At 48.1% G+C, this 71,069-nt stretch overlaps 4 protein-coding genes across 6 annotated transcripts; all 4 read left to right on the top strand.

The window, feature by feature from the left end:
- Positions 1-9,603: 9,603 nt before the first annotated feature.
- Positions 9,604-12,639, top strand: LOC123093246 (uncharacterized). 2 transcript variants are annotated; one of them, XM_044515153.1, is made up of 2 exons: positions 9,604-10,186; positions 12,087-12,639. In XM_044515153.1, the coding sequence occupies exons 1-2, from the start codon at positions 9,609-9,611 to the stop codon at positions 12,118-12,120; spliced, it is 612 nt and encodes a 203-aa protein (XP_044371088.1). In that variant the 5' UTR covers positions 9,604-9,608; the 3' UTR covers positions 12,121-12,639. The 2 variants fall into 2 exon arrangements, with proteins under 2 accessions (XP_044371088.1, XP_044371087.1); XM_044515152.1 differs by having other exon boundaries at positions 12,092-12,639.
- Positions 12,640-17,933: 5,294 nt separating this feature from the next.
- LOC123093248 (glutathione reductase, chloroplastic) lies at positions 17,934-22,785 on the top strand. The gene is made up of 11 exons (XM_044515154.1): positions 17,934-18,422; positions 19,382-19,607; positions 19,719-19,997; positions 20,089-20,265; positions 20,373-20,426; positions 20,517-20,665; positions 21,210-21,273; positions 21,344-21,514; positions 21,761-21,898; positions 22,063-22,127; positions 22,429-22,785. Exons 1-10 carry the CDS (start codon positions 18,064-18,066, stop codon positions 22,096-22,098), a joined length of 1,653 nt encoding a protein of 550 aa, XP_044371089.1. The 5' UTR covers positions 17,934-18,063; the 3' UTR covers positions 22,099-22,127; positions 22,429-22,785.
- Positions 22,786-23,946: 1,161 nt separating this feature from the next.
- Positions 23,947-27,553, top strand: LOC123093249 (exocyst complex component SEC15A). Of its 2 annotated transcripts, none has more exons than XM_044515155.1 (2): positions 23,947-24,148; positions 24,919-27,553. In XM_044515155.1, exon 2 carries the CDS (start codon positions 24,926-24,928, stop codon positions 27,296-27,298), a length of 2,373 nt encoding a protein of 790 aa, XP_044371090.1. In that variant the 5' UTR covers positions 23,947-24,148; positions 24,919-24,925; the 3' UTR covers positions 27,299-27,553. The 2 variants fall into 2 exon arrangements, with proteins under 2 accessions (XP_044371090.1, XP_044371091.1); XM_044515156.1 differs by lacking the exon at positions 23,947-24,148 and adding an exon at positions 24,155-24,391.
- Positions 27,554-38,572: 11,019 nt separating this feature from the next.
- On the top strand, positions 38,573-41,672 carry LOC123089214 (uncharacterized). The gene is made up of 6 exons (XM_044510946.1): positions 38,573-38,694; positions 38,840-38,950; positions 39,057-39,230; positions 39,310-39,363; positions 39,447-39,599; positions 40,871-41,672. The coding sequence occupies exons 1-6, from the start codon at positions 38,617-38,619 to the stop codon at positions 41,333-41,335; spliced, it is 1,035 nt and encodes a 344-aa protein (XP_044366881.1). The 5' UTR covers positions 38,573-38,616; the 3' UTR covers positions 41,336-41,672.
- Positions 41,673-71,069: the final 29,397 nt, after the last annotated feature.

Genomic DNA, 71,069 nt, shown 5'->3' on the forward strand with positions numbered 1-71,069 from the left:
ATAAAAGTAAATGTTTAACGGAAGTTGGCAAGGAAAATCCTGGTTGTTTTTTACTCACAGGCAAGGAAAATCCTGGTGATTGCGGACAAAAGCTTGTGAAGATTTTAAGGACCAATTTAATAATAACGTGCTCATTTTTATTTTGAGCAATAACTCGTTAATTTATTAATTATATATAAAAAATGTGCCTCTCCGATTTATTCTTTGATATTAATTGCTCCTTCTAACATAACATTATATATATAACGAGCCCAGCATTTTTTTTGACCGCGCACTTTATTGCCTAAGTTCAATGCTTACAGGGATACATAAATGAGCAGGTGGTGCATCAAGCCACACATTCCTACCTATATCAAGAGACGTAGCCATACATGCTAGTCTATGAGGCTCCTCATTACATTCGTGTTGTTCATGACTAAAAAGACAAGCCCTAAATAAATTGCTTCGTTCTTTGATCTCATGAAACACCATACAATGTCCACCAAGGTTCTTTGGTGCTTTGATTTCCCGGACGACTCTCAGACAGTTGGTAGCAATATGTACTCTTTCCAGGTCCAGGTCCTCAGTCAACGCTAGTGCTTCTCGACATGGGCTGGGATTCGTGTATAAATGGGCTGGGATTTCTTAGAAAATATAACGAGCCCAGCTAATTCATGTATTTCAAGGAAGTGCAAATGGGCTGGGATTTCTTAGAAAATATAAATGGGCCTGATTGACGCGAAATTATTTGTTCACCCAGCCCAGCAAATGGACTGTACATTCTAGAAAACATGGGTTAAATATATGCCACATTTTTGCATGCTCACATGTGGGCCAATAGGTCAAAGCCTACGCAGGACATTGTCAACTTGGTCAACAAATGATTGTGACATCTACAGCCATTGGATTTATATCCAACAGTCCGCATGCACCTTCAATCTCTCGTCTTCTTCCTCCAGCGTCGCCGGGACCGCCTGGTCCGGCCTCCGGCGGCTAGCGGCTGTGCTTAGCACGCATCGCTGTGAAGCGCTACCCCACCGTCGACCAGGCTATCACTGCGAAGATGATTGTACGTGAGAGGCTGACGGTGGGGACGCACCACGCCCACGGACACATGCATGCAACGGAACTCGGTGTGGTCAACATGGTCAAGGAACGACTTCCATCGAAAGTATACTGTACGTGGAAAAGCTGACAGTTGGGCCCACTAAGTTGACGGGGACGGAGGGCTTTGTCAACTTAGTCAATATGAACGATTCTAGCTGTAGTGACCGTACGATGTCCATCCAATGGCCATCGTGCTTATTCAACCTCTGGTCTTCTTGCTCCAGCCGCCCAAAGCAGCGCCGGTCATGCCGCCTGCTCCTGTCTCCCATGGCCGGTTGTGATGCCGCGGAGGCCTCACCGCCCCCTACTACTCCCGCCGCTGGCCAGGCCATCCCTCCACTCACCCACACCCCCTGTTATTTTGCGGCGACGGCAGCCTCACACCGCAGCCGAACGAGTGAACCCTCATACTCCTCTACGCGTGGGCATCCACTGCCGCGTCTTCTCCGGCTCCGCGTCGTCCCCTTCCTAGGCCTCACCGTCGTCCATCACCGTGGTGCTCTCGGCGCGGCGTGGTCAATGTGGTCAATGACCGACTTCCATCAAAAGAGTAATGTACGTGGAGAGGCTGACAGCTGGATCCACGGCCACATCCCAGTTTTTTTGTGATTAGCCCAGTAAGTCGCTTTGTGAGGCCTGTTGGGCTGCAAATCTTTCAAGACGAGGAGAGCTTGATTCAGTTGGCCGAGAAAATGACACATCAAACCGGCAATTAGTCAAAATTCTTTTTTTCATTTCGAGATTTTAAATTGCATTGATTTTTATGCGTGGACAATTTGTTGGACTTTATATTGATATACATTTATTTTTTAAATCAGTTTGAATGTGACTCAAAATTTTGGGATTAAAAACAGTTCGGACCGCACCATAATATGCAAAATTTTGTATAATTTTTTAACTGTGGCCACAATATGGGATGTAATGCTAACAAAAAGAATATGGGCTCCAGAAAAACCTTAAGAATTAGCAAATGGGCTGTAAATTATTAGAAATAATGGCAGATGGGTTGTATGCTATTTTTCACAGATTTGAGGCTTTCCTAAAAAAAAGGTTGACGCACAAGCAGTGACTATTGGATTTCCATCCAACGGCCATCATGCTTCTTCAATCTCTGCTCTTCCTGCTCCAGCCGCTCAAACAAGCGCCGGCGGGACTGCCTGCTCCCTCCTTCCCATGGCCGGCTGTGCTGCCGCACAGGCCTCACCGCCCCACCGTACTCCCATCGTTGGCCTAGCCATCCCTCTACTCACCCACACCTGCTGTTATTCTCCGGCGACGGCACACGAACCAGTAAACCCTCATACAGTCGTACTCCCCTCCGCGTGGGAAACAACTATCGCGTCTTCCCTGCCTCCATCTTGTTCCCTTCCTAGGCCTCGCTGTCGTCCACCACCCTGGTGCTCTCGGCGCGGCCTGGTCAACGTGGTCAACAACCGACATGCATCTGAAGTGGACTGTACGTGGAGAGGCTGACAGCTGGGTCCATGGCCGCAGCAAGGAAGTGCCTCCTTATTATGCGCAAAATAATTATTCCTCCACCTGACAGCAGGGACCCACCGGACAGGCCACCTTATTTCGCGAAAAAAATGTTTCCCTCCTGACTGCTGGGACCCACCAGCTATATCTTCGCACGCAAGAAAGTGCGTCCGGGTAAAAAAAACAAATGATTCGCCCCCCTGACTGCTGGGACCCACCAGCTACATCTTCGCACACAAGGAAGTGCCTGACAGTCGGGACCCACCTGGTCGAAGCGTACGTAGCGTTGTCATTCTGGTCGCGAACGTGTACGTACATATATACTGGTCAATGTAAAGGCGCGCACGTGTCGTAGTAGAGGCGCGCACGTAGCATGTACACGTACGTACAGCGGCCAGTGCGCAAGAAAGAAAATACGGCCACGTATGTGTACATACGGGCGGGGTCTCGAACGCCTACTCGCACATATATACATACGGCCAGGGCTCATGTACATGGCTGGGTCGGAACGGAGAAACAACGTCATCATCGTGTTCATGGGGAGCCAACTAGCTCGGTCAGAACAGAATGTGTGGTCGTGTTCATCGGGAGGGCTTGGACGGAACAGGCGATGGAAACGAGGCCTGGCGTACCGCAGAACAGAGGAAACGGCCTTGTGTTTGACCGGCCACGTTCGAAACGGGATCATGTTCATCGGGAGCGGTGTGGCGTACCGCAAAACGGAGGAAACAGACCTCCTATGGTCGAAACGGAGGTCCTGTTGATCGGGAGGGGTGTGGCGTACCGCAAAACGGAGGAAATGGACCTCGTACGGTCGAAACGGGGGTCCTGTTCATCGGGAGGGGTGTGGCGTACCGCAAAATGGACGAAACAGACTTGTGTTGGAGCGCTACGGTCAAAACGGGGTCCTGTTCATCGGGAGGGGTGTGGCGTACCACAAAACGGGACTCCATGGGATACTGTTCATCTCCACCGTCGACCTCCTCCAGCCTCCACGGGCTACTGTTCATCCACCGTTGACCTCCTCCAGCCTCCACCTACGACTGTTCATCCACAGGCTCCTGTTCATCCAGCCTCCACCGCGCGCTACTCCACCGGCTACTGTTCAATCACCCCTCTCCACGGGCTCCTGTTCAACCACCCCTCCACGGGCTACTGTTCATCCACCCCTCCACCGTCTACTGTTCATCCAGCCCTCCACGGGGTCGTCCTGTTCATCCAGCCCTCCATGGGGTCCTGTTCATCCAGCCTCAACCGTCTCGATTGATCGGGCTCCTGTTCATCTAGAGGCAACGCCACGGGTCCTGTTCATCCACTCCCACCGCTCACTGTTCATCCACCCCCCCCCCCCCCGCAACGCTCACTGTTCCAGAGAGGCAGCATCGATCGGCTTCAGTTAGCAGCAGTAGCGAAGGAATCGATCGCTCGGGTTCAGTAACGCGTAGCCTGCAGTGCAATCGCTCGGGTTCAGTTAGAGCTCAATGCCTCGCACACACGCGCGTACGTGTACGAGAGAAACACGCATCGCTCGCCCCCTGACCACCCACCGTAACCGGGAGCTCCCCGAAATATTCCTCGCCCTCACTTCTACCATGGTTTTTTCCGTCATGGACGGCCCAAAGAATGTCATGCAGCTGCGTCTCCGGCCCCCCTAGGACGAAAAGCCCATTTTCTGTCATGATTTTTTGTCATAGAAGTAGGATCCCACCACATATATGATGATACCATGTTTTGTCACAATTATCGTCATAGAAGTGTCATATGTATGACAGAAAAAAATTTCGTTCGGCCCAAAATGTCACGGATGTGTCTTTTTTTTGTAGTGAGTGGTATGCTTGGGGAAAATCAGATTCCCCTCCTCATCCTTCTTGGTGTGAATATGACACGGCAAATCCAACACATCATTCCCTTCCTGATCTTTCACCTTCTGAGGGGTCCAGGGCCCTTTGGGTTTCCCTTTGAACTTTCCTTGATTTAACCGTTGCCTCGGTAGGACCTGCTGCCTCAGTCTTTTGCTTCTGCTTCCGACTGGAATTTCCTCCTCCGGTGTCCCGGGCAACTGTTTTATGCTTGCCACTCCGGAGTCGGTCTTCCTCTTCGCCGTTAGCGTATTTGGTAGCAATCTCCATCATCCGAGTCAAAGACATATCTCCTGTCTGACCGAATTTCAGGACGAGCTCTTTATAGCGAACACCTTCCTTGAAAGCACAGACTGCTTGGTGATCTGACACATTTTCCACTGTGTGGTGCAAAGTGATCCATCTCTGGATATAGTCCCTCAGGGTTTCATTCGGTTTCTGTATGCAATGCTGCAGGTCTCTTGCAAGTTCCCTCAAACATTCTAGTGAACACTCGGGCTAACTCATTCCAACTCAAAATACTCCCGAGGGCCAACTAAGTCAGCCAAGCTCTGGCAGACCCTTCAAGCATCAGAGGAAGGTGCTTCATGGCCACCTCATCACTGCCCCCACCGATGTGCACAGCCACTCGGTAATCTTCGAGCCAAGTATCGGGCTTTGACTCGCCTGTAAACTTACTGACGCCAGTCGCCAGTCTAAAGTTATGGGGTATCTCAGCAGCTATGATGGCCCTTCCGAAACATTCGGGGCCGGAAACGTGGACTCTGCCCCCACTGGGTCTGTCTCGATCCAAACCTTCTCTCTATGCTCTGTTCCGGTCGACCAAACCTTGCACAAGGACAGACCTTGCGTCAAAGCCAGGTTCTCTGGGGTCGATTGGAACTCTGTGGTCGTTCCCGTACGGACGCCTGTCGTCATTGCGCCGGGGCGCGTATGACCCATCCCTCGGAAGGGGCGAAGGTGCCCGACGGTAGTTGTCGCGGGCGTACTCATGATCATATTCGCCATGAGCTCTTCCCAGGTACCTATCCTAGCGGTGATCACGACCTCCCTGTCACAAAGGGGACCTAGGACTGTGAGCCGACTGAACGGTATCTGCTCTCACAGATCTGCTGTGGATTCTGTTTTGCGACTAGGAAACAGCGGAGTTCTGGTCTCCCGCTGCTCGGAGCAACATTTTGATCTGCTCTAGGCCTCTCACAACCTCTGAACGAGACGGCTGAATAGATTCTGCAATCCGTGCATCGGCTGCCAAGTTCTGAATCGGTGTACGGAATACCTGAGTTTCCGGCGGAAACAACTGTCGTGGACGCCGACTGGATTCGGGAACCAATCGACAAGCACGCTCGTCGAGAGAATGTTGGAGATTCTCCAGACGAGTGCGCTCAGCCAGAGTGGCTAGGCGCACCGCCTCCAAGGCCCGGGCCTCGGCGGTTTCCCCTATGATGGGGGTCTGGAGAGCCTCCATGTTGCGACGGTGCAGCTCCTCCCTCTGTTGTGAGCTGAGAGGTTGGGGCTGGTACTCCTCGTGGTCGAGTGACTGACCAGCGCTTCTGCCGCCGTCGCTGCTGTGACGGAAGTCAGGCGGACCGCGATGGGAGTCGACCATGAGGACCTCCGCCGCGGGATCACAACTTCCACTCTCAGAAAGAGTATCTGTGAAATCAGTCGACGGGTCGACCAATCCACGAGAATACATGTCGGGTTTAATAGCCGCGACTTGGGGGGTGAAGGCCTGACGAGCCACCGCGTGTCTCACCCATTGTTGGAGCCGCGAACGACCAGACCGCTTGCGGCGGCGGCCAGTGAAGTGAGTCGACAACGCGATGACTGACTGGTATGGTGAAGACGGATGCCTGAGGAGGACACCGCAGGAACTCGCGCGGAAGTGTGCCGAGCCGCGAGCCGGGAGGGCCTCGACGTTGAGGAGGGACTCCTAGAGCCAGGCGGAGTCGTCGGTGATGAAAATGAGCGCGCCGAGCCAGAACTTGCGGCCCATGACCAAATCGCCACTGGAAACCATGCTGATGAAGGTCGAAGAAAATGCAATCTCGCTGGAAGTCGCTAAGACGATTTGCCCCACGGTGGGCGCCAACTGTCGTGGTACTAAGTTTGACAGTAAGTATAGGGGTACGTATGAAGAGGCAAGGTCCTAGCTACGGCAAGATTGTATGCAAGTGTTTACGAGTTCAGGCCCCTCTCAGAGGAGGTAAAAGCCCTACGTCTCGGTGCCCGGAGGCGGTCGACTGGATTATATGAGTGTGTTACAGGGGGTGCGAACCCTTGTGGCAGAGGAGGGGTGGCTTATATAGAGTTCGCCAGGACCCCAGCCATTCCCCGTTACAAAGGGTTCAATGTACATAGAGATTGGGGCGTTACTGGTAACGCTAGCTTTAAGTGCCTTAAATGACCTTAAAGATCACGGAGTGAATGCTCGCTCGTTGCTGTTCTGAATGACTCCTGGTCTTCAATAGGTCGAGTGGTTTCTTGTATGGTCGAGTGGTTGACTGGTCGTGTGACTTCGGGAAGGAGGGGTACCCGAGTGGTTCGTTGGTTGAGTGGATTGCACTCGACGCCTTTATTGGGTACTCCCTATTGTCTCTTAAGCTTCTTTGCTTCTAGGGTAGTGACCTTGGGTAGGGCGTATAGGTCAGGCCTATGACCCTAGTACCCTACCCTAGGTTTGTATCCTCGTCACCACCCCAGGTGCTTTCTTGGCCCACTGGATGTCTTTTGGCCCAAAAAAATCCTCCAAAAGTTTCGCTGCGTTTGGACTCCGTTTGATATTGATTTCCTGCAATGTAAAAATATGTAGAAAACAACAATTGGCACTGGGCACTATGTCAATAGGTTAGTACCAAAAAATGATATAAAATGACTATAAAATGATTGTAAAACATCCAAGAGTGATAATATAACAGCATGGAACAATCAAAAAATATAGATACGTTGGAGACGTACCAGTCGGCGCGCAGGATGGCTGGACGCCGACGGGGCTCTCTAGCCGGCGCATCGAACGGCGAGGCAGGCGGGGCTTGAATGGCTTGCGTGAGGGAGGAGATCGACCGAGGCGCTGCAGAAGCGGCGCCAAGGGACGAGCACGGCGGCGATCGGGCGCGAGCGCTCCGTCTCTCTTCTTGGCGGCACGGGAGGGCACGAGAGGGTGAGAGCGAGGGGTTCAGGGAGAGATGGCGGTGTTGCGGGGAAGCGAGAGGGAGAGATCAAGAGGAGGGGGTCGGGTCTAGGGTTAACAAGGCACCGACTGGGCCTAGGGGAAGAGAGAAGAGATTTGGGGCCGACCCAGCTGCTGGTTGAAGCCCAGCTAGGCAGTAGGAAGGCTAGGGAGAGAGAAGGAGATGGGTCAGCCTAGAAACTAATTGGTCTTCCATTTATAAAACAAACAAAACTTTGGATAAAAGAAAGAGAGAGTTAGAAAGAGAATTAGACCAACGAAGATATTTTCCGTGGACCAAGAATATATGAAGGATTTAACAAAAATGGTTGGAAGAGGTTTTGGCAATCTAAATCCAAACTCATTTGAACTATATTCAAATGGGTCTGGATAGAAAGTGGGTGAGGAAGGTCCAGATATGTTGAGATTTTTAGAGGAGTCTCGAAAAAGAGATAAGAATTTGTTGGCAAAGTTTGGGGGGACAAACTTGAAGCAAAAGGCATGAGAATTGAACTGCAAGTGGGTTGCGGTTAATTCCAAATTAATGGATTATTTATTATATCTCCCTAAATATTGGGAGGATATGTTATAAAGAGAAATCACCATGTGAATTCACTCGATTTAAATAGATCAACGATCTATGCAATTTATTTAGCTGAGTTTTAAAAAGGGTTGCATGATGACATGATGCAATGATGAATGCAACAAACAAAACAAATCACACGACGAAACTCGGGATACATGGAAGGCATCTGAAGCGTCGGTCTCGGATCGTTACATCCTCTTAATGTATTGTTTTTGCAAGGCTGTGATGGCAGTGTTCGGCCCCGAGTACCTGAGAGAGCCAACTGCCACTGATACAGAGAGGTTGTTGGCGATAAATGTTGTAGGGGCTTTCCGGGCATGCTTAGTAGTATAGATTGCATGCACTGGAAGTGAAAGAACTGTCCATTTGCTTGGCAGACGTAGTACAAGGGGTATGTGAAAGGTGCCACTGTCATACTTGAAGCGATGGCTTCACAAGATCTATGGATATTACATTATTTCTTCGGCATGTCTGGTTCTCACAATGATATCAACATGCTTCAACGTCCTCCAGTGTTTGCAAGGTTTGCAGAAGGCCACTCCCCAGAGGTCAATTTTGAGATCAATGACCACCATTACAACAAGGAATATTACATAGCTGACGGTATCTATCCTCAGTGGTCAACTCTTGTGAGGATCATACCCAATCCGCAAGGAGAGAAGAGACAAAGATTTGCCCAAATGAGGAGAGTGCTAGGAAGGATGTGAAGCATGCTTTTGGTGTGCTTCAATCTAGATGGGGCATCATTCAAATACCTGCACTGACATGGAGCACTCAGAAGCATCGGAAGGTGATGACTGCTTGTGTGATCATGCACAGCATGATCGCGGAGGATGAGTGTGGTGATAGCATCTACAACCAAGGGTTTGATTTCCAGGGCGGAAATGTTGAGGCTGAGCATCCACTTCCTGCAAACTTTCAACAGTTTGTCTAATTTCATCATGAAATGCGTGATTGACATATTCATGTGCAGCTTTAGGATAACTTGGTTGAGCACATGTTGACTCACATTGATAACCAGTATCTATCGATTTAATTTTTTTTCATGCAAACAAATTTCGATTGGGTTGTAAGACTATTTCGAATATGAAACTATTTGATATGTTTGATTTGAACTATTTGCCATGCTTGATTTAGTATGAATGGCCTCCCACGAATGAGATGCGGCTGCGCGTTGAGTCGCACGACCGACGTATCCAAAAATCCAGAAGGACACCGGGCACCGCCCCATTGTCACCCAAACGAACGAAATCCGCGTAAAACGGGATCGTACGTCAGAGTTGCCCTAAACACGCCCGATACGATGCATTGCACTTGCAGCAGGGAAGGAGAAGAGAGAGAGGAAGGGCATCATTACTGGGCCTGGTGCTCGGGCTCACATCAATCATCAATGATGCGCGCAAAACCATTTGGGAACGAAAACTGATGAATGCCCTGCCCTGCCACCCTCCTCCTACGTCAAGCTGACCCGCGTTGCTTCTCCGCGCCACCATCCCAGCTGGAAATCACTCCCCCACCCATCCTGCCCCGGTTTCCGCGAGGAGAGAGACAAGTAGGCGTGCGTGTGGCCTCTGTCGCCGGCGAGGCCAGGCGGCGCCTGGAAATTACCCCGCTGCCCTCGCTTCGTGCGGCCCACGCGCTGGCGCAGTGCGGTGGAGCGTCCCGACGTCCCGTCGTCACGTCGAGGGGGCAGGAGCGTAAAATCACGGCGCCGCGCTCGCGCGGGAAATCCGGAAGGGGAGTGGCGTGGTACCGCGGCCCAGGGTGTCGCCCGTCCGTCCGTCCTTCCCATCAGAGCGCTTCAATACAACAACCCCCGAGAGGCCTCGTCGCACCAGCAGCTCTTCCCCCATTCCGCGTGGGGGCTAGGGTTTCCTTCGCGCTCTCCCCGCCTCGCCCCTCGCCGTCGCCGGCCAGGGGCTCCCGATCGGGCCGGCGCCGGGGCCTCCTCGCCGCGGAGGGCGGGCTCCGGCCGGCTCGCCCTCGCGGGATGCGGCCGGTCCCGAGGTACACAAATGGCCTCCCTCGGCGCTGCAGTGTGATGTTTTTTCTTTCCTTACGTTGGCCACGAAATGTTCACACCCGTGCGCTTATTTGTGGCTTGTTTGGTGGCGCCGCACGGTGGTTTTTGGGGGGCGTAGATTGCGATGAACTTTCGAGTTGGAATGTGCGGTGTCGCTGGTGGTTTTAGGAACTTTCATTTCTGCAAACTGAGAGAGAGGGAGCGCCGCCGCATTAGTTCGGGAATGTTGGTGCTCCGACGATATTTTAGCGGCAATAAGCTACTCGCGATCGGTTTTAGGTGGATTTGTGTGACAGCCTTGTCTCTGCAGTGGCTCGTGAAGGAGTTGCTGCAACTAGTAGTACTCTGTTATTTAAATGCTTGTCGTTGTATACTTGTGGTGGATCCTGAAAGAGTTTTTCATCAGTGCACCTGCTATTTGCAGTCAACCCTGATCTATCTAGCTGCGGGTTACAAGGCCCAATGCCAGGTGCTGTAGTAGTTGACTGGTACAATAAGTAATCGATTTCCTCCAACTGAGTCTGGAGATGTTTAGTCTGTAATGCACTATCAGGAGGTGGTGTGGTGTGGGTATGTCTGTCCTGCAGAACACTACTGGAAAGTGCCTTGTTAATCCGGTAAAACCAAGCATGATCAATGTGAATGTGAAATCCTTGCAGTTTCTCTGCTTTGGGAGCATGCCGCACTTTCTGCTGTGGTGAACGTTCTCTGCTTTGTTAAACTGCAGGGTGTGCATGAGCCTACTCTTAACTTGCTGTGTTGTATGAATCTAAAGAATCTAGGACACTTTGCAACATCATCTCACCTTAGGTTCACATCTGACAAGTGCAGTTAACTATATCAACGAGGTGTTTTGCATATTGTTTCTTGGTGGTGGGGCTGTACCTGCTACCATCTAGGCAAAATATTGCCTATTGTCCTATATGAGATAATATGCCATCATATGGCCTTTGGTACACTTTCCTTTGATAGTTCTATGCAGTCTCACAACTTGAATGAGCAATAGCTTGGGATGTGATTGAAGATGCAACTGTGAATGGCCTTTGTTAATGGTAAAGACTATAAAAGCAGATAATGACACTTCATAATTTGTAACTTGAAGAGAAAAAACTATGGGGCCTATCGGTTTAATAGTTAGTTTTACCTCTGTAGTCATAAATACAAGCGGAATATATGTCAAAATTTGTTCTCCTTTTCTCTCTTTTTTGCACTTATGATAAGAGGAGTAAAGTAACTATTGGGACATCAATCTCGCACCAATTGAGTGATTTTACATGCATCAATTCACTTGGCTATTCCAAACTAGAGTAAGAAATGTGGTAAAAATATATTCCAGAATTCACGAAGGACTGGTCGTGGCATGTGAAAATTATGATAATATTGTGTTGTATCAATAAGGTGTTGAAGTTCTTATGTGTTGATTGTAATGGAATTGGACCCTTCAAGTCAAGTGATCAAATGATCAAGTCGAACTTAACCAGTAAAGTTCTGAGGCCGTGCTTTTCTCCTGGACATTGGCTAAATTTGAAATCTTTAGTCGTTACACTGGTGGTTTGTAAGAGTTTTCAACAGCAGGTTACTTCCGTAAGCTTGGTATAAAAACCTTGTCCGCATGCTGCCCTTGTACCAGTCCAAGCTAACATGATGCCTTTCGGTAGAACAAATAAAAACATGATTACTTTGACTTCCAGCAAAAGTGGCATCAAGTCCAGCAGAATTACTTTTGTGAATTATTTTCTACCTGCTTAAGCTTACTTGTTTATCCACATTATTCCTGGAGCTGCCTGTTGCAAATGTTATTGCCGGTTATGTTTTTGTACAAAAATTGCTTGCTGCAGCCTTTTACCAGCATCACTTCATTAAGACATATCTGCTCTTTTGCAGTGTAGAGCAATGGGGAATGGAGCCAAGCTGCTGATGATGTTAGGGAAGGGCAACTCAAGCTCATGGACCAATGTCTTGCCGCCACAAGCCCGGCAGTTGTACATACTGCTCTTATTTGGGGCTTGGCAAACCTAACCTGAGGCTCCTCAGGCCAAGACCCAGCGCAGCGACTCCTCGTAAGAGGAGGCATTCGTCTGCACGTGCCCATCAACAACTCCTGCAACTATTCTCCACTAACACCGATGACCTCGTCCGGGCACTAACCTGTCCTGGATGAGCTATGGTGATACCTACCTACCGAAGTACTATTATAGGCATCACTAATCTTTCTTCCTTAGTTTCCCTCCGTCTTCACTGCGGTTATTACCACTAATATTATGTAAGGTTTTATTTTGGTTTGCTGTGAACCAATTTGGAAATTGGTGGATCATCGTGGTAGTACCATTTCATGTTGTTGGATTCTAGATGCCTGTACTGACTTTTGGCGAACGAATGAATGAATGGCCAATTATATGACGCCACACTTTCTGAACGTTGGTGATTTGCTTGTGTACTGGAATCTTGCTGATGATACCTTGAACTAATGGAAGGTTATGTTGATGAGAGTTGAGTTGTGTTGTAGCCGCATGAAAAGGCCTTCTGTACTGTTTTGTTTTTTGAAAAAGTATGTGGATTTATTATAAAGGTTCAAGCGTGCACCATCGGAAGACCACAGCCATCATCTCTGCTTCTTTGTTGGAGCTGACTTTGATTTTGTCGATGAGAACCGGCTTCTTTGTTGGAGTTGGCTTTGATTTTGTCGATGACAGCCATTTGAGGTACTTGACACCAAATCTTGTTGGCACACACCTACGATGAGAAACCCTAACCTTGTCCGAAGGTGACGGCAGGAATCTACGCTCTGTCGACTCCGTCTAATGGACGAACTCCGATTAAAGCCCGAAAGACTAGCTTGAAGATGAAGCGTCGCCATCCGCTGAAACGCCACCTTTGCGAGAAAAGATAATCATAAACCTAACTACTAACCGAAGCCGAGGCAGTGAGATAAGATCCCCTTCCCCGACATCGGCGACCAAGTGACAGACAAATAGAAGACGGATTCATAGACTCGCCGAGGTAGCTTAGAGGTGATGAGTGCCGTAGCGGCCGCAAACACGAGAGGGGGAATGAATGGCCTTATGTGCTGTTGTTTGCTAGCACATGAAGGCGTCCCAGAACCCGCCTTAGAGCATCTCCAACAGCCGCGCTTCGTGCCGCGCGCTAAAAACTAGTATGGCGCGCGCGCTTCGGCTGGTTTAGCGTGGCCGCCAGCACTGGCTCCAGCAACCGCGCTATAATGCAGCGCGCAAAAATACAGCGCGCGCGACTCGCCGGGCATTTTAACATATATGACATTTTGGACACAAAATGAGTTTGAAACATTCATCAAAATGCAATGAACATGTGAAATTTGACACAAACAAGTTGATGAATAAAAGTTCATGCCCACAAGTTCATCCAACCAAGTTCAAAATGCAAACTAAAGTTCAAGACATAAATGAAAGACACATCAATCATCTTCCTCGTCTTCGTCCTCATCTTTCGAAGACGATTCTTCCGCCTCCGAAGATTAATCTCCTCCCTAACCTCATCACGCACCGCATCACGTGAAGCTCCGACGGTGTTGGCAAGATCTTCAATGACATCTTCATGGGAATGTGTGTGAGGAGGCACATCGAAAGACATTCCACCCATGGCGGCTGGAGGTGCACCCATGGCTCCCATGAGAGAAGCAAAACTCATGCCTCCCATGGCGGCGATAGCGTCGGAGGGTGCTTCAAAGCCACCCATGCCTCCCATGGCGGCCGGAGGTGCACCCATGCCTACCATGGCTCCGAAGCCACCCATGCCTCCCATGGCGCCAAGGCCACCGCCACCCATGCCGCCAAGGCCACCGCCACCCATGGCGCCGAGGCCATCGCCACCCATGCCGCCAAGGCCACCGCCACTCATGCGGATCATGGCTCTTTTTTGGATCAAGACTTCTTCACGGGCAAGGTTGACGTATTCCTTTTGCGCATCATTGAACAAAGATGTGTCCAAGAAGAACAAGTGCTTCTCCCATTCTAACAACTTAGCTCGCTCCTCCATGCCCACCTTCCTCTCCTCCAATGCCACTTTCCTCTCCTCGGCGGCCACCCTCCTCTCCTCGGCCGCCAACCTCCTCTCCTCGGTCGCGGCATCTTGGTTCCTTGCCATTTTCCTCACCTCATTGGCTTCTTTTCTTGCCTTCACAATAGCTTCCATAGCATTTTTGAGCTCATCATCTCCTTCCCTCTTCTTCTTTTCGGTTTTGTCTTTCTTGCACCCATCCGGTCGTTTTGGCTTCGAGTATGAAACCGAGTTGGGTGTGGGGCTTCTCTTGCCGTCATCACTTGATGCATCATCCTCCTCATCATCATCATTCAACTCATTTGTTCGCTTGCGTTTGTTGCTCAAATGCAAATCATCCAAATCTTCACGCTTCTTCCATTTCTCATCATCCTTTAACACTTCATAGCAATGAGGCAAGGTAAAGATCCTTCCTTTCTTGATCTTCCCCTTCTTGGTTGTCCTCGTCTCTTCTTTGAACAAGTTTTGTGCAATGTTGTACTACAGGAAAAACAAAACAAGTTAGCACTTCGAACACCAAAAACAAGTATGATGAACATGTATGAGATGCCACTTACTCTATCATCCTCATTTGTGCTACTTGGGTTAATCTTGTCAACTGCCTTTTGTGTGGCCGCCCACTTTTGACAATCTGAGTTGATTGTTGACCATCGGGACCGAAGTGATCTCTCAGAGCGGTCAATTCCACTCACGTTGTGAGCATCAAAGTGTTCTTTCATTCACCCCCAATAAGCATCTCTACTTTGATCACCTCCAACGGATGGATCCCTCGACACTTGCAACCAAGTATTGCATAGTAACTTGTCATCGTTGGTGGTGTAATTGCCCGCTTTTCCTTTCGGCGCGTCGACAATGCCCTCACCCTCCTCATCCACCTCAAACTCATGGTCTTCGAAATGGATGTCATTGGTTTGAGACCAATGCGAATTGTTGGACCCAACACCCATAGTTGACATGCATGCATCATCGTTGAGACTACAAAGTTTTTTGAACAATGCAAATGAGCTATCTATATGTGATGATGCATTGAAAAAATAACAAGAAAATAAAAGTTGGAATTTTTTTCACCTTGGGGGCATTTCGTCGAACACGTGGTGCGCGTTGGCGGCCCGCTCAACAAGTGAGCTCGCCGGCGCTTCGGTAGCCGCCGCGCCCGTCGAACGCCCTGCAAGCTTCTTTCCCCTCGCCTTCGAGCTGCCGAAGCCGTCCGCCGCCTTGTTCTTCTTCGCGGATGTTTTGCCCTTCTTCGGCCGCGCCGCATTGCGGAGCTTCGACGGTGCGGCGGCGGCACGGGCCGGCGCCGGCGCGACGCCACCCGGCGCCGGCGCGACGCCACCCGTCGCCGTGGTCATCCGCGGCGGCAAGAAGAGGCTGCGCGCGAGGCCGACGCTCGGCGGAGCTCCGGCGGTGGCAACGCCAACGCTCCCCGCGCTAGGGTTTCCGGCTGCGGCGGCGGGGGGTCGCGGCTGTACTACGGGGGAGAGGGGGTGCCGGTGTGCGCGTCCATCGGTGGCAGGGCGCCGGCGCTGGCGCGCGCGGGGCGTAGGAGGAGGAGAGGAGAGAGTGCGGCGCGAGCGCTCGAGTGTGCCGCGCGCGGAAGCGGGCACCCCAAATACACCGCGCGGGATAGTGCATCCGACCGCGCGCCCAACTCGTTATAGCGCGCCGCGGTTTTTGCGCGCCCGCTGGAGCCACCCGCCGCGTCGCGCGTGCGCTAAAATGGCCTAATTTGCGGCGCGGCGCTAGTTTAGAGCATCTCCAGCCGTTGGCCCCCCAGGGGGCACCTAAAATCGCCGCCTGGGGGTGACCCGACGCAAAAAGTGGGTCTGGGGGCGAGTTGGCCCCCAGCCGCCGCCCCCAGGGCCGGCCCCAGGCGTGAAAAAAATAGACAAACTTGGGCTGAAACACACCACTTTTCGGCAAACATGGGCTTTTATATTCATAAATTTGGGCTAAAACACGCCATTACATATAAAAACTAGTCAAAAAAACTTGCTGAAGGCCGAGAAGTCGTCGTCGTCGCCGCCATCGTCGGCCATCTCCTCCTTGACTCGGGCGCCCCTGCTGGACCCCTCCCCGGCTGGTGGCGGCGGCGGCGCGTCATTGTCGTCGATGATGACGCCGCCGCCTTCGTCGCGGCCTCGGCGGCGCTGCGCGAAGCGCTCTAGGGTGGCGCACTGGCGCTCCCTCGCCATCTTCAGGGAGTCTTGACGTGCTCATTCAAGGGTCGCGTCGTCGTCGAGCTCGGCCTCGCCGTGCTCCGCCTTCACCGGTGCCAGCAGCCCCGACTCCGTCTTCACCGGCGCGAGACCCGGCTCCGTCTTCGGCTTGACGAAGCGCGGGGGAGGAGCCGACGAGGAGGCGCGCCGGCCGCCCTCGCTGATGACGATGCCGGCGTTGCGTGTGCGCTGGCCGAGCGGCGTCTCCGCCGCGGGCTCGGCCTTGACGCCGAGCAGCGATGGAGTGCCGGAGGAGTGGGAGTAAGAACGCGACGAGGAAGAGGAGGAGGAGGAGCCGAACCTCCTTGGCGCCCATTGCCCGTCGCGTCGGCGGTGCGTCGGGGCGGCCGTCCTTGCCGGGGGGTACACCAACGGTGGGTTTGTTGCCGCCCTTGAGGTGCGCCAGCACGCCGTCGAGGGTGCGGCCGGGGACGCCCCACCAGAGGTGGCGCCCCTCGCTGTTCTTGGTGCCGCCGACCATCGGCGTCCCGTTGGTGGACGCCAGCCGTTGCTGCTGGTGGCGCTCGAAGTACGCCGCCCACGCCGCGTTGTTGTCGGCGGCGTACTGGGGAAGGGAGCGCTCGGCGTCGGTGAGAGAGGCGCGTGCGATCTCGACCTCGTCAGCGAAGTACGATGGCTTGGTGACGGCGTCGGGCAACGGGGGAATGGGCACTCCCCCATTGCCGAGCCTCCAACCCGTCGGCCCGGCGCGCATGTCCGACGGCGCCGGGATGTTCGCCTGAAACAGGAGCCAGGACTCCTGTTCACGGAGCGAACGACGGCCGAAGCCGTTGGCCGCCGCCTCGTCTCCGGGGAAACACTCAGCCATCGGGGAGAAGGAGTGGCTGGGGAGAAGAGATTGGCGGGAGAGGGAGGGCTGGGGTGGCACTCCAACGCTGGCGAGCGAGACCATATATAGCCGAGGAAGGGGAGGCGTCGGTGCGTCCGGGCGCCGCCCCGTGACGCGCCGCCCGTGAGAGGAATCAATGGAAAAGCTGACCGGCGGCAGCTTTGCCATTGATTCCCCGCGGGAAACCGAGGCGTCGGGAAGACGAGGCGGGCGGTGTCGCTGACGCGGCCGCCCCACGACGCGGCTGCCCCACGATGCGGCTGCCACGCGGCGCTTTCGCGCCAAAAACGATTCGCCCGGCGCCCCCGAGCGCCCCCCAGCGCGCCGGGTTCGGGTTGGGTCCGCCGGCGCCAATTTCGGCCTGAGCCGGCGAAAAATGGGACCCTGGGGACGCGACTGGGCCGATTTTTTGACTCCGGCGACCGTCGCCTGGGGGACCGTCTTGGGGGCGCGGCTGGAGATGCTTTTAGCGCGGCTGTTGGAGATGCTCTTACAACATTGCGCGCGGTAGGCTTGATCGTGCACTTTAGCTACTCCCCTTTGCTCAAAAGCTTAGAGTACGCTTTCGGCAGGAATTGCTGTTATTCCGAAGTACGCTTTCGAAATAAAGAAAGAGGAATGTAAGCAAATTCGTACTCTTCCACACATCGCCAATCGTCTCGCCTCTCCCCTTCCTCTCCCCTCCCCACACTTCCGAGAAGAAAGGAGCCGGCGGCAGCGCGGCGAGAGCTCGGACCTCGGAGGAAGAGAGGTAGCCATGGCGACAACCGCGGCCCTTCCCTTCTCCTGCGCCACCACCCTCCAGACCCTGACCCGGACCCTCTCCCCGCGCCGCTCCCTCCTCATCCACCGCCACCGCCTCCGCTCCCTCGCCGCCTCCCCGCGGCTCCCGGACCGCCCCCGCCCTCGCCTCCACCGCCCCGTCTCGGCCTCCGCCGCGCCCAACGGGTCCTCCTCCGCGGGGGAGTACGACTACGACCTCTTCACCATCGGCGCCGGGAGCGGCGGCGTGCGGGCCTCGCGCTTCGCCACCACCCTCTACGGCGCCCGCGCCGCCATCTGCGAGATGCCCTTCTCCACCATCTCCGCGGACGACCTCGGCGGCCTCGGGGGGACGTAAGTGGACGCTTCTCCTGCTTCTGTGGTTCGCTTATCCGCAGCAAGGTTTGGTCAGGCCGTGCGTTGCAGCGTATGTGTGCTTCGCCAAGTTTCTTCTGGAATGACAAGCGACTAGTGTTGAATGTTCTGTGCGATTGGGCCATTTCTGCATTGGTTAGTTAGATTGCTACGACCACCTCACCGTACGCCTTAGCTTGCTGAACTGGATTCTTAGAGTGAAGATCCCTAATATGCCATTCAGTTCTCATCACATTCGCATGCCATTTAAGGGTTAGAGGCTACATGGCGGTGGGGATGTTTGTTTCTGGTGATGTTATTGGTGCATGAGTGGTCTTATTATATGATTTCGACACGTACAGTTATCCTTGCTTTGGAATTTTCTACACTAGTAAAGATAATGTTCATATGTGGTTCAGACAGCTGTCCGAAGTTTTTTGGTTTCTAATTTATTGGTAATTAGTAGAGGAAATTGACTGTAGGCAAGTTGCACACTGTTTGATGCTGCACCATCATAATGTAGCCTATTAAAGTATTGTGGCATCATTTGCCGTTTCGATGGGTAGAACTGAACCCATGCGCTTGATAATTCTTAACTTTACTTCGGAGCAAATGTCATGATATTAATATAATTTCATTAAAAAATGGTTCCGCTGGAATCAAGAGGTGCAGTTGCAGTATGTAGCAAGTTGCGGGAGACATGCAGTTCTGCATTTATCTTCTTGCATTTTTCTCGCAATATCTTGGTTTGTCAATTATCATGTTTATGTGTCCAATATTTCTGTGTTCCACAGTCCACATCAATATTTACGATTGAGGACTGTTTAGCACTTGGCTGTTAGTACAGTTTTGGCCTTCATAATTTGCATATCCTTGTTGGTTTTGTTATGCATATTGAATTCCTAACTCACTTTTATGCCAGAATGCATATATAAGAACTTTATTTGTTTTCATCACAGATGTGTGCTTCGTGGGTGCGTTCCCAAGAAACTGTTAGTGTATGCATCCAAGTTCTCTCATGAGTTTGAAGAGTCTCATGGCTTTGGATGGACATATGATACTGATCCAAAACATGACTGGAGCACTCTGATAGCCAACAAAAATACAGAGCTGCAACGCCTAGTTGGCATTTACAAAAATATTTTAAAGAACGCAAACGTCGATCTAATTGAAGGCCGTGGAAAGGTTGGGCAATGTTTGTAAATCAGGTTAAAGTTGGGATAGATAGACTGCTTTCTGAAATGAATTCTGTTGGAAGGTGCAGTTACTGATATAATTTTTGTTCACTTGATACAGGTGGTTGATCCACATACTGTTAGTGTGGATGGCAAGCTCTACACTGCTAAGAACATACTTATAGCTGTTGGTGGTCGACCATCGATGCCAGATATCCCAGGAATAGAGCATGTTATAGATTCCGATGCTGCACTAGATCTGCCTTCAAAACCTGAGAAAATTGCAATAGTGGGAGGTGGATATATTGCCTTGGAGTTTGCTGGCATTTTTAATGGCTTAAAAAGTGACGTTCATGTGTTTATTCGGCAACCGAAAGTTTTAAGAGGGTTTGATGAGGAGGTGAGCATGTATTAAGAATAACATATAATAGTGTCAATGATAGATGCGGTGCCTTGTGCTTCTGACTTATTTTTTCAGTTTTGAACTTCAGGTCAGAGATTTCGTTGCTGAACAGATGTCTTTAAGGGGTATCACATTTCATACTGAACATAGTCCTCAAGCTATAACCAAATCAAATGATGGTTTACTATCTCTGAAGACAAACAAAGAAACTATTGGTGGGTTTTCACATGTAATGTTCGCAACAGGTCGTAAACCGAACACGAAGGTTAGTAGTATCATCTGAGACATTTTGTTTTTGCTTAGTTATATCGTATATCACTGTTTTATGAATTCGTTCATCCTAGAGTCCTAACATAGTTGTTGTTCTTGTAGAACCTTGGACTGGAGGAGGTTGGGGTTAAAATGGACAAGAAGGGGGCTATAGTGGTAGGTAAAATAATACGTGGCCTTCAAGTTCCTCTGGCTTTTATGTTTACCATGACATTTGGATTCTTGTTATATATTTGTCCTTGCTAGGTCGATGAGTATTCTCGAACCTCAGTGGATTCAATTTGGGCTGTTGGAGATGTTACTGATAGGATCAACTTGACTCCGGTTGCACTGATGGAAGGTGGAGCATTTGTGAAAACTTTATTCGGTGATGAACCTACCAAACCAGAGTACAGGTATTTAATCATTTATCAACTCACAACCAGGAATCTTGAAAACCATATGGTTGAGGCAATGGTTGTTCTAGAAATGATGTATACCTTGTTAGTTGACCATGAGTGGTTACCTCTCCTGATGATAGTTTACAGGACCAGCTTTGATTTAATTTTTATTTCCTTGTTTTTCACTTTCAGAAAGTATTGTGGATTTTTAAAATTATGGTAGCCTAAATGGTCAATTGGCAGGAGTAACTTTCAAGTTTGTCCCCCATTCCCCAGTTCTATGGACGCAAGTTTGTGACCCTTAGGGTGCCCTCTAACCCTCCTCAGCCAAATGAACTAAAATTTGAATTGGTGTGACTTTTGAAAGTTGAGTTCATTTGGTCAATTTGTTTGGATTCATATTTTTCTGCTTCACCCAGCCTGACAATCTCCTGAAACTGAATTTGTACTGAAATGCTTAATTTAATTTCATTGCTTTTTAGATATTTTTGTTATTTGAGACTGGATATCATTGCTCTATTGAATGCTTTTTCATTGCGAATTAAATGTTTTTTGACAGAGCTGTACCAGCTGCTGTTTTCTCTCAACCACCCATTGGGCAAGTTGGCCTTACTGAGGAGCAGGTAATAATATATGGCATGCATCAAATTTGTTTACACACAAAGGAGGTCGCTCATATGCATATTTGTGCAGGCTATTGAAGAGTATGGAGATGTTGATGTCTACTTGTCAAACTTCAGACCTCTTAGAGCCACTCTTTCTGGATTACCTGATCGTGTATTAATGAAGCTCATTGTGTGTGCTACTACGAACAAAGTTGTAGGAGTGCATATGTGCGGTGATGATGCACCTGAGATAATCCAGGTGTGCATGATTTTGTATTACAGTTTTGCTAAAGCACATCTAGATGTGCCCTAAGCATTGCACATCTAAGTCCTATGCCATTGATTTTACGCGAAGATTCGTGCAGACATTTTCTTTTGTCTCTTCTTCTTTGTAGTTTGCTTGAGTCACTTAGATGTGCAATAACTACGGCACATCTAGATGTGCCCTAGACAGACCCCACTTCTTTCAAGGCTTGTTTGTCATGTTTCTACAACTATGTGACAGGGAATTGCAATTGGTGTTAAAGCGGGGTTAACGAAGCAAGATTTTGATGTCACTGTTGGTGTTCACCCAACATCTGCAGAGGAATTTGTCACTATGAGGAATCCAACTAGAAAAGTTCGAAGAAAAACTGCAGCTGAGGTACATGACATGCTACCTTTTTAAATGCATTCCTGCATTTAGCCTATTTGTTAGTGAGAGACTATTTGTGTTCTATCAATCAGCTCTTTTCAGCTAGAATTGGCTTCATTATCTATATCTACGCTGTGGAAAATTTACACTTTGTGTTGGTTATTTCCTTTTAGGCAGAGTCTAAGGATGAGGTCGTCACTCAGAAGTAGATAATGCCGTTGACCGTTGTACATAGAAGGTAAGCACGTGCATTCTTTTGACCTGCCACCCTATGCCATCCTTTCTTAGCACGTACGTTTATCATTGCGCAATGGTGCCCGGCATCATTGTATTGATCTTGATTAACCAAATCATCAATAATAGTTGCAAAACCCATCTTTGACTAGTTGAGTTTTCTTATAAGGTGTTCATCTTTTTGAATCTATCTACTATGACACTTTCCTATTCTAATTTGCACTCACTGGTTGTTGGCAAGGAAATAGCTTGGCCAGGCATGTCTGTCATCTTTCCTCTGGTTCTTACTTAGTTTGTTGCTGCAGTCATTCTCGAGGATGCCATGCTACCGGCGGAAACCTGACTGGAAATACACAGCTAAACAGTGCACCGTTGCCCGAGAAATCTGTCACGATGAACCCTCAGAAGATGTACGATAACGATGAGTTGCTACCTCTGTTTTTTTGCCCGCCTATTTGCACACTTCTTTCCTTCCTGCTTGAGGCTTGAGCACGTTGGGCGTTGAGTTTCTTTTCCCCATCTGCTATTCATGTGTAATAAGTGTTACAATGTGGCTGTGTGAGTGGGTATCATCAACCTTGAAACATCGATCCCGAATACCACCAGAAAACCAGTGTATAGAGTTTAACTACCCGCAGATCGATCCGCGACCAGGTTAATTACCCGTGTGCGTGTTTTGTGTGTTATTTTCTTTCTGGTTTGAGGGAAAAGCAATAGTAGCTTCGTTACTCAACGGGGAATGGCGAATCGGCCAATACAAATGCAGCAGTACATGCAGGCGTCATACTCCCAGAGCAAAGCTACTTGATCCTTGTAGCACACCAAATAGCGTCCCCATCCCGGCAAGTTGATGAGCAGGTTTCCCTCAACTAGGGCAGGCAAGAATCTCCACCAATCTTGGAAAATTAGTGCGGAGATCCTCCATCGCTGCAGCCAGGCTTGAATCATCACCATGGAGCTCAGCGCATGCATTAGAGCATGGTTAATAGTATAGCCAATATCTAGCTATAAGTTGCCATATCACGTATCACGTATAGTCAACCTAATAGGCAACATGTATAGTAGCATAGTTGCGAGTGCAGCGATTCAGTGTCCAGTCTCATCTGCACCCGGGCAGAAAAAAATTCACAAAAACTACAAGAAAAATTAAAAAAATTCCATTTTTTTTCCCATGGTATAAAATTTATTGCGTGAGTCGACCCAAATTTTATCTTTTTTGGATATCTGAGCAGCTCTCAGCAAAAAAGACAAATCGGATCAAAACAGTACATGAACAGTAGATTATTTTACAGATCCCGAATTTGTCTTTTTTGCGAGAGTTGCTCAGTTGTCCAAATAATTTAAAAATTGAAGCGGACTTCACGCGGCAAATATCTACCATGGGATTTTTTTTAGGAATTTCTTGAATTTTTCTAGTATTTGTTTCGATTTTTTAATTCAACCCGGGTGCAGATGAGCCCGGGCTTAGAAAAAGATTTTTGCTTAGTTGCTAAGTACTAGTACTCCTACTACTTTATGTTTCTTGGAGCTGTTAATCTAGAACCCGTTTTCCTTCTCTCATCCAACTCAGTATAAAATGTCATTTGAAAAAAAAACTCAGTATAAATATAATTGTTTTTTCTTGTAGTACCACTTTACAATATTACAGACCCTGATCGCACCCAAGGACACCAAATCGCTTCAGTATCCGGCATGGAAGTCAGTCAGTCAGACACTCACTCACGCACATCGTACTCCCCAGCCGGCATGGTTCTCACTTCTCTCCTTCAACATCGGATCCAACCCAACCGAACCAAACCAAACCAAACGGAGCTATAGACGGATGGCCCTATTCTATTCTCCGGCCACGCACACTTTCTTTCTTTCTTTCCCGAGCGAGGCTGTCTGGCCCGTTCCACTCCCCGCACGCACTTCTCGCGCGCGCCGCGCCGCGCGACTCGCCAGAGGTTCCATTTCAGGGATCAACCGCAGGCCGCCGCCGCCGATCCCGTCCCTTCCGGCCGCCGCCGATCCCATCCCGCCTCAGTGAGCATTCCCTCCCTTCTCTTCTACATACGTCTCGACAATGCACGGACGCTGCCCCATCGGTCTGTCCTCTCCCCGCGTGGATTGAGCCCCCCGCCGGCGCCGCCTTCTCCGCCTGCTACCGGCAAGGGAGGGGACGGAGCTCGCCGGGGAGGGAAGGCCCCGGTATTATTTCGACGGGGAAGGGAGGAGAGATGTAGACAAGGGAGAGGCCACCTGCATGCGGTCTATGTATTGTGCAGTGTAAATTCACCGCCGGTTTCCTTTTCCAATGGAGATTACTCTCTGCAATGCAATTTGCCTGCTGCAGCGATTTGAATTCCCGATGATACGGGTGGTGTTCATCCGGTGATCGTTTAGCAATTTGGTTGAGCGATTCCCCTAGCGTTTTTTTTTTCCTTTTTGGATACGTCAATCACGGAATGATCCTTGTTCTTCCTCTTGCTACTGCATTTGTATCAGGAAAAGATTATTACAAATAAACTCATGAATCGCCGCGTCAATTTGCTTTGTTTTGACCTATGCATGTACTGCCTTACAAACTGCCAATACCATATACTCCTATATACTCCCTCCGTCCCGAATTACTTGTCGCACAAATGGATAAAAGTCGATGTATCTAGGACTAAAATATGTCTAGATACATCCATTTCTCCGACAAGTATTTTCGGACGGAGGGAGTACTTCTTTGTTCCTTCTAACCGTTCCCAAACTTCTAGAGATGCATCTCCCATAACTGCGCTGAAACTGTACATCTGCTCTTTTTACAGTTAAATCATGGCTGACCAGCCAAAGAAGAGAGAGATCGTGGACAGCGGCGATGGAGGTCTCGGTATGGGCCTTGCCGCGTTCATTGCAAACGGCGAGGACCTGGGTCCCATGATCCGGCACGGGTTTGATTCCGGCAAACCCGAAGCCCTCACGCATAGCCTCAGGAGCATCGTGAAGAAGAAAGAGGTTGAGATCGAAGAGCTATGCAGGCTTCACTATGAGGATTTCATCCTCGCCGTCGACGAGCTGCGCGGTGTGATGGTTGATGCCGAGGAGCTCAAGAGCATGTTGTCCGGTGAGAACTCGCACCTGCAGGAGGCGTCAAGCGCCCTGCTGTTGAAGCTTGACAAACTTCTCGAGTTGTATTCGGTCAAGAAAAACGTAGGAGAGGCCATGACGATATTGAAGATTTGCGTCGAAGTCATTACCCTGTGCATGGCGTGCAACAGTTACATCGCAGAAGCTAAGTTCCATCCTGCGCTCAAGACTCTGGATTTGATTGAGCATGGATACCTGCAAAACATTCCTGTGAAGATTATTAAAAAGGTGATTGGGAGACAGATACCACTGATAAAGCTGCACATCGAGAAGAAAGCCTGTGGCGAGTTCAATGATTGGCTTGTTCATATCAGAAGGATGTCCAAGCAGATCGGGCAGGTCTCGATAAGTCACGCCTCTTTGGCTCGCCAAAAAGAGGAGGAAATGCGTGCGCGGCAGAGAGAGGCTGAAGGGCATGGCCATACTGGACCAGATCAGCACATGTATACCTTGGATGCAGAGAATACAGATGAGGAAACAGCACTAGATTTTGATCTCACACCTGTTTATCGAACGCATCACATCCATGTCTGCCTCGGTATTGGAGAGAAGTTCAGAGATTATTACTACAAGAACAGGCAAATGCAACTCAGCCTGGATATGCAAATTTCCACTTCGCAACCGTTCCTCGAGTCTCATCAGCCCTTTCTTGCACAGGTAGCTGGGTTTTTTATTGTTGAACAACGCGTCTTTCGAACTGCAGAGAAATTGCTGACCGAGAGCCAAGTCGAAGCAACATGGGAAACAGCCGTTGCGAAGATGACATCTCTATTGGAGAGCCAGTTTTCTCGCATCGGCACGGCCAGCCACCTCCTCCTCATAAAAGATTATATCACTCTTATGGCTGCAGTTCTCAGGAAGTATGGTTACCAAACCACACCATTGATCGATATTCTTTCGAGAAGCAGGGACAAGTACCACCAACTGCTTCTTTCTGAGTGCCGGAGGCAGGTAGATGACATCCTTGCTAATGACTCATATGAGCAGATGGTTATAAAGAAGGAATACGAGTACAACATGAATGTCACAGCATTTCATCTGGAGCCAAGTGAGGTGATCCCGGAGTTTCCATATGTGGCGCCATTCTCCTCTTCTGTTCCAGAAGTTTGTCGCATTGTCCGGTCCTTCGTTGAGGATTCTGTGAGCTATTTGTCTTATGGTGGTGACATGAACCTGTATGAAGTGGTGAAAGCTTACCTAGACAGGCTATTGATTGAGGTATTGAACGACTGTCTTCTCAACAGGATGTATGCTCGCTCATTGGCCATGTCACAGATGATGCAACTAGCAGGAAATATCTCTGTTCTGGAGCATGCTTGTGATCTGTACCTCTTGCATTGTGCCCAACAGTGCGGCATCCCCAAGCGCGTCGCTGAGAGGTCTCGTGCTACTTTGACTGCTCGAGCCGTGCTAAAAGCCTCGCAGAACGCAGCATATAATGCCTTAATAAACATGGCCAATTCCAAGATTGATGATTTTATGGTGCTCTTGGACGACGTCGACTGGATAGTGGAAGAAACACCGGACAATGCCAATGACTACATGAACGAGGTTCTTATTTATCTTGAAACACTAGTATCAACAGCTTCGGAGATTTTACCACTTGAAGCTCTGTACAAGGTTGTCTCTGGTGCAGTGGGACACATCTCGGACTCGATAATGACCACGCTTCTGAGCGACGGCGTGAAAAGGTTAACGATGAGTGCCGTTTTAGGCCTCGACATGGACCTGAAGATGCTGGAGGCATTTGCTGATGAGAAATTCCACATCACCGGGCTGGCAGACATGGGGAAGGAAACAACGTTCAGAGATTGCTTGGTTGAGATAAGACAGCTCGTCAACCTTCTGTCGAGCAGCCAGCCTGAGAACTTCATGAATCCGGTGATACGGGGGAAGAACTATGGATCGCTGGACTACAAGAAGGTTTCCATCATTGTCGACAAGTTCAAGGACTCGGCAGACGGGCTGTTTGGAAGCCTTTCCAACCGCAACACCAAGCAGAATGCTCGCACGAGGTCCTTGGATGTTTTGAAGAGGAGGCTCAAGGATTTTGGCCATTGAAAATTTGCTGGTCAATCCTGCTCAGTGTCCAGCTTCTGAATTTTATTTCTATTCCCCCCCTCGCGTTCTAGTGGTTACAAGACGCGTCTATTTGTCCGTCTAGGCCATGTTTTGACGGTTTATCAGTTACAGTGCAGTAGTACCCTCAAATAATTTTCAGTTTTCCATGGTTAAAATCCTGTGATATAGGCACACAATGTTAAGATCTCTTATGGCCATTGATATGTTGATAAATGAAGCAGAGTTTTGAGATTCTCTGTCTTGTAGTATCTCTCAGAGGACATAGTTTGAAGCCTGTTAACTGCGCCCTGCTGCCATGTGCGAGTATAACATGTTTATATACAAAAAAGCGACTTATTCATGAGCCACCCCCTGTTCCACAAACAAAAGAAGATATTGTTTCGTTTGTTAAAACCGATAGTATAGCATACTAGCATGCATATTGCTGGGATACGGTAGTGGTTCAACCTGCGGCTTGCGATTCATCGATCTGAATCGACTTGCAGAGACAAGCACATGGAACTCCTGTAATTCAAATCTTAAAATGGCAATTGGCAAGGTTAAAAATTCCCGTGCTTATACCATTCGTGGGGCCCCGTCTTTTCGGAGATGAAGACATGGAACATGTACGGCTTCTTCAGTGTGAATACGTGTGTATTTGGTTCCTGCATACATGTAAAAGTATAAATCTGAGACATGGTCAGTTCAGCTGTCAACCTAAAAGATTTGAGACGTCAACCTGGAGGACTGAATCTCATGCCTGTAGCGTAATGTACAGCTCTGTGTGTCTAGGCTGGCCAGCAGCACCGAGTCAGTTCTGAAAGTACGATTCCTTTTGCGCCGGAGTACTACTGTAGATCGGAAACCAGAAATTACTTGGAGTAAACAAATGACTGTAATTGATTAGCAGGTCAACCAATTCAGAAAGAATTCCACGGCATGTGGAGGACTTCGCTTCCATTTTCTCAGTTAGGCGTGCGGTTGATCAGGTCCACAAATTGTTGCGCCTCGATCAATCAGTAATCAGTGCTTGCTGAAAAATAAGTACTACTCGATCCTACTATTTCTCAAAGTCATCTCTTTGACATCTCGTCGTTGGTAGCAAGCTACGCTAGCTGGAGGGCAGCTGAACATCAACCATTACCGTAGTAGAATTTCAGTCGCTGAGAAAGCATGCATGCATGGTGTCTGAATTCCTCGGACGGCCAGCGCCAACAGTATTTCTAGTTCAACGTGGACGACATGAACTTTTCAATTCAACTTTTACCTTCTTTCTTTTATTCAAAACATGTACGCAGTCAACTTCTTTCAGCCCGAATGAGCACTCTACCTACACCCAGGCTTACCACGCATGCAGAGACCTGAAAACCTTTTGTTTACTTGGTTTGAGTTTGCAGTTTAAAAATCGTTCATGCCAGACACGTTATCTATGACGTTGGCACGAGGTGCATTTCTAACAAATCCGCAGCAGAATATGTTATATGCTAACGGGTTTCAGAGACTAGTTAACCTGTCATAACATTTTGGAAATCCACCGCAAATTCGAGCGGTTTGAAGCTCCTACTCATAGGGAGCTCGTGAACGAACTGAATGAATATACCACGTGGCATATGTCATAAACAATTCAAAACAATCAAAAAACAAACAAACTGAATGAATATAGATAATTAAATTGAAAAAAACCACTGTCCCCAAGATTGTTTTTGCTGTGCCCACGGCTGTCCTAGCTTGACCGTTCTGTTATTAGTCTGGTCCAACTATGGAAAGGTCAAGCTGGCATGCTTGTTAGACCCGTCCGAGTTTGAACTCTTTATTTGGCATATGACATGTGTTGACATGCAAGCTAGTCCACCTGGAATTGATACCCTGGTTTATTCCTAGGATTCAAAATACGCACCTGCTTAGTGCAGCATGCATGATGCGATTATTGTGATTGATATTAGTGCACGCTTGATTAAATGTTTTCTAGCATGCACTTTTGAACTATTTTAAATACTTCAAGACTTTAAGACCAAACAGAGGCAACGCAGTATTACGGGGACATGTAACATACACTACAATTTGAATTCGACTGAACACGCTTTCTCGCATATACTTATAGATATTCATTTCAAGTCCCCCTGAGTAGAAACATTTTTACCATTCGGCATGAATGATGAGCTATATCAAAATCAATGAACAAAACAATGCATAGAAACATTATACGAAGAAACCAGCCGGAGCATTGCCTTCTCGTTAATTTTATAAAGTAGAAAAGAGATAATTACATATTTGCATGACCACAGTATGCAAGCGCTGATAGGCTGATACAGATCTACATACCCATAATACTACAGATTACTAATAAATGTGGATTATCTCGCAGATCGGGCGAAAATGAGTCTGTTTCTCTCCTTCCAAAATACAAATCACATGAAATTCAACAATCTTCCACTCATCACTCATGGTTATGAAAAGAAATGCAAAGATCTTTATGCACATTCGTTAGTGATCACAGAGACCTACGTGAGAGACAACTTTATTGCAAATTCATGAACTAAAACTAACTAAATTTGAGCTGCTTCTTGCGCTCCATCATTTGGCAGAAGCCCTAAAATAATTACATTTGAAAGAATGAAGGAACCAATGAACAAAGAATCAACCAAACCAGACGAGCAAGAGACCTGAAAAAGAGAGACGACCTCTATCTACGCATGTACGTGCGTCACGCACTAATTGACTAGTCGAGCTCCGCCGGCGGCTTAGCGCCCGCCGTTGCATGCCCCGCCTGGGGGATGGTTGGGGTTGTTGGTGCAGCCGTTGGGTGCTCCCACTCCCGGAGAGCCGCCGGGCAAGACCTGCATGATAAGCGCCCCGGCGGTGCCAACGCCGCCGTGTAGCCAACCGCGGTCTCCCTCGAGCAGCCTCGCCGCGAGGACCACGTTGCAGCACGGCTACCACCACCGCCTTCGTCATCTTCGCCGACGACCCCATAGAAATCTTCCTGGTGTAACTTTTTGAGTCTCTGAGAGTACACCTGCGGTACGTACGGTATGGAGCAAATGTTGCAGATAGAGGGCTAGCTGGGCTACGTACGCACGTACGATGGATGAATGGCCTTGCTTGAAGTTGTTGTTGGAGGAGAGATCGCTGGTTGCTTCCTTTTATAGGTTGCTGCATGCGCCCAAAGAGTAAACGGTCGTCCGAGGAAAAAGAGTTTTCCTATAACGAATGGGAAATGATGGACCTGGTCTAACCTACGGTTTTTTTCTTTTTTGAAAGCGTCTATCCTACGGATTTGATTGTACGATCTGCACTCGTCGAGTCAGCCTGTAGGCAGGACACGCGCGCGCCACGTTACGCGCTTCTCTACCCAGTCCATCTCCTCCTACTTAAGGTTGAACAAAGTGTTGATCAAGAATTCAAGATTGATCAAAGTAAACCACAGCGTAGCAGGCCGTGCTAAACACCCCATCTTTTTTCCTGTTCTTTTCTTTTTGCGGGGAAAATGCCTCCATCACTGATTCACTGCCGAGTAATAACTTATAAAGTTTGGAAACTGAAGCAAAACTTTTGCCTCATCGATTAATTAAGAAAATCATCCGGTTATAATTTACAGACACCAGACAAAAAACAATACAGACGGACCACAGACTAACTACACACATGACAATTCTCTTCAAATAACTAGAAATACCGATACTTGCATCATAACGAAGGAAATTATTAAAATATGTAGGTTTTGTGTACTTTGTTTAATGGTTTTTGTTCAAAATCATAATGTATTTGATTAGTGCTATTTGGATTTGAAGCAGACAAATTTGTATCCTGTGCAGTCACACGGGTTGATGACATTTTTTTGAGTCTAAACACACTTGCTTTATTAATTGAGGATGTTCATAGGGATACAATTCAGGTCTGGGGGGTTTATGAGCCACACATGGCGTCCCAGGTCCAGACCAAAAGCATGCTTAGCAAGACTATGGGTCTCTTGGTTCGAAACTTTGTCTTCAAAGATGAAGACACAACTATGAAATTGACTAGCAGTAGCTCTAATCTCCTTCACAATGCTCGCGCTCATTCCTCCAGTGCCAAGGTTTATGTCCTGAACTGCGTTTTTACAGTCAGAAGCAATCTCCACATGAGTTAAAGAGAGGTCCAATGCTAGGGCCATTGCTTCTTGACACGCCAGAGTCTCCAATGTTGTTGGATCGCTGACCCCAACACTCCTGGTAGTTGATGATCCCATGTACATGCCGCTTTGGTCTTTGCATATAGCACTGTAGGACCCCGCGTCATTGGCTCTGTTGACAGCACCATCCACCCTAATTTTCGCATAACCGTCGGGAGGCCGGATCCATCTTGTCCGGTTGCCGGGACCGACTTGTACCGGATGGATCGTCCCCTTTGGTTTGCATTCAGCCAACTCTTTGAGGTATTTTGTGACAAACATATGTGTGGCCATTGGGCTCTGGAAGATATTTTCGTGGAGAGCTTGCCGTCGCGCGAACCAGATGGCCTAGAGTGTGACCAGTACCTGAGTGAAAACCTCAGATGGTAGTGCTTCAATTAGAGCGAAAATCCACCTTTTGGCATCCGGCTCCGTTGTCTCATTCAAGACCTGAAAAATCTCCGTAGGTTGCAGCGCCCAAACAGCTCTGGCAGCATGGCAGTGGAGCAACGAGTGCTGCCATGAATCAATGGCTCCATAGAGCCCACAAGTGTCCTCCGTTGCCATATTCCGATGATGAAGAAGATCGGCTGTAGGGATCGTCTGCTGGGCCAATCGCCATAGAAAGATTTTGACCTTCGAAGGGACTGCAATCTTCCAGAGCTGGACCCTTCGGGGTCCTTCCCTTGTTCAAAAAAGCAAAAAAGAGACGGCGGATGTGAAGCCGACATGGTGTATGCCAGTGTCACGCCCGATATGCGACCCAATCCAAAAGGAACTCGAAGGTCCCACCAAGGATAGACCCGCATATTGAAACGCTTTTGCAAGGTGGATATCATTACATCAACATTACATAATAGATGGGGATACATACAAAAGGCATATAATGCCACACGAAAACAACATCATCTTACAGAAGAGCAACATCCGACTACGGATGAAACACAAACAGAAACTCAAACGACATCCACCCTGCTAGCCCAGGCTGCCGACCTGGAACCTATCCCCTGATCGAAGAAGAAGCAGAAGAAGAACTCCAAGACAAGCAAACATCGCTCTCGCGTCAAGATCATCGCATAACCTGTACCTGCAACTGTTGTTGTAGTAATCTGTGAGCCACGAGGACTCAGCAATCCCATTACCATGGGTATCAAGACTAGCAAAGCTTAATGGGAAAGGAAGGGGTAAAGTGGCGAGGCTGCAGCAGCGACTACGCATATATGGTGGCTAACATACGCAAATAAGAGCGAGAAGAGAGCAAAAGGAACGGTCGTGAAGCTAGCAATGATCAAGAAGTGATCCTGAACTCCTACTTACGTCAAACATAATCCAAAGACCGTGTTCACTTCCCGGACTCCGCCGAAAAGAGATCATCACGGCTACACACACGGTTGATGCGTTTTAATTCGGATCTGGTGTCAAGTTATCTACAACCGGACATTAACAAATTCTCATCTGCCTATAACCGCAGGCACGACTTTCGAAAGATTATACCCTGCAGGGGTGTCCCAACTTAGCCCATGATAAGCTCTCGCGATCAACGAAGGATATACCTTCTCCCAGGAAGACCCGATCAGATTCGGAATCCCGGTTTACAAGATATTACGATAATGGTAAAACAAGACCAACAAAGCCGCCCGATGCGCCGACAATCCCGATAGGAGCTGCACATATCTCGTTCTCAGGGCAACATCGGATGAACACTACGTACAACTAAAACCAGACCTCGAGTTTCTCCGAGGTGGCGCTGCAAGTGGCTCTGGTTCGGACCAACACTTAGACAAGCACTGGCCCCGGGGGACTATAATAAAGATGACCCTCGAGAGAGCGACTCCCAAGGGAAAAGTAGGTGGTGGTGAGGCAAATGGTAAAACCAAGGTTGAGCCTTGCTGGAGGAGTTTTATTCAAAGCGAACTGTCAAGGGGGTCCCATAAATCACTCGACCACGTAAGGAACGTAAAATCCGGGAACATAACACCGGTACGACGGAAACTAGGGCGGCAAGAGTGGAACAAAACACCAGGCATAAGGCCGAGCCTTCCACCCTTTACCAAGTATATAGATGCATTAATAATAATATAAGAGATATTGTGATATCCCAACATAAATCCTGTCCACCATGGAGCAATCTTCAACTTCACCTGCAACTAGCAACGCTATAAGAGGGGCTGAGCAAAACGGTAACATAGCCAAGCAACGGTTTGCATAGGAAAGGTGTCAAAGGTTAGAGGTTCATGGCAATTTGGGAGGCTTGAAGAGTAAATGATAGGTAGCGCAGCAAAGCGATAGAACGAAGCAACTAGCATAGCAATGATAGTAGTGAGATCCAGGGTAGCGGTCATCTTGCCTGAAATCCCGCTAGGAAGAAGAACGAGTCCATGAAGAAGATGAACGGATGAAGCCGAACCAAGCGTAGACGAACGAATCCTCACGATCGCAACGAAACAGGAACTATCGAAAAGAAGCACACAACAAGGTAAACACACCACACATAAACAAGGAATGATGCACAACAAGCATGATGCATGACAAGGCTACATAAAGCTACTCATGGCAAGAGATGATGCAAACAAGAGCAACACATCAAGGCAAGTTTGAATGAGGCCGGGAACAACATATAACAATTCTGGTAAGTCCTCATATGCATATTTCGAAATTGGTCCAGATCTGAATAAACCTTATGTTCAAGTTGTTAAACAGTAAGTTAAGATGCACCAAGATGATCTACACGAGATTCTAGTCAAGTTACATATAAAATTCATTTAGTTCGGAGCTACGACCTAGAAGATATGAGCAAAACAAGTTAAACATGGCCTTGATGCAAAATGCATACAAACATCAAGCAAACACCTCAAAACATGGATGCAACATGATAATATGAAACTACATGCAAATGTAAGCAAGTTTCATATAGAGCACGCTCAAAACGGGGCAACGGTTCAACACATGCACTCTATACAAGTTAAAAGGACAAGCTGTCCAAAACAGCAACTAGGCATATTGCACGCATCAAAACAATATGCTACAGTACCACAACAAGAAAGCAAAAGACATGGGCATGATGTACAGATAAAGCATAACAAAACATGAACACTGAGCTATCTCCAGAAATCACTAGAACATGCTCAAACACACATGGCAAGATAGCAAATAATAACAGTTCAGACTTTGCAGAAAATAACATCAGGTTGCAATGTTTAGAGCTATCAAACAACATGTTACAGGAACTTATCATGGCAAACAAAGGCATGGAATGAATCTACTAAATGCATAGAACAAAAGTCCCTTACTGACCATGAGCCAAAAAGGATCAGAAAATATGATGGCACCCATGTAAACATGGCAAGTTATAATACAGATTCATACATGGCAGAAACAGAATTATGAAGGCATGTAAATGAGCTTGTGCAACTCAGTACAGAGCAATAAATGGCATGGGAAGGCAACCAACAGTAAGAAGGCATGTTTATGAAGCTAAGCATGGCAAGAGCAAGTTTATAGGGTGCATGTATCACTAACAACAAGCATGGCAACAACTGAACTTAATGTTAACAGGCTGACAGCAACATTATGAAGCAAATTTGGAGCAAGATAACAACAAGCTACAGCAGGCTATAAATGCAACCAGGGACATGACTGGATAGAGCATGACATGTATAACAAAATATTCTTAGTGAACATCTCCAGATTATGCATAGAATGACATGTAGAAGCAGGTTTACATAGCATCACGAAATAATAGATTCAGCCTAGCAAAACAGCAACAACAAGTACACTACTTAACAAGCTTGATTTACTCACCACAAGCCATTGCATGACAAGATAAGCATAGCATCATCAAGAAGACATGTTTATGAAACAAACCAAGGCAAGAACAAGTTCATAGCATGCAAGGATAAACTACAACCTTGGCAAAATTGAATAACATGTAAATAATCTGCCAGGAAACATTTTGAAGCAAACGTAGAGCACAAAAATGATATGCTAGACTACTCCATAATTGCAAACAGGGGCATGAATGGATAGAGAACAACCATATGTTCAAAACATCCTTACTGAAGTATCTCAAAATATGCATGGATCTCTCTGTAGCATCAAGTTTACATGGCATCAAAATAACAGCAGAACAGGGACTGAAAACAGCAATATCACGAAGCCTAGTTTGTATGCTTGTGCTAGTCACCACATTGATCACAAAAATACATGGTAAGCACCTCTGTACAGATGGCATGACATAGTTAAAAACACATGTAGGCATCAACCTCATAGGATGCACACATCAATCATGGCAAAAATGATAAAAGAGCTAGTTCTGTTAACAGACAACAAAAAACATTATGAAGCACTTTTGCAACGATGATTCAGGCATCAAGATGACCTCAAATGAACATGATGCAATGTAATGAAATGATGTACTCGTTGAGGCGAACAATTTGACATATTACACGCACGAAACGGAGCTACGGATGCAGAGATACAATGCAATGAACATGGCATGATAATGTAAAAATTACAGGACTTGGAAGAAAAACGGGGTCAACCTCATATGGATCTAGATCCGCACGGACTTCGAGGCGACGCGGGCCTCGCCGGAGACGGGCAGCGCAGCGTGCGGAGGGGGCACCGGCGGGACGGGGCCGGCCGGATCCAGAGCGGGGAACCTCGGGGAGGCCAGATCCGGGCTGTCCCGCACGCGGGTCGCCGGAGGAAGAGGCAGTGCGACGGCACGGAGCTCGCCGGTAGATGGAGGCGCAGCCGGGCGGAGGTCGCCGGCGGGGATGCGGGACGAGGCGGAGGGCGCGGATCAGAGGCGACGCAGGGTGGATCCGGCCCCGGGCAGCGCGGGCGGCGAGGTGGCAGAGGCGGGCGCCGGCGAAGGAGACGGGCGCCGGCGAAGGCGGCAGCCTGCGGCGGCGGCCGGCGCGGGTGGCGGAGGGCGCGGGCGAGCGGGCGCGGTGCTGGCCGGGCGGCGGCGGCGGATCTGGGCCCGGGCGGGCCCGCGATGGGCTTCCCCGGGCCGCGCGGCGGAGACGGCGGCGGGGGCGAATCAGACGGCGACACGTGGCGGCGGCGAGGGGGCTGGACATGTCCGGCGGCGGAGCGGACATGTCCGGCGCGCGTGGGGAGCGGGGCTAGGGTTTCGTCTGCGAAAATGGACGGGGAGGACGTTTTTATAGGCATAGGGAGCTAGGAGAGTCCAAATGAGGAGCGGTTTTCGGCCACGCGGTCGTGATCGAACGACCGAGAGTATGGAAGGGAGTTAGATGGGTTTTAGAACACTTTGGAGGGGTGTTGGGCTGCAAAGAGAAAGGGAGGTTTCGGGCTACGCGGTTAACCGTTGGAATATCAAACGACCTCCAAATGGCACGAAACTTGACAGGCGGTCTACCGGTGGTATACCAAGGCCACTTGGCAAGCCTCGGGCCATTTCGGAAAAGTTTAACACCCGCTCACGAAGAGAGACAAGAAGGGGACGCTGGGTGACATAGGAGTGCCGGATTGCAAAACGGACAACGGGGAAAATGCTCGGATGCATGAGACGAACACGTATGCAAAATAAAATGCACATGATGACATGATAAAGTGCAACACGCAAGCAAATGACATGGCAACGATGACGAATAACTGGCAGACACCTGGCGCATCGAATCTGGGGCGTTACAGCCAGCTCCAAGGAGGGATCGAGTGCGTGCAGGCCATGGATGCGCCAACTCCAAGGATTGGATGCATCATCCATGGCCTGCACGCCCTCGAGCCCTCCTTGGAGCTGGCGGATCCATGGCCTGCACGCCCTCGAGCCCTCCTTGGAGCTGGCAGATCCATGGCATGCACGCCCTCGAGCCCTCCTTGGAGCTGGCATACACCATGTCGCACTACACACCACTTTGCACCATTTCTTACTTTTCTACAGCACTGGCACCTGCTCTTTAAGCAGCGCGTCTGGGATTGACTTGGGCTCATGCTAGATGTGCACCGCACGACGCCTATCGTCTTCGTAGGGCCATATGTCGGCAGCCACTAGGTGTTTTTTTTCTTCTTCATATTTCCCTTATGTTCTTTGGGCATGTTTGTGCTGTTGCCCCAACTGTTGTTTCTGCTTCAGAGTTTGGATGTTGGATGTATGGATGGGAAAGCCTATTTCGAGAGGAAAACGTCACCTACATAAATCCCCAACTGCGGCATATGATCGATGTGTATTTGTGCCAGTTGTGTTGTGTTGCGTGGCGTGCCCCATCGACATGTGTATCTCGGCTTGCCCCTCTTCATGCTTGGGTGGTGTTGATTTCCTTGTGCTATATATTCTCTCCTTTTCAGAATATAAGGTGCATCATTTTTCTTGCAAGTCAAATATATGTATGTTTCACCAATAATACTATATAATAAAATATTGACACCAGCAATACTAAATAAAGCAAATATGAAAATATTTTCTATGATGAATCTGATGATATAAATTTGCCATTATGGATATTACTACATTTTTCTAGAAACTTGGCCAAACATGCATAAATTTGACTTCTCAAAAAATTAATACACTTTATATTTTGAAACGGTGGGAGAATCCGCGTAGATTCTATGGTCGATACTACATGATTTACCAAAAATTGGTAACCAAGTTAAAGTGGCAATTATTATGGTATGGTACATATGAGCCGTGACTATTGGACAATCTCTAATCTTGCCATAAAGGAAGCACCTGCAGCAAGGAAATAATCGATCGATCCTAGGCAGAATTCTTCAAATTTATCACAATGAAATCGGCCTCTTTCTATCTATGTAAGCACACATATGTTGAAAAAGGTAGAATTTTCCAAATTATAAAGCGGTAGTTATTATGGTATATGCTATATTTGAGCCGTGACTATTGGACAATCTCTAATCTTACCATATTAAAGGTGGTGTCAGCAGCAATGAATTAATTGATCGATCCTAGGAGTAGAATTTTTCGCAAATTTATCACAATGAAACCGGCCTCTTATCTATCTATATAAGCACGCACATGGTAAAAAAAAAGGTAGAATTTTCCAAATTTATCACAATGAAACCAGCCTCTTGATCTATCTATATCTATCTATATATATAAGCACGCATATGATCTCCTCGTCACCACGGACGTACTAATACTAATTGCGCGCAGGCAAAAGCCAAAGCCGGCGGGATACGATCGATGGGTAATTTTATTCTTCACGTTGCCGTCGTTTGGACGCTGCTGCTTTTGGCCGGCCGTGGGACCAATGCTGCCCGGGTAACCATTTACTCTTGTACCCTCGCAAAAAAAAAACACTCTTATGTAATGTTTTTTTTTCTTTGCGGGTCTTATGTAATGTGTTCGGTGTATCCTATCTTAATTTCGACAATATAGACTGCTAATTTGCATGTTTATTGATCAGGTGAGATTCCATAGGTCCAGCAGCGAAACTAGTTTGTTGGAGGTTCAAGGATTGCTCGGCCAGGTTTCACCATCACTCCATACTGAATCTAGCTCCGTGATGATAAGCTATGTACGTATATATGTTGATTCGCCGTCGTAGAGATAGCTAATACTGTATATATTGCCTTGATTAACGGTGACAGACTAAATCTGTGATTTTTGTCGCCAACACTTAGCTTGCGGACCACCTGACAAAAGCATCAGATCAGGGTTACTATGATTTCGTCGCCACGATGGACGTGTACGGCTTCAACCTGAGCACTGAGCAGTCCACTTCGGCCTCTGTTCACCTCTTCGACACGGTGAACGGCGCGGAGGCCAGCCTGAACGTAATTCAGATCGGCTGGGAGGTGAGTGTGATATTATTAACATTCACATGTTAGTGAAGGAGGGACATGGCTTAATTACGGTTCTTCTATTTGGTGCTAGGTTGACCCCAAGAAGTACGGCGATTCACACACCCATCTAGGTGTTCTGTGGACGGTGGGTTATCAACCGTGCTTTCTCATCGACTAGGTGGCTGACATACGTTGGCAGTAACATATTTTTCTCCTTTGATCTTGTAGGCGGATGGATTTCAGAAAACCGGTTGCCGTAATGCCGATTGCGCTGTAGGTTTTCAGCCGGAGAAGGGTGCACCCATAGCTCCAGGAGGCGTGATTAAGCCTGTCTCCCAGCCCATGGGACTCAGACAGACCATCACAGTTAAAATTATTAAGGTATACCTCTACGTCAACGTTACAACCTGATCCATTTAAGTCCTTTTACGTGAAAACTATACAGTTCACTGTGTCATAGTTTTTCCGCAAAAAAAAAAAAACTGTGTCATAGTTGATTTTTAGAGATTGTGGAGACACTTTTTAAAATGCCTGAAAAAACTACACAATATTGTAACAAAACCCTTGAATAACACAATTGTGAAAATAATACTCCCTCCGATCCAAAGTAAGTGTCGCGGTTTTAGTTTAAATTTGAGCTATAACCACGACACTTACATTGGATCAGAGGGAATAGTAGATTTCGATGAGCCCCACCAATCTAAATATAGCACAAAGTCAATCTAAGCATTAAACTTTGAAAATCTAATCTTTTACTGGCTCAACCAATTGCGGAGTACACACATTGGCAGAGCCGGAGCCTATGAACGTTATGAGAGAACTCACGATGAATCACTCAACCTGTAGTAAAATTAATGAAGTGTTTGTCGACAGAGCCTGGACAACTACCTAGTCTAGCCCGTTCCGTGGCTCCGCCACCAGCTAATACATATGCTTTAGATTATACTTGTAATTACTGGCTCTAAATTATACTTATTGTTCGGCTAATTATACTTATTGTTTTTCAAATTAGTTACTCACTAATTTTATAAGCATGTCAATTTGTTGTTTTGCGGTACTACCAAATTTACCTCTACAGGCTATTTTCTTTAATAGCAATCCACATGTTTTCCTCGCAGAATCGGTAGGCTATCTTGTTTTAACTAAATTTTAATTTATTACTCCCTCCGTTTCTTTTTACTCCGCGTATAAGTTTTGGTCAAAGTTAAACTATACAAAGTTTGACCAAATTTATATTGAAAAATATGAACATCTACAATACTTAAACTATATAATATGAAAATACATTTCATGGTGCATCTGAAAATGTTGATGTCATATTGTGAATGTTGATATTTTTTAATAGAAAATTAGTCAAACTATGCAAAGCTTGACTTTGACCAAACCTTATATGCAGACTAAAAAGAAGAGGGAGTACGACATTATAGATGATTGATTTATTCAGGCTTATTAGTATTTTCTTGAAAATGCATTCCTTACGATTTGATAAATAGAATAGCTACATTCATTAAAAAACATTCACATTAATTACATGGTTTTTTTATTTACATCAGCGATATGGAAAGGTGTGTTATGAAAATTGTAATTCGCATGCTTAAGTTTGCTGAAGGTTCTTTGCAAAATTTCTAACCTAACTTCTTGATGAATTACAGGAGGGCATAATGGGAGACTGGCTTGTGTATTACGGGCTGAATGAGGAGAACCTCACCTTGCTTGTACGTTTTCCTAAATCACTATTTAATGGAGGGATGGCCAATCGAGCGGCAGGCATCCAGTTTGGTGGACAAGTTTTAAGCCCGGCGACAGCTTTGGCTCCGATGGGGAGTGGCTATCGCCCCATGGTTGATGTGATGGCCTCCGCTTCGATGAGCAATATCCAGTTGATTGACCAAAACGGACGTGCCTCACCAATGACAGACAACTCGCTCATATACATGAGTGATTCACATGTCTATCCCGCCACTCCCATTGTAAAGGGGCAATTTTTCTATGGGGGGCCCATGAAACCATCCAACTTACCCGATTGGGGGCGTGGCTTGCCTCGTGCCACCTCGTTTCTAGGAAACCAGTGGTGGTTTGTCACTCTGTTAGTGGGATATTGTTTGATAGTACATTAGTGTTGTTGTAAGAAAAGAATATACCCGTGAACCAACCTATGGTTGAATGGTTAGGACGACAATGATACCTCCAGCCCATCAGGGTTCAAGTCCTGGTGCTCGCATTTTCTGGATTTATTTCAGGATTTTCGGCAATGCGCGTTCAATGGGAGAAAACATTCCCGTTGACTATGCGGCGCGTGTGGCGACTTCGTCAACCTCAAAATGATCGATATACCGGTTCAGGTTATCGGAGGTACTCATAGGGTAGGGTGTGCGTCTGTTTTCATAGAGGTGAGTGTACAAATGTATATAGGAGTATCTATGTAAATAAAAGAATATACTATTGACGATTACTTCAAAAATTCCAAGCACTCATGTTTCAATCAATGTTCGCTTAATTTTTTTTGGAATGTGCATTCGGTTTCATTTTGCATAAAGCATGCATACTTACATGCTGGATAGCCGTTGTTTGTACATTTCCCTAACTTTGCTATTTAAATACCTGTTCATCAATCAAAATAGGCCGGTCCAAGTGTCCTAGTATTTGCAAAGTTATTAAATAATAAAAAAAATCCCAAATTCGATCATCTTCACTCCTCAGCTCCCCCTCCCCCTCAAAGCTCCCGCCACGGCGCTCCTCCCACCCCACCACTCAAATCCTCATGCCCTGCCGCCACAATGCTCCTCCCCACCCACCACTTAAATCCTCGTGCCCTGCTGCCAGGACGCTCCTCCCCACCCCAAACCTAGAAAGAGAGAGCTCCGCCCTGTCCCCCGCCCGAGATGTGTTGGAAATATGCCCTAGAGGCAATAATAAAATGGTTATTATTATATTTCCTTGTTCATGATAATTGTCTATTGTTCATGCTATAATTGTGTTATCCGGAAATCGTAATACATGTGTGAATACGTAGACCACAACATGTCCCTAGTTAGCCTCTAGTTGACTAGCTCGTTGATCAATGGATGGTTACGGTTTCCTAACCATGGATATTGGATGTCATTATAACGGGATCACATCATTGGGAGAATGATGTGATGGACAAGACCCAATCCTAAGCATAGCACAAGATCGTGTAGTTCGTTTGCTAGAGCTTTTCTAATGTCAAGTATCATTTCCTTAGACCATGAGATCGTGTAACTCCCGGATACCGTAGGAGTGCTTTGAGTGTACCAAACGTCACAACGTAACTGGGTGACTATAAAGGTATACTACAGGTATCTCCGAAAGTGTCTGTTGGGTTGACATGGATCGAGACTGGGATTTGTCACTCCGTATGATGGAGAGGTATCTCCGGGCCCACTCGGTAATGCATCATCATAATGAGCTCAATGTGACCAAGCGGTTGGTCACGGGATCATGCATTACGGTACGAGTAAAGTGACTTGCCGGTAATGAGATTGAACGAGGTATTGGGATACCGACGATCGAATCTCGGGCAAGTAACGTACCGATTGACAAAGGGAATTGTATACGGGATTGCTTGAATCCTTGACATCATGGTTCATCCGATGAGATCATCATGGAACATGTGGGAGCCAACATGGCACTACTAGGGAAAAGCTTATAGGCAGACGCTTACTAGTAGCGAGGGTTTATAACCCTCGCTACTGCTACTTACTAGTAGCACGGGTTTTTACCCCTCGCTACTACTAAGTTGATACTAGTAGCGCGGGCTTTCAACCCGCGCTACTACTAAGCGGTCTCTACCATGCCATACCGGGACATGCCATAGTAGTAGCGAGGGGTACAAACCCACGCTACTAGTAAGTTGATAGTAGTAGCGCGGTTTTATACCCACGCTACTACTAAGTATGAGGTAGGTGAAAACCCCGTATCCTCGGCCGAATCCCTCCTCTCTCCCTCACTTTCCCCCTCTCTCACTTTCCTCGTCTCTCCCTCATACTCCAACGGTGGCCGCCGCTGGTACACTCTGCTTTCTTTCCCCTTCCTCTCCGAGATCCCTCCGGTGGGCGGTCGCCGGAGCTCCTCGCCGCTGCCAAGATGCGGAAGCGCGACCTCGACATCCTCCTCCTCGCCGCCTTCACCGTCTTCTTCTTGCTCTAGGTCAGCCCTCCTCCTTCCCTCCCTCTCTGATTCGATCCGAAACCCTAGCTGACGCATCCCCCTACTAGCAAGTTGATAGTAGTAGCACGGTTTTATACCCCACGCTACTACTAAGTATGAGGTAGGTGAAAACCCCGCATCCTCGGCCGAATCCCTCCTCTCTCCCTCACTTTCCCCCTCTCTCACTTTCCTCGTCTCTCCCTCATACTCCACCGGTGGCCGCCACTGGTACACTCTGCTTTCTTTCCCCTTCCTCTCCGAGATCCCTCCGGTGGGCGGTCGCCGGAGCTCCTCGCCGCTGCCAAGATGCGGAAGCGCGACCTCGACATCCTCCTCCTCGCCGCCTTCACCGTCTTCTTCTTGCTCCAGGTCAGCCCTCCTCCTTCCCTCCCTCTCTGATTCGATCCGAAACCCTAGCTGACGCATCCCCCTCCTCCTCCAGCAGCACGAGGACGACATCTCATTCCGGGAGGCGTGGTACCACCTGTCGGACGACGGGTTCCCGATCAAGCACAACGTGGACCGCCTCCAGCTGCCGCTCGTCGCCGACCTCAACAGCGACGGTCGGCGCGAGGTGCTGCTCCCCACGCACGATGCCAAGATCCAGGTCCTCCAGCTCCCGGCCCATGCCGGGCTGGCCTCCGTGGCCGCCCTCGACGGCTTCCACGAGGCACGCGTCATGGCCGAGATCTCCCTGCTCCCGGCCAACACGCGCGCGTTATGGGGTCGAGATTTTTTTTGGTTTTTCAAATAATAGTAGTAGCGCGGGTCACAGGCACGCGCTACAGATAGTTAGTAGTAGCGCATGTCAAACCCGCGCTACTACTAACACACGTACTAGTAGCGTGGGATGCACCGCGCTACTACTACTAGTTAGCTGTAGCGCCGTAGTAGTAGCGCAGGCAACCGCGCTACAACTAGCTTTTAACCCGCGCTACTACTAGGCTTTTTCCTAGTAGTGTGGGTATCCAGATCCCGCTGTTGATTATTTGCTGGAGAGCTGTCTCGGTCATGTCTGCATGATTCCCGAACCCGTAAGGTCTACACACTTAAGGTTCGGTGACGCTAGGGTTATTAGGAAGACTTGTAAGTGATTACCGAATGTTGTTCGGAGTCCCGGATGAGACACCAGACGTCACGAGGAGTTTCGGAATGGTCTGGAGGTGAAGATTTATATACGGGAAGTTGTCATACGGTCACCGGAAAAGTTCGGGGGCTTATCGGTATTGTACCGGGGCTACCGGAGGGGTTCCGGGGGTCCACCGGGAGGGGCCACCTCTCTCGGAGGGCCTCATGGGCCGTAGTGGGCAGGGAACCAGCCCCTGGAGGGCTGGGCGCATCCCCCCTTGGGCCCATGCGCCTAGGGTTGGGGGGAACCCTAGAGGGGGCGCCCCCCTTGCTTGGGAGGCAAGCCCCTCCCCTTTCCCCCCCTCTAGATCTCATCTAGAGGGGGCCGGCCCCCCTTCCCCATTCCCCTATAAATAGAGGGGCTAGGGGAGGGATGCACACCACATCAAAGGCGCAAACCCTCCCCTCCCCAACACCTCTCCTCCTCCGCAGAAGCTTGGCGAAGCCCTGCCGGAGTACTGCCTCTCCACCACCACCGCGCCGTTGTACTGCTGCTGGAGCTCTCTTCCTCAACCTATCCCTCCTCCTTGCTGGATCAAGGCATGGGAGACGTCTCCTCTCCGTACGTGTGTTGAATGCGGTGGTGCCGTCCGTTCGGCACTAGGATCTTCGGTGATTTGGATCACGACGAGTACGACTCCATCAACCCCGTTCTCTTGAACGCTTCCGCTCGCGATCTACAAGGGTATGTAGATGCACTCCTATCTCTCTCGTTGCTAGATGACTCCATAGATTGATCCTGGTGATGCATAGAATTTTTTTATTTTCTGCAACGATCCCCAACAGTGGCATCATGAGCTAGGTCTATGCGTAGTTTCTATGCACGAGTAGAACACAATTTTGTTGTGGGCGTAGATGTTGTCAATTTACTTGCCACTACTAGTCTTATCTTTTTTTGGCGGCATCATGGGATGAAGCGGCCCGGACCGACCTTACACGTATGCTTACGTGAGACAGGTTCCACCGACTGACATGCACTACTTGCATAAGGTGGCTAGCGGGTGTTTGTCTCTCCCACTTTAGTCGGATCGGATTCAATGAAAAGGGTCCTTATGAAGGGTAAATAGAAATTGGCATACCACATTGTGGTTTTGATGTAGGTAAGAAACGTTCTTGCTAGAACCCTATTGCAGTCACGTAAAAACATGTAACAACAATTAGAGGACGTCTAACTTGTTTTTGCAGCATATGCCTTGTGATGTGATATGGCCAAAAGGATGTGATGAATGATATATATGTGATGTATGAGATTGATCATGTTCTTTAATAGGAATCACGACTTGCATGTCGATGAGTATGACAACCGGCAGGAGCCATAGGAGTTGTCTTAATTATTGTATGACCTGCGTGTCATTGAATAACGTCATGTAATTACTTTACTTTATTGCTAAACCATTATCCATAGTAGTAGAAGTAATCGTTGGCGTGACAACTTCATGAAGACACGATGATGGAGATCATGATGATGGAGATCATGGTGTCATGCCGGTGACGATGATGATCATGGCGCCCCGAAGATGGAGATCAAAAGGAGCAAAAATGATATTGGCCGTATCATGTCACTATTTGATTGCATGTGATGTTTATCATGTTTTTGCATCTTATTTGCTTAGAACGACGGTAGTAGATAAGATGATCCCTCATAATAATTTCAAGAAAGTGTTCCCCCTAACTGTGCGCCGTTGCGAAAGTTCGTTGTTTCGAAGCACCACGTGATGATCGGGTGTGATAGATTCTAACGTTCACATACAACGGGTGTAAGACAGATTTACACATGCAAAAACACTTAGGTTGACTTGACGAGCCTAGCATGTATAGACATGGCCTCGGAACACAAGAGACTGAAAGGTCGAACATGAGTCGTATAGAAGATACGATCAACATGAAGATGTTCACCAATGATGACTAGTCCGTTTGACGTGATAATCGGACACGGCCTAGTTGACTCGGATCATGGATCACTTAGATGACTAGAGGGATGTCTATCTGAGTGGGAGTTCATTAAATAATTTGATTAGATGAACTTAATTATCATGAACTTAGTCTAAAGCTTTTGCAATATGTCTTGTATATCAAATGGCCCACGCTAATGTTGCCCTCGACTTCAACGCGTTCCTAGAGAAAACCAAGCTGAAAGACGATGGCAGCAACTATACGGACTGGGTCCGAAACTTGAGGATCATCCTCATACCTGCCAAAAGAGCATATGTCCTAGATGCACCACTAGGTGAAGCACCCGTTTTCCCAGCAACTCAAGACGTTATGAACGCCTGGCAGTCGCGTAGTGATGATTACTCCCTGGTTCAGTGCGGCATGCTTTACAGCTTAGAACCGGGGCTCCAAAAGCGTTTTGAGCAACACGAAGCATATGCGATGTTCCAAGAGATGAAAATGGTTTTTCAAGCTCATGCCCAGGTCGAGAGATATGAAGTCTCTGACAAGTTCTACAATTGTAAGATGGAGGAGAATAGTTCTGTCAGCGAGCACATACTCAAAATGTCTGGGTTGCACAACCTCTTGTCTCAGCTAGGAGTTAACCTCCCGGATGACGCGGTCATTGACATAATCCTTCAGTCGCTCCCACCAAGCTACAAGAGCTTTGTGATGAATTACAATATGCAGGGGATGGTGAAAACTATTCCTGAGGTATTTTCAATGCTGAAATCAGCGGAGGTAGAAATCAAAAAGGAATATCAAGTGTTGATGGTCAATAAAACCACTAGTTTCAAGAAAGGCAAGGGTAATAAGAACTTCAAGAAGGACGGCAAGGGAGTTACCGCGCCCGGTAAGCCAGTTGCCGGGAAGAAGCCAAAGCATGGACCCAAACCTGAGACTGAGTGCTTTTGTTGCAAGGGAAGCGGACACTGGAAGCGGAGCTGCCCCAAGTACTTAGCGGACAAGAAGGCCGGCAACACCAAAGGTATATGTGATATACATGTAATTGATGTGTACCTTACCAGTACTCGTAGTAGCTCCTGGGTATTTGATACCGGTGCGGTTGCTCATATTTGTAACTCAAAACAGGAGCTGCGGAATAAGCGGAGACTGGCGAAGGACGAGTGACGATGCGCGTCGGGAATGGTTCCAAGGTCGATGTGATCGCCGTCAGCACGCTACCTCTACATTTACCTACGGGATTAGTTTTAAACCTCAATAATTGTTATTTAGTGCCAGCTTTGAGCATGAACATTGTATCTGGATCTCGTTTAATATGAGATGGCTACTCATTTAAATCCGAGAATAATGGTTGTTCTATTTATATGAGAGATATGTTTTATGGTCATGCCCCGCTGGTCAATGGTTTATTCTTAATGAATCTCGAACGTGATGTTAAACACATTCATAGTGTGAATACCAAAAGATGTAAGGTTGATAACGATAGTCCCACATACTTGTGGCACTGCCGCCTTGGTCACATTGGTGTCAAACGCATGAAGAAGCTCCATGCTGATGGACTTTTGGAGTCTCTTGATTACGAATCATTTGATACATGCGAACCATGCCTCGTGGGCAAAATGACCAAGACTCCGTTCTCTGGAACAATGGAGCGAGCAACCAACTTATTGGAAATCATACATACTGATGTGTGCGGTCCAATGAGCGTTGAGGCTCACGGAGGCTATCGTTATGTTCTCACTCTCACTAATGACTTAAGTAGATATGGGTATGTCTACTTGATGAAACACTAGTCTGAGACCTTTGAAAAGTTCAAGGAATTTCAGAATGAGGTAGAGAATCAACGTGACCGAAAAATAAAGTTCTTACAATCATATCGTGGAGGAGAATATTTAAGTCACGAATTTGGTACACACTTAAGGAAATGTGGAATCGTTTCACAACTCACGCCGCCTGGAACACCTCAGCGTAACGGTGTGTACGAACATCGTAATCGCACTCTATTGGATATGGTATGATCTATGATGTCACTCACCGATTTACCGCTATCATTTTGGGGATACGCTCTAGAGACAGCTACATTCACTTTAAATAGGGAACCGTCTAAATCCATTGAGACGACATCGTATGAATTATAGTTTGGGAAGAAACCTAAGTGTCGTTTCTAAAAGTTTTGGGATGCGATGCTTATGTCAAGAAACTTCAACCTGAAAAGCTCGAACCCAAGTCGGAAAAATGCGTCTTCATAGGATCCCCTAAGGAAACCATTGGGTATACCTTCTACCTTAGATCCAAAGGCAAGATCTTTGTTGCCAAGAATGGATCCTTTCTGGAGAAAGAGTTTCTCTCGAAAGAAATAAGTGGGAGTAAAGTAGAACTCGATGAAGTACTGCCTCTTGAACCGGAAAGTAGCGCAGCTCAGGATGATGTTCCTGTGGTGCCTACACTGACTAGAGAGGAAGTTAATGATGATGATCAAGGTACTTTGGATCAAGTTGCTACTGAACTTCGTAGGTCCAAAGGACACGTTCCACACCAGAATGGTATGGCAACCCTGTCCTGGAAATCATGTTGTTAGAAAACGGTGAACCTTCGAACTATGAAGAAGCGATGGCGGGCCCAGATTCCAACAAATGGCTTGAAGCCATGCAATCCGAGATAGGATCCATGTATGAAAACAAAGTATGGACTTTGACAGACTTGCCCGATGATCGGCGAGCGATAGAAAATAAATGGATCTTTAAGAAGAAGATGGACGCGGATGGTAATGTTACCATCTATAAGGCTTGACTTGTCGCTAAGGGTTATCGACAAGTTCAAGGGATTGACTATGATGAGACTTTCTCTCCCGTGGCGAAGCTGAAGTCCATCCGAATCATGTTAGCAATTGCCGCATACTATGATTATGAGATATGGCAAATGAATGTCAAAACGACATTCCTTAATGGCTATATTAAGGAAGAATTGTATATGATGCAGCCGGAAGGTTTTGTCGATCCTAAGAATGCTAACAAGGTATGCAAGCTCCAGCGCTCCATCTATGGGCTGGTGCAAGCATCTCGGAGTTGGAACATTCGCTTTGATGAAGTGATCAGAGCGTTTGGGTTTATGCAGACTTATGGAGAAGCCTGCGTTTACAAGAAAGTGAGTGGGAGCTCTGTAGCATTTCTCATATTATATGTAGATGACATACTTTTGATGGGAAATGATATAGAACTTTTGGACAACATTAAGGCCTACTTGAATAAGTGTTTTTCAATGAAGGACCTTGGAGAAGCTGCTTACATATTAGGCATCAAGATCTATAGAGATAGATCGAGACGCCTCATAGGTCTTTCACAAAGCACATACCTTGATAAGATATTGAAGAAGTTCAATATGGATCAGTCCAAGAAGGGGTTCTTGCCTGTGTTGCAAGGTGTGAAATTGAGCTCGACTCAATGCCCGACCACGACAGAAGATAGAGAAAAGATGAGTGTCATCCCCTATGCCTCGGCTATAGGGTCTATTATGTATGCCATGTTATGTACCAGACCTGATGTAAACCTTGCCGTAAGTTTGGTAGGAAGGTACCAAAATAATCCCGGCATGGAACACTGGACAACGGTCAAGAATATCTTAAAGTACCTGAAAAGGACTAAGGATATGTTTCTTGTTTATGGAGGTGACGAAGAGCTCATCGTAAAGGGTTACGTCGACGCTAGCTTCGACATAGATCTGGATGACTCTAAGTCACAAACCGGATACGTGTATATTTTGAATGGTGGGGCAGTAAGCTGGTGCAGTTGCAAGCAAAGCGTCGTGGCGGGATCTACATGTGAAGCGGAGTACATGGCAGCCTCAGAGGCAGCACATGAAGCAATCTGGATGAAGGAGTTCATTACCGACGTAGGAGTTATTCCTAATGCGTCGGGGCCGATGACTCTCTTTTGTGACAACACTGGAGCCATTGCCCTTGCCAAGGAGCCCAAGTTTCACAAGAAGACTAGGCACATCAAGCGTCGCTTCAACTCCATTCATGAAAATGTTCAAGATGGAGACATAGATATTTGCAAAGTGCATACGGATCTGAATGTCACAGATCCGTTGACTAAACCTCTTCCACGAGCAAAACATGATCAACACCAGAACTCTATGGGTGTTCGATTCATCACAATGTAACTAGATTATTGACTCTAGTGCAAGTGGGAGACTGTTGGAAATATGCCCTAGAGGCAATAATAAAATGGTTATTATTATATTTCCTTGTTCATGATAATTGTCTATTGTTCATGCTATAATTGTGTTATCCGGAAATCATAATACATGTGTGAATACGTAGACCACAACATGTCCCTAGTTAGCCTCTAGTTGACTAGCTCGTTGATCAATGAATGGTTACGGTTTCCTGACCGTGGACATTGGATGTCATTGATAACGGGATCACATCATTGGGAGAATGATGTGATGGACAAGACCCAATCCTAAGCATAGCACAAGATCGTGTAGTTCATTTGCTAGAGCTTTTCTAATGTCAAGTATCATTTCCTTAGACCATGAGATCGTGTAACTCCCGGAAACCGTAGGAGTGCTTTGGGTGTACCAAACGTCACAACGTAACTGGGTGACTATAAAGGTATACTACAGGTATCTCCGAAAGTGTCTGTTGGGTTGACACCGATTGAGACTGGGATTTGTCACTCCGTATGATGGAGAGGTATCTCTGGGCCCACTTGGTAATGCATCATCATAATGAGCTCAATGTGACCAAGCGGTTGGTCACGGGATCATGCATTATGGTACGAGTAAAGTGACTTGCCGGTAACGAGATTGAACGAGGTATTGGGATACCGACGATCGAATCTCAGGCAAGTAATGTACCAATTGACAAAGGGAATTGTATACGGGATCGCTTGAATCCTTGACATCGTGGTTCATCCGATGAGATCATATGGAACATGTAGGAGCCAACATGGGTATCCAGATCCCACTGTTGGTTATTGGCTGTAGAGCTATCTCGGTCATGTCTGCATGATTCCCGAACCCGTAGGGTCTACACACTTAAGGTTCGGTGACGCTAGGGTTATTAGGAAGACTTGTAAGTGATTACCGAATGTTGTTCGGAGTCCTAGATGAGATCCCAAACGTCACGAGGAGTTCCGGAATGGTCCGGAGGTGAAGATTTATATATGGGAAGTTGTCATACGGTCACCAGAAAAGTTCGGGGGCTTATCGGTATTGTACCTGGGCCACCGGAGGGGTTCCGGGGGTCCACCGGGAGGGGCCACCTCTCTCGAAGGGCCTCATGGGCCATAGTGGGTAGGGCACCAGCCCCTGGAGGGCTGGGCGCATCCCCCTGGGCCCATGCGCCTAGGGTTGGGGGGGGACCCTAGAGGGGGCGCCCCCTCCCCTTGGCCGCCGCCCCCCTCTAGATCTCATCTAGAGGGGGCCGGCCCCCCTTCCCCCTTCCCCTATAAATAGAGGGGAGAGGGGAGGGCTGCACACCACGTCAAAGGCGCAGCCCCTCCCCTCCCCAACACCTCTCCTCCTCCGCAGAAGCTTGGCGAGGCCCTGCCGGAGTACTGCCTCTCCACCACCACCACGCCGTCGTGCTGCTGCTGGAGCTCTCTTCCTCAACCTCTCCCTCCTCCTTGCGGGATCAAGGCGTGGGACACGTCTCCGCTCCGTACATGTGTTGAACGCGGAGGTGCCTTCCATTCGGCACTAGGATCTTCGGTGATTTGGATCACGACGAGTACGACTCCATCAACCCCGTTCTCTTGAACGCTTCCGCTCGCGATCTACAAGGGTATGTAGATGCACTCCTATCTCTCTCGTTGCTAGATGACTCCATAGATTGATCTTGGTGATGCGTATAATTTTTTTATTTTCTGCAACGGTGCCCAACAAGATGGCCACCATTCTCAATATCAAGGCCACCTGTGAGGCGTGCATACATATGCTGGTTTCGTGTCACCAGCCGATGTTCGCGTTCGGTGGCGCGGGCGCCCTGGTCGTCCTCCTCGGCTATGCAATCGCGCGGGGTACACCCCATCCTCCTCCTTCCCGACGCCTTCTTCTCGTCCATGTCGACGCCTCCTCCTCGTCGCCACCACAACTACCATGCATTGCCACCCCCGCCTTCTTCAGATTGTGATACAGGTACCTGAAGGCGGTGGGTTCTCCACTGGATTCGCGGTAGGAGTTGCGGCGGTTCCCACCTGTGCGGTGATGTGAACCATTCATTTGATTGGGGATCCTATCTCGTGCTAGTTGCTTTTTTCTCTCGAAAAGAAGGATAACCCATCAGGATGATGCATGCAGCCACATCTCGTGCTAGTTACTAACCGCTTCCTCTCTGCAAAATCAAATTTCTTCATATATGGTAGTTTTTTTATATTCCCATAATGCTCAAGAGATTTAGATAGTGGTCGATTTATTCAATTGTGAGCACCTAGTGCATTAGGAGTATTACATAACAATGAGCCATACCGACTAGCTTTTGACCTTGTGGTGGTATCAAGCAAAAATAAATAAATAAATAGCGTATCTATACAAAATAGCGCCACTCCTTAAAATATGCTATTAGCATGGTATAACACGTTATTAGCGAGACATTGTACACTGATTTATTTAGCGAGATAATTCTCTACAGGCTATAGCACGCTATTTTTTTTTTTAGTGGGTGGCATACAGAAGTATATGATCATTACTCATGGATTGGTAAAAAAGCACAATTCTTATTGTTTTTTTAAACGAGGCAAAAGACTTGCCATTTCATTAATCAAGGGAGAAGGTTTTAGACAGAAGCCGCAAGCGGTAGACAAAGGAAAATTACTCTCGCGTCATTACAATACTCAAGTGCTTGACACCCGTCAAAGCCCAAAGCGACACCTCATGCTTGATCTTGTTGACGATGACCGCCGATGGAACCGCCACGTTGTGGAAGACTCTAGCGTTTCTCTCGGACCAAACCTCTCAAGAGATGAGCATCATCAATGAGCACTAGTAGAAAAAGGGTCAAATGTGAGACACATTAGTCCCGGTTTGTAACAGAACCGGCACTAATGTGTCCATTAGTGCCGGTTCCAACGGCTAGCCGGGAGGAGCTCTTTAGTACCGGTTCGTGGCAAACCTTTAGCACCGGTTCGTGCCACGAACCGGTACTAATGAGAGTGGTGGCAGGATGTTGTCAGAGTGGGGCCCTTCCAGCACCTTTAGTACCGGTTCGTGGCACGAACCGGTACTAAAGGTCGTCCTATATAAATCCTTCGTCCACCCGCACTCTGTTCTTCCCCCTTCCCCCTCTCCCTCTCTTTTGTTCTTCCCTTCTTCCTCTCGAGTTCATCACAAAATTTGCCCCAAATTTGTCAAGATTTGCAGGCCCTCATCCATTCAAATGATCACCAAGGTTAGCAACTTTGTCCTTTCATCTCTCATTGCTAGATTAGCTCTTGCATTGGTTTATATAGTGATTAATTGTGGGTTTTAGTAATTTGGGAGGAATTATATGTGGTAGTATTTGATTTATATGCAATTTGAGGTCAAAATAACACTTAGTTTGCATATGTAGGTGTGGTTTACTTAGTGCCTTCTAAATCTCCGTCGTAACCACTGTCGATCGCCCGCACCGTCCCGTCGCCGGCACCACCTTGTGGTGAGCCTCTTGTTCATGAAATTTTATATAAAAAATGATGTTTGTGTGATTTGGATATATAGTTACTCGTATAATAATTATCTTACCCGTACGTTGTTTGTTATACATAGTGCCATGGTTTTGATATCCGTCCCCGTCGGCCCTCATCCTTGTTATGATTCGGATGTGGTATATTCTCTTTTAAAACTATTTGTTGCATTTCGTGTTTATGACAAATTATGCCCATCAAGTTGACATAGATATTTTTATCTAGGAGGTATGTGAACCGGAAATTCCAACCGACCCTATTGTCGAGAGATTAAATTTAGTTGAAAGAGAAAACGAGTACTTGAAAGAAAAATTGAAAAGAATTGAGGGGGAGAAGATGGAATTGGAGTTGCATGTTGCCGATGTCGTCGATGATCACAAGATCAAGATGGAGAAAATGCGCTTGAAGATTAGAAAGATTAGAAAATATGCCATCGATAGTGAGGCTTGGTATCATTATGCTGTTGGATCAATTGTTACCTTAGTTGCGATCTTGATCGCATTTGTTGTTGCATTTAAATGCTTTAGCTAGAGAGTTATTTGTTTGTTGCATTTAAGTGTTGTATGAACTTTATGTATGAACTTGTATTAATTTGGTCTATTCGGTGTTGTGTAATGAAGATGAGCCGGCAATGGATGTACGATGACCGATGCTCTCCCCAGTTCGTTGAGGGCGTGCATACTTTTCTGCTTGCGGCTGAGGCAAACAAGCGGGCGGATGGTTTTATGCCTTGTCCATGTGCTGGCTGTAAGAATGATCGCAATTACTCTACGTCAAGAACCATTCACGTCCACCTGTTTGAGTCCGGTTTCATGCCCCACTATAATGTTTGGACCAAGCACGGAGAAAGAGGGGTTATGATGGAAGACAATGAAGAAGAAGAGGACGACGACAGCTATCCTGGCCATGGGTTCCCTGAATACGATGATACAACAATGGGGGAAGAAGCTGAGCCGGTAATGCGGGAAGAAGCTGAGCCGGCAATGCGGGAAGAAGCTGAAGAAGAGGCATCAGATGAGCCCGTTGATGATCTAGGTCGGGCCATTGCCGATGCAAAGAGAAACTGCGCAAGTGATTTGGAGAAGAAGAAGTTGCAGCGCATGTTAGAGGATCACAAAAAATTGTTGTACCCGAATTGCGTAGGTGACAAGAAAAAGCTGGGCACCACACTGGAATTGCTGCAATGGAAGGCAGAGAATGGTGTATCTGACAAGGGATTTGGAAAGTTGCTGGTAATGATAAAGGATATGCTTCCAAAGGACAACGAATTGCCCGAGAGTACGTACGAAGCAAAGAAGGCTGTCTGCCCTCTAGGGTTAGAGGTGCAGAAGATACATGCATGCCCTAATGATTGCATCCTCTACCGCGGTGAGTACGAGGATTTGAACGCTTGCCCGGTATGTGGTGCATTGCGCTATAAGATCAGCCGCGATGAGCATGGTGATGTCGAGGGCGAGCGCCCCAGGAAGAAGATTCCTGCCAAGGTGATGTGGTATTCTCCTATAATACCACGGTTGAAACGTTTGTTCCAAAACAAAGAGCATGCCAAGGCGATGCGATGGCACAGAGAAGACCGTAAGAAAGACGGAAAGTTGAGAGTACCCGCTGACGGGTCGCAGTGGAGAAAAATCGAAAGAAAGTACGGGAAGGAGTTTGCAGATGACGCAAGGAGCGTATGGTTTGGTCTAAGCGCAGATGGCATTAATCCTTTTGGGGAGCAGAGCAGCAACCATAGCACCTGGCCTGTGACTCTATGTTTGTATAACCTTCCTCCTTGGTTGTGCATGAAGCGGAAGTTCATTATGATGCCAGTGCTCATCCAAGGCCCTAAGCAACCCGGCAACGACATTGATGTGTACCTAAGGCCATTAGTTGAAGAACTCTTACAACTGTGGAATGGAACAGGTGTACGTGCGTGGGATGAGCACATGGGGGAAGAATTTGACCTAAAGGCATTGCTGTTCGTGACCATCAATGATTGGCCTGCTCTCAGTAACCTTTCAGGACAGACAAACAAGGGATACCGCGGATGCACGCACTGTTTGGATGATACCGACAGTATATATTTGAATAGTTGTAAGAAGAATGTGTACCTGGGACATCGTCGATTTCTTCCGAGCAGGCATCCCGTAAGAAAGAAAGGCAAGCATTTCAAAGGTGAGGCGGATCACCGGACGAAGCCTCGCCACCGTACTGGTGCTGATGTACATGATATGGTCAAGGATTTGAAGGTGATATTTGGAAAGGGTCCTGGCGGACAACCTGTTCCAAAGGACGCTGACGGACGCGCACCCATGTGGAAGAAGAAATCTATATTTTGGGACCTGCCATATTGGAAAGACCTAGAGGTCCGCTCCGCAATCGACGTGATGCACGTGACGAAGAATCTTTGCGTGACCCTGCTTGGCTTCTTGGGCGTGTATGGGAAGACAAAAGATACACCTGAGGCACGGGAGGACCAGCAACGTATGCACGGAGAAGACGGCATACATCAGGGTCATGCAAGCTACGCTCTTACCAAAGAAGAGAAGGAAATCTTCTTTGAATGCCTGCTCAGTATTAAGGTACCGTCTGGCTTCTCGTCGAATATAAAGGGAATAATAAACATGGCAGAGAAAAAGTTCCAGAACCTAAAGTCTCATGACTGCCACGTGATTATGACGCAACTGCTTCCGGTTGCATTGAGGGGGCTTCTACCGGAAAACGTTCGATTAGCCATTGTGAAGCTATGTGCATTTCTCAATGCAATCTCTCAGAAGGTAATCGATCCAGAAATCATACCAAGGTTACAGAATGATTTGGTGCAATGTCTTGTCAGTTTCGAGTTGGTGTTCCCACCATCCTTCTTCAACATCATGACGCACGTCCTAGTTCACCTATGCGAAGAGATTAACGTTTTGGGTCCTGTATTTCTACACAATATGTTCCCCTTTGAGAGGTTCATGGGAGTCTTAAAGAAATATGTTCATAACCGTGCTAGGCCAGAAGGAAGCATCTCCAAGGGCCATCAAAATGAGGAGGTCATTGAGTTTTGTATTGACTTTATTCCTGACCTTAAGCCGATTGGTGTTCCTGAATCGCGGCATAAGGGCAGACTGGATGGAAAAGGCACGCTAGGAGGGGAACAAATAATATGTATGGACGGACATTCTCTCACTGAAGCACACTACACAGTTCTACAGAATTCCGCCTTGGTGGCTCCGTATATGGATGAACACAAGAATTTGCTACGCTCCAAACACCCGGAGCGGTCTGATGACTGGATTACACGTGAACAAACCAGGAGTTTCGCCAGCTGGTTGCAGACACGTACCATGCATGACACCTCTATTGAAGATGACCTGTACTTGCTGTCCCAGTTACCATCTTCGAATATAATGACTTTCAAAGGGTACGAGATAAATGGTAATACATTTTACACGATCGCCCAAGATAAGAAGAGCACCAACCAAAACAGTGGTGTCCGCTTTGATGCAGAAACCAAGACGGGAAAGGAAACATATTATGGTTATATACAGGACATATGGGAACTTGACTATCGACGTGGTTTAAAGGTCCCTTTGTTTCGGTGCAAATGGGTCAATATGACACGAGGCGGGGTAACGGAAGACCCGCAGTACGGAATGACAACAGTGGATCTCAACAATCTTGCGTATGCAGACGAACCATTCGTCCTAGCCAATGATGTGGCACAGGTTTTCTATGTGAAGGACATGTCTACCAAGCCAAGAAAAAGAAAAGATAAGGAAGCGAATGCATCGTACGATGAGCCAAAGCGGCACATAGTTCTTTCTGGGAAGAGAAACATCGTGGGAGTGGATGACAAGACAGACAAGTCAGAAGATTATGAAAAGTTTGATGAAATTGCTCCATTCACAGTGAATATTGACCCGAGCATCCCGTTAAATGATGAAGATTTTCCATGGTTACGGCGCAAAGGGACACACGCGAAGAAAAAGTTTCACACCCAAAGATCTGGGATGTGATCGGCTTCACTAGCTATCATCACTTTCTTCTGTGTTTCGCACCGAGAGGGGAATCTCTGTAATAGTTAGGGTAGTTATGTGTTTTGGCATTTGAAACGCGAAGAAATTTTATGTGCAAACAAATTCACACTAATTTCAAATAATTCAAAATTTAAACTATTCAAATTTGAAAACTACGGGCACTAACAGAAAAAATAGCAGAAAAGAAAGAAAAACTATAGCTGAAAAGAAAAAACTATATAAAAAACTACTCAAAAATAAATAGAAGAAAATAAATATAGCAGAAAAGAAAAAACTACTCAGAAATAAATAGAAGAAAAAATAAAGCAGAAAAGAAAAAAATTATATTGCTATTTTTCAATCGTTTACAAAATGACCGTGAAATTGAAAATCACTACAAAATGAACTCTGAAAATGTTGAATTTTGGCAAACTAGATGAAAAACTACTCACAAATAAATAGAAGAAAATAAATATAACAGAAAAGAAAAAACTATACAAAAAACTACGCAAAAATAAATAGAAGAAAATAAAGCAGAAAAGAAAAAAACTATAAAAAAATTGGGGCGCTGCCCTGTGGGCCTGATAGGCCACAGGTGTGTAATTACAGGCCTTAAAGGCCCAGCAGACTCACAGGGCAGCGCGCAGAGTTTAGGCCCACAAGCCTGCTAGCTATATAGAGGAGTTCGAAGTGGTAGCCGTGGCTGGGTTTATAAACCAGTGCGGCTGCCCTTCGCCCGGCGAGGTGGGACTAAACTTTGGGGTGGCAGCGCGACCCCTTTAGTACCGGGTCGTGGCACAAACCGGTACTAAAGGGGGGTCCTTTAGTACCGGTTTGTGCCACCACCCGGTACTAAAGGGGGTCGCTTTCCGCCGCTTGGCCTGGCCAAAATAGGCCTTTAGTACCGGTTGGTGGCTCCAACTGGTACTAAAGGTGCCTTCTATATATACTCGACTTACGAAATTTTCATTCTTCCTCTGTTTCCGTCGTCTCCGTCGCCGTCGCCGCCCCCGTCCCCGTCGCCGCCCCCGTCCCCGTCGCCGCCGTCGTCTCCGTCGCCGCCCCGGGCCCGCCCCCGTCCCCGTCGCCGCCCTCGTCTCCGTCGCCGCCCCCGTCCCCGTCGCCGCCCCGGCCCCGTCCCCGTCACCGCCGTCGCCTCGCCGTCGCCATCGCCCCGCTATGAGCTCCCCCCCTCTAACCTCTCTCCCTCGCCCCCGGCGGCCACCATGGGCGCCGCCCCTCCCGACCCCGAGCACACACACACACACAAGCATGAATTATAGTATATAATTTAGATTATTATTATTTTAGTTATCAAAACACACACACACACACAAGCATGAATTAGTATATAATTTAGATTATTTAGATTATTATTGTTTTAGTTATCAAATTTTTTTATATGGAACACACACACACACATATGTATGAATTAATGCATGTATATATTAGTATATACGTATTTTGTATGTTTAATTAGTTTAGATTATTTAGATTATTATTGTTTTAGTTATCAAAAATTTTATATGGAAATTAGTGTTTAATTAGTTTAATTAGTATGGAAATTTTTTATGTTTAATTAGTATATAATTTAGATTATTATTATTAGTATATAATTAGTGTTTAATTAGTATGGAAAATTGTTATATAATGTTGTTTTTCAATTTTTTAATAGATGTATAGAAGTTGTGTTTTCTGTTTTTAGTGTTAGATGCTTAATTAGTATGAAATAGTATATAGATTTTTGAAATAGTAGAAATGTTAGAAATTTTAGTTATCAAAATCCAATCATTAAAAAAATATTACTTTTTGCGGGCATATAGCTAGTATTTGTTCTCGACGATGCCCGGCCCGCATCCTCGCCGTCGACCCGTCCGCGACGACGTCCAGCCGACCCATGTCCGGGACTGGGCTCCGCCGGGCTGGCACTGGGAGGTGCTGCCTGGAGGGGCGCGCCGCTTGATGAGGAACCCGGCCCCGGGTCCCGTCGTCGACCCTGATCTCGTTTGGTGGCGTTCGCGTGGGCCAGTTTCGGTGCGGAGGGACCCGGCCCCGCCGGAGGTGGTACGTCGCCGTGTCAGGGAGGAGGACGAGCACGTCCATCGCTACATGGTTGCGTTAGAGGGCGGCAGGTTCTCCAATACCTGGCAGTATCTTCGGGGATCTCACTTCAGCTATGATCCTGTGAGGGTTCCTTCTCTTTGGGTGTCCACCGCCCGCGCCGCAGGAACCGCGAGTGTCCTAGATTCTTCTGTAGTATTCGATCTTTAATTAGCTAGCCAGTGATGTACTATTCAATATTATATATTATTCGAGACGATGTATTCGAGATTATATCTATTATTCTAGACGAAGTATTCGAGATTATATCTATTATTCGAGACGATGTAATTTGAATACTAAATTGTTTTATATTTCTTTTGAATTAGTTAAATAAAAGCTATGGCAGACAATACCGACAGAGAGGGAGAACAGACCATGTTCGATATGATACGCGGGCCAGATGATGATCAGAATGAAGAAGATTATGACGGCTCCGAATTTCTAAACAACACCGGAGAGGGTGATATGATATTCGATCGCGACGACCGAATTGATGAAGTCATGAACTACGATTATGACGATGACGAAGAACATGTTGATCCTGAAACAACAAAGACCGGCGAGGTATATATATTTATATAAGCAGGTATCTGGTGATCATCACATGTTTTAAATGACTTGAAGATATATTAACGAATCGATCTTTGTTCTTTCAGCCATCCGGATCGAGCAAATCTTCAGGCAAAAGGACGAAACGAGGCCCGAACAAAAAGTTGAAGGAGGGCGTAAAGTACAATATCGAGGCAGTCAGACCTAATGGCGAACCATTAGCGCCTAAGAAGATTGCGGACAAGTTCGTTCGTCAGTGCGGAGTTCTTGTGAAGGACCAACTCCCGATCTCCCTTCAAGAATGGAGAGAGCCAGCAAAAGACAAAAGACAAAAAGGCAAAGAGGACGCTGCTCCACGTCCAGATGTTACTTTTGTCGACAAGAATCAAAAAGATCTGCTTTGGGATACTCTCATGGAACATTTCACCCTACCAGATCATTTCACAGAAGCAGATGTGCAGAAAGTCAAGGACGCTGCTCTTAGGAAGATGGCGGTTGCATTCAAGAACCACAAGAATCGTGAATGGGACAAGTACGTCAAGGGAGGAAGGAAGACTCCAGTATTCGAGGGAACACTAGAGAACCAACGTGCTCATTGGGACGATTTCGTGAAATTCAAGGATTCGGAATTAGCTAAGGAACGGTCGAGAATAAACAAGAAGAATGCCGAAAAAAGGATAAGTTCCATAAGCTGGGGCCAGGTGGCTATGCGGTGGCAATGCCTAAGTGGGATAAGTCTGAGAAAGAGATGGAGGATGCAGGTGCCACTCCGGTTACTAAGAGCTGGCCCCCCAGGGTCAGGACTTGGTTCTATGCGCATGGGGGGGAGTTGGACCCGAAGACAGGCAATGTTTCGACGAGGGCAAGTCTGAAGGGAGCCGACGATGCGATACTTGTTGCAATAGAAGAGGCACGATCGGGGGTGTTCCAGCCCAACAGAGAGAACGACGAGCTTACGCGTGCCCTGGGAAATCCTGAACACCCGGGAAGAACACGAGGCAAGGGCGCTATTCCGTGGTATGAGGGGTTTTCAGACTGGAACACCGACTACAGAACCCGTGCGAGAAAGAAGATTGCGGAGGAGAAGAAGAGGAAGATGGAGGAGGAGCAGAGGAAGCGGGACTATGAACGCCTTCAAGGCCTAGAAGCAAGTCAAGCGGAATTGGTAGTCAAATTCCAGCGGCAGCAGGAGCAGATCGACTCACTTACCCAGCAAAGGGGGTCTCAGCAGCTGCAGCAGCTAGCGAATGATCCAGCATTGGATAGCACCGCCCCATCCATGCCGAGAAGCAGCGTGGGTTCCGCCCCGGACGACGCAATGCTGGGTAGATACCCCGTGGATGACATCACGGAGAACACTAGCTGCGAGCTACACGTCAAAATGAAGAACATATCCATGAAGGTGGCGGACGCCGTTGCTTTTACAAATCCCCCCGAGGCAACCTTCCATTGCAACCCGATTCCAGCGGGCTATGCTCGTGTCTTGGTTGATGAGGTGGTGGACCCATATTCGGAGCTAGAGCTTGACATTCCTGGAGGTGACGACGAGCGCTTTCTCGGAGACGCCAACCATCGTATCATCCTATGGAAAAAGGATTGCATCATCTTTCGAAGGCCACCGACACCGCGTCAGCCGACTCCTCGTCGAAGTCCGCCACCGAGTCAGCAGTCTCCCGCTCCTGCAAGTCCACCAAGTCCGGCAAAGTGTCAGGCCACTCCTCCTCCAAGTCCGGCAAAGTGTCAGGCCACTCCTCCTCCTCCAAGTCCGCCACAGCGTCAGACGTCCACTCCTCCTCCAAGTCCGGCACAACCTCAGGCCACTCCTCCTCCAAGTCCGGCACAGCTTCAGGCGGCCACTCCTCCTCGTCCAACTCAGCCCCGTCAGCCGTCTCCGCCGCCTCAGCAATCGCAGAAGAGACACCCCGCAGCTATGGTGCGTAGCGGTACGAGTCGAGGTAGTACAGGAAGTACAGGCGGAGGCAAGCGATATAAATATGGTCCAAGCCTCACGCCTCTTCCGCAGAGGGCTTATGACAGGTCCGAGGAGGAAATCGCAGCCATATCGAAGTCCGAGGTGGAAGCCCATTTTGCACCGAAACCGCCACCGCCGCCAAGGGAGAAAGTGCCTGAGGAAACGATTGACCACTTCATTCGTATGGCTCAACCACCAGCTCCCAAGCCTGTTGACACAGACTATGAGCGCCACATCAGGAAGTTAAATCGAGCACGTCTACGTAAGGAGGCGAGCTCGGGATCGAGCAAACAAGAAGCAGCTGTCAAAAAATGCGGGAAAACCATTCCCCAGCTGGGAGAACAGGCGGCGCAATCGATCCCCTCGCTTGTTGTGCCAACAACACGTGACAGTACGCGCGCCCAATATTATTGTGGGCAAACAGTTTACGTTCCTGAGGTGGGCAATGTGGTAATAACGGAGGACCATATAATGCAGGCTGAAGTTCTCAAAATCACTGTTGGACAACTCCTCGAGATCGAGCCCATGCCTGTGCTTAGAGAGGATGAAATAAAACGGAAATATGTCCGGGGCCAACCTTTGGTCGAGCCAGACAAGGTCAAGAACCTCCCAACGAGAATGTATGAATTGCATCAATGGTACATGAACATTACCAAGATTTCCGATCGATTGTCCCTCATGGTGAATGTCAAGGAGGAGCATTACTACCATGAGAAAGCTGTGTCCGTTGAGTATTCTGAACTGTTTCAGTTATACAATCAAGACGCACTCGACAAATCTATCGTCAGTTGCTATTGTCTGTAAGTGATTTCTTTCTGTAATTTAAGTCTCAAGCTAGCTGTAGTGATCCTTTTGATCAATCATTACCTGTAATTATCCTCACTATATTCTTTTCTGTGGTATTATATGCAGGATGAAGATGTATGAAATGAGAAAAGGTGGACGCTATGGCATTGGGTTCATTGACCCAAACACCGTTAATGAATACACATGGAAAATAGATCCACGTCATCAAAAGGCCGTAGAGGACAGCATGCTAGAGTTCTTGAAGCGCCTCAAATACAATGAAGATATACTACTTCCTTACAACTTCCAGTGAGTCACACTGTCTTGTACTACAAATTCTCTGTTTTTGCCTACTAGCTAGCTACATGTTTTTGCTTACATATGCCCGCTTAATTAAGACATGCAAACGTGTGTGCATGCAGATTTCACTGGGTCTTGTGTATCATTAAAGTTGACGCCGGAACAGTTGAAATACTGGACTCACTACTCAAAGAAAAAACTGACTATAACATCTTGTTTGGGATAGTCAACAGGTAATTTCAATCATTATTAACTATATATCTCGGCCTATTTAGTTCGTCATTTCATGATATGAACTATTTAATAACCCCTTTATTCATTTTCTTTGTCGGCGGGCAGGGCTTGGGCAAGGTTCATCAGCGTCACGGAAGGCGAATGGAAAGAAAAGCTTAAATGGGGAAGACCCAAGGTAAGTAATTAAGTAGTACTAGCTAGCTAGCTAGCTGCCATCTCTTTAATTATCATGCTTGATTAATTATTATCTGATCAAATTCCATTCTCGTAAAGGCCCTGAAGCAGGCGCAGGGGACTGATCTGTGTGCATTCTGCGTTTGCGAGAACATTCGCATGATGGCGTCCGAAAGGAGCAGATCTCAAAGACAGGAATGGGTACGCTTGTCAAAACACTATTCACAATTTTTACACCATTATCGATATCTAGTCACACAACTAATACACATGCATATTGATCTCCTTCTTAACAGTTCAGAGAGGTGCGGGCGAAGCTCCTAGAAACGGAGCGCGTAGAAGCACTTCAAGAGGAAATAGCGGGATTTTTGCTCGACCAGGTCATAAATCCGAAGGGAGAATACTATTACCCGCTACCGCCCCCATGAAAACCACTTCCAATTGTCATCGTGCTCCGAAGGCACCAATTAGGCTAATGCCACTGGCTCCGAAGGCAACATGCATATGTAGGAGAAATTGTATATAGCTATACATGTGTGTATGTGTGAATTAATTAATATGATGGTTTGTGAGACATTGATGATATATATATGCATGATTGGTTCTACTAGAAATTCTATATATATATATATATATATATATATATATATATATATATATATATATATATATGCATAACGTGTACAATGTGTAGTATCGTAAAATACCAGCAAACGAAAAAGAATTAAAATAAAAACACAAAATTAAATGAAAAAGAAATCATAAAACTAAAACCCCCTAAATCTTATAGTACCGGTTCTAAAGGGCTCCAGGCCCCTGAAGCTGGCTCGTGCCACGTGGTTTCCCTTTAGCACCGGTTCGTGCTGAACCGGTACTAAAGGGGGGGGGGGGGCTTTAGTACCCACACTTTAGTGCCGGTTATGGAACCGGCACTAAAAGGCCTTACGAACCGGTGCTATTGCCCGGTTCTGCACTAGTGGAGGCAATGACTTTTGATTGTTGTTTCATGCAGTAGTAGCGCTTTTTTTTTAAATATGTGTAAATGTACATCTTCTCATAAACCTTGTGCAACCGGGTACTGGTATATCGAATTTCATGTCAGGTTAGATATCACAAGTGTTGCAATACCAAGTCCGATCAGGGAATGTTTATAAGATGAGTAGTCTCTCTGAAGTCGGTCGGTCTTGTAAGCTGTAACCGAGCTGATTAATAATTAATTAAGAGGTCAACCTGTGCAGAGAGATATCCACCGCATGCCGAGGACTTTAATTCCACTTTGAGTAAGTTGATCGGGTCCATTTGTTGCGTTGCGCCTCAATCAGTAATTCCAGTATTGTTCATCTCTTTGACATCTCGCCGTTGGTAATTGAATACTACCAGTATTTCAGTCGCTGTGATAGCATGCATGGATGATGTCTGAATTCCCCGGACAGCGTGAGCAGCCTACTAGTTCAACGGGGACGACATGAACTTTTGAATTCAACTTTTATGTTCTTTGTTTATTTAAAACATGCACTCTACCTGCACCCAGGCTAACCATGCAGAAACCTGGGACCTTTATTTTCTTATTAATTCACAGTTTTATTGAAATTGATTATGCCAGGCACATTATTTATGGCATTGGCAAGGATATATTTTGAACAAATATGATCCACAAGGATAGAATCTACCGGAAATTCGAGCGGTGTGAAGCTCCAAGTCATAAGGAGTTCGCGAATAAGCTTAATGATTATAAATAATTATAATTAAATAAGAAAACCACTATTCCTATTAGTAAATGTAATACTCCCCAGATTGGTTTTGCTGTGGCCACCGCTCCCATATGTTGACAGCCACGTCCAACCATGGAATTGGTCAAGGTAGCATGCTTGTTAGACCCTCTTGAGTTAGAAGCTCTTTGGCAGATGATGTGTTGACTCCACCTGGAATGGGTACCCTTGTTCATTGACTCCACCTGCTTAGTGCCGCATGATGTGATTATTATGATTCATACTAATGCTCCCTTGTACAAACCCACACATCCATAATACAGATTAATAACAAGTGTGGATCACCTCGCTTTGGTCCCTTGACCTAGCCGGTAGGTAGGTTAGCCTGACGCACCTGCCAAGCCTTGTCCGGCCGCTAGATTATATTGCAATTCAGAGAGGGGATGACTCCAACGACTCCTGTACGGACCGCCCCCGCGGGCGGATCTGGCGATCGGGACAGCGATCCCACGCCCGGCCCTGCTTCCGGTCCTGGCGCTCTGGCGGCGACGGGAGAGGGGACGGCGGCGGCCACGGTGGCGTCCAGGCGCACGGCCGTGACCGCCTCGGGCGCGGCTGGGTGGTCGGGGAGTCGTTTTTGGACGTTGGCCGATGAGGTTTCCGACAGTGAAGAGGAGGCGGAGGAGGGCGCGGCGGCGGGGTCTACGAAGGGCGGCCTCTCGGCGTGCTCCATCGGCGACTTCGTTGCGCGCGCGGAGGAGCTTGGGGGCTCCTTCAGGGCCGGGCGCCGGCGCGCGTTTGTGCCTGGTGGCCGTGGCACGAGGCGGCTTGCTTCCGCCGTGGGCAGGGGACCGCGTACGGCTCCAAGCTGTTCGGGGCGGGGCAACATGGGCTTCGCAGACGTGGGCCTATGCCTGCAGCCAGCTCCGGCCCTGCTTCGCTTGGTGCAGCCGGCGCCGGCGGATTCGGGCGTCGGGCGTCCTAGGGTTGGGGGCGACTCGCCTGGGGCGGTGCTGGGCCGGGCCCCCGGGGCGCTTGGCGGCCCAACCGCGAGGCTGGTTTGCGCGTCGGCCGCGACTAGCGTTGTCTCAGTTGGGTAGGGGGCCCACCACGTGGCCTAGCCCGGCCCACTGGAGGCAGCCCAGCCTACTCCAGCCCGAGCCGCGCAGCCATATGAATGGCTCTGGCTGCCCCGCGGAACCCTAGATCTAGCTCTAGGTTTCCCAGCCACCGTTTCGGACGTGCGGCGTTTTGGCCACGCCGCCCGTTTCCTCTTCCTCACCCCAGCCCCCCCGCCTCTGCTGTGCTCTTTCGTGGAGGTGGTGTCGATGGGGTCCAAGTCCTACTGCCGGCGGGAGAAGCCGCCCATGGAGCCGCCGCGGGACCGCAACCGCGGCCACACCGACGACGAGGGTGGGTGGGGGCCGCCGCCCGCGTGGTGGCTCGAGGAGCAGGAGAGAAAGAAGAAGCGAAAGGAGGAGTACAAGAAGAAGGGGCTCGATCTCAAGCGCAAGGGGCAGCTGGCCTCCCAGGGCGGCGACCGCGCCGGCGATCTGCTTATGAAGAAGCCGAAGCTCAAGCCCGCGGGGGCGGCGGCCTCCACGCTTCCCCTCCCGCCCAGATCCGAGCTGCCTGGCTCCTCCAAGGGCACGGAGGAGGCGCCGATCCCAGTTGAAGACGCCGACGGCCCCGAGTGCTTCAAGTGTGGCCGCTCCGGCCACTTCCAGAACACGTGCTCTTTCCAGCCGCTGTGTGTGGTGTGCAGCAAGGAGGGGCACACCTCGGCGCAGTGCCCAACCCGCGGCAAGCCGCTGCTCCTGCAAACTATGGGGCATGCAATCTCCGGCGAGGGATTCTTCTGTCTTCAGTTCTCGGAGGACGCGCGGGAGGCGCCTCCAGTTCTACTGGGGGCCAACACGGCGGTGCTCTCCATGCCTTCCGGTGCGCTCTCGAGGGAGATCTTGGAGAGGGAGCTGCAGCATCTCTTTGAGGCTGCATGGGACCGGCAGATTGCCCCCCTTGAAGGCGGCGCATTCTCGGTGGTGTTCCCGGACCCTGCAATGCTGCGGATGGCTACAAGGAGCGGCAAGCTCTTCCTGTCCCTCAACAATCTCATGGTGGACATTCGCGATGCAATTCTTGATGCACCCAAAAGTCTGGAGACGCCGGAGGTGTGGGTCAAGCTGGGTGGCATCCCTCCAAAGCATCGGCGCCCTGAACGGCTCATGACAGCCACCACCATGCTCGGCCGCCCCCTGCAGGTTGATGAGGAGTCGCTGATCCGGCCCGGGCCAGTGCGCATGCGCTTTGCCTGCCGCAACCCTCGCAAGCTTTGTGGGATGGTCCAAATCTGGTTCAACAACGACGGCTACAACATCTTGTCGAGCCCGAGCTCCCCCCGACGCAACTAGCGGCGCCCGCTCTCCCTTCTCCTCCCCCTCCTCCTCATGGCAAGGGCCCGAATGGGCCGGGGCGAGGCGGAGTCCAAGACGACGACCAAGAGCATGACGCGAGCATGGAGGACGACTCCATTGACACGGCGGCATCGGAGAAGCTGGGCATTACCGAGCAAGGCGGAGTGACGGCCCGCGCGCTGCAGCCCAGGGCAGAGCAATCACTGGCCGAAGGATCGTCGGAGATGGACCTCTCCATTCCGAACCAGTACAGCTCCAACCTGGGTTCGGCCACGTCGCCTCCGGTGCGTCTGGAGGCAGTGGAGGCCCCCTCGCAGCTGGCGAAGCCACAGGGTGAGGCACGCACCCTCATCACGGTGTCGGTGGACTCGCTGCCTCGCCCCTCGCTCTCTCCAACACAAGGTGGTCGCAGCAGCGGCAAGCTCGGCGCGGTGAAGCTGCTCAAGAAGGTGGCGGTGCGCAAGGTGTGTGCGGAGGCGAGGAGTGCTGCGGAGATCTTTGGGGCGCCGGCGACGCCGCGCCAGGCGGTGATGGCCCTGGCGGTCCCTGTCCCCGCTCCGCTCGCGCAGGAGATGTCCCAATCGGCGCCTATCCCGAAGGCCAAGCGCACTAAGGCTGTGGTGGAGGGGCAGGTTCCTCCCCTACGGGTCAGTGCGCGCGCCAAGGGTGCCAAAGGCAACCTTCCTTCGCTCCAGCGCGCTCAACTCCTGCAAGCTCAGAAGAACTTGGAAACCTCAGGTAACCCCTTGCCGCATTTTACAATCCTCGATTCATTTTTGGACGAACATATGGGTGAGGTTTTGGGAGAGAGCGGGGTGGAACCGATGGGCGAAGGTGGGGTGACCGAGCTCATCTCGTTGATTCGTGCTAAGGAGCAGACGCAGGCAGCGCTGGCAGCGCTGGCAGCGGCGGCTGCTCAACACGCGGAACGCCTGGCACTGGAGGCTAAGCCCTCGCAGGTGCCAGCGATCCAGCCTGATGGGGATACAATAACAGGGGTTGCGGTTCCCCCCTTGCCTCGCTGCGGCAAGGTGAGGCGCGTGGCCAAGGCGATCACCTCCAGGGGGGTGCGCCTTCGGAATCGTGTCATATAGATGCGGGCGCTCATTTGGAACATTCATGGCTTTAGTCACGCGGGACGGCGCACCCAATTGAGGGAGTACATTAGGAAGGAGTCGATAGATATCGTAGGGCTCCAGGAAACAATCAAATCAGAGCTACGGCATCAGGACATCCTAGTGATTGACCCCTTAGAGCGCTTTGTCTGGCATCATAGCCCAGCACAGGGCCACTCAGGTGGCATGCTGCTGGGTTTTGTGGTGCCACTTAGGAAGTACTGACCTGGGAGGTTGGCACTTTCTTTCTTGCGGCCAGAATCCGCATGCGAGCGTCGCTTCGAGAGCTCGCGATTGTGCAAGTCTACAGACCAGCCAATCACTCCCGTTCGGCTGAGTTCTTGGGAGAACTAGAAGCCAAGGTGTTGGGTCTTGCTGCTGCGCAGATCCCGCTCATGGTGGGAGGCGATTTAAACCTGATTCGTTCGGGCGCAGATAAAAACAATGACAACATTAACTGGTCAAGGGTAGCCATGTTCAACAATGCGATTGCGTCTATGGCACTTAGGGAAGTGGCCAGAACGGGGGCCAGATTTACTGTCACACCCTGATTTTCATGGCACTACACTTAAGCTAACAATCATGATAAAGTGTGGTTTGACAAAAACTTTTGAGTGTGTTTGACCTTGCCTTAATTGGTTTTTGTCTGTTGTTTGCAAGTGCTCTAAAAATAAAATAAATCCTCCAACTCTTATACTCCTTCTCCTTGATCCAAAAACCTTTCCCAATGATCATGCCATGTGTATAGGACATAAAAATAATTTCTTGAAAAAATAATTTGGCCAAATAGTATTTTAAAAAATTAGTTTTTCAAAAACCCCTGAATTGAGGTTTGCACTGCAAGTACTTAATTAAGGGCAGTAAAAATCTTTCCAAAAATATATTTGACTCCTATTAGATATAGGATACCCAGAAACCACAAAAATATAATTTTAAAAGTTATTTTCCTATTTTATTTAAAAGCTTTTTCTTAAGACCAGAAATGGTCTTTAATAGGTTAAAATTATTTTAATGCTTTGAAAATATTTTTGAAAATTAAGGTAAACTCAGTGGACATATATTGTCCATATATAAGAGTTTCAACACATGGTCATGTTCAAAATATTGGTCAAACCCCTCAAAACCCTTTCTGGATATTTCAAGCATTTGAAACATTTATAAAGGAAATATTATCTAAAAATTCCAAGAAAATTCTATCATGTCACATATGACATATTGGATGATCTTGCCAAGCCTCATGTCACGGAGAACAGTATAACCCCATGAAACACTCTCAAAACCATTTCTATCCTTTTTCAAGTTTGAACAACTTTACATTATCAAACTTGTCCAAATGTTCTCAAAGTTGGTGCACATGATCCAATGGTCTAATTATGTATCTAGACCAAATGGCACAAGTTCGAGAAAATGATATCTTGATCAAAGTGCCTCAAAACCCTCTCTGTCCAGAAGCAAATTTGAACAACTTTACATTGTCAACTTTCTTATTTTGCTCTCAACCTTTGTGGGCATGCTCTAAACCCCAAATTATGACACTACACCAAGTGGTGCATCAAGGAGAACGGATTTGCATGACTAAATCTTGGAAAGTCCATTTCTGCTGATTTCTAGGGTTTGCAAAAGTTGCATTGGCAACTTTTCCCAAATGAACTCA

The sequence above is a fragment of the Triticum aestivum genome, chromosome 4B, assembly GCF_018294505.1.
Source record: "Triticum aestivum cultivar Chinese Spring chromosome 4B, IWGSC CS RefSeq v2.1, whole genome shotgun sequence".
NCBI classification, from domain to species: Eukaryota; Viridiplantae; Streptophyta; class Magnoliopsida; order Poales; family Poaceae; genus Triticum; species Triticum aestivum.

Coding starts and splice junctions, on each gene's coding strand:
- LOC123089214 (XM_044510946.1), top strand. CDS start 38,617: ATGGGTAATTTTATTCTTCACGTTGCCGTCGTTTGGACGCTGCTGCTT. Junction 38,951..39,056: donor GCTCCGTGATGATAAGCTAT/GTACGTATATAT, acceptor GCCAACACTTAG/CTTGCGGACCACCTGACAAA. Junction 39,231..39,309: donor TAATTCAGATCGGCTGGGAG/GTGAGTGTGATA, acceptor ATTTGGTGCTAG/GTTGACCCCAAGAAGTACGG.
- LOC123093246 (XM_044515152.1), top strand. CDS start 9,609: ATGCCCTGCCCTGCCACCCTCCTCCTACGTCAAGCTGACCCGCGTTGC. Junction 10,187..12,091: donor GGGATGCGGCCGGTCCCGAG/GTACACAAATGG, acceptor TTTGCAGTGTAG/AGCAATGGGGAATGGAGCCA.
- LOC123093248 (XM_044515154.1), top strand. CDS start 18,064: ATGGCGACAACCGCGGCCCTTCCCTTCTCCTGCGCCACCACCCTCCAG. Junction 19,998..20,088: donor TAAGAGGGTTTGATGAGGAG/GTGAGCATGTAT, acceptor TTTGAACTTCAG/GTCAGAGATTTCGTTGCTGA. Junction 20,427..20,516: donor ACAAGAAGGGGGCTATAGTG/GTAGGTAAAATA, acceptor TGTCCTTGCTAG/GTCGATGAGTATTCTCGAAC.
- LOC123093249 (XM_044515155.1), top strand. CDS start 24,926: ATGGCTGACCAGCCAAAGAAGAGAGAGATCGTGGACAGCGGCGATGGA.